Source organism: Polypterus senegalus, chromosome 16, assembly GCF_016835505.1.
Source record: "Polypterus senegalus isolate Bchr_013 chromosome 16, ASM1683550v1, whole genome shotgun sequence".
NCBI lineage: Eukaryota > Metazoa > Chordata > Cladistia > Polypteriformes > Polypteridae > Polypterus > Polypterus senegalus.
The window spans coordinates 57,399,897-57,471,985 of record NC_053169.1 but is presented as its reverse complement, the minus strand read 5'-3'; the positions used below and the strand labels follow the sequence as shown (position 1 = coordinate 57,471,985).

At 41.3% G+C, this 72,089-nt stretch overlaps 1 protein-coding gene and 1 long non-coding RNA gene across 2 annotated transcripts in view; one reads left to right on the top strand and one right to left on the bottom strand.

The window, feature by feature from the left end:
• usp34 (ubiquitin specific peptidase 34) overlaps window positions 1-3,985 on the bottom strand; it is a 480,412-nt gene extending 476,427 nt beyond the window's left edge. Inside the window, exon 1 of the mRNA XM_039738342.1 lies at window positions 3,431-3,985. Within this exon, the coding sequence (XP_039594276.1) occupies window positions 3,431-3,473 (43 nt within the window). The 5' untranslated portion in view covers window positions 3,474-3,985. The remainder of the gene's footprint in view (window positions 1-3,430) is intronic.
• Window positions 3,986-55,397: 51,412 nt separating this feature from the next.
• On the top strand, window positions 55,398-71,625 carry LOC120516610. Its single transcript, XR_005630872.1, has 3 exons — window positions 55,398-55,498; window positions 55,591-55,756; window positions 70,191-71,625. It is a non-coding gene; the product is annotated as an uncharacterized LOC120516610 (long non-coding RNA).
• The last annotated feature ends 464 nt before the right edge of the window (window positions 71,626-72,089 follow it).

Here is a 72,089-nt window from a genome sequence, read left to right as displayed (position 1 = left end):
AACTGAGAATAGAATGCTTTATAATTGAAATACAGTACAGGTAAAATTCTGTTACAACAAATATCTTTACAACGAAATTTTCATTACAACAAAGTATTTTTATGGTGCCGACAGTTTCCCCATATGACACGAGTCTATAGAAATCTTGTTACTATGAAATACATTCAGCAGATACTTTCATTACAACGAAGTGCCCAAAAGACCTTGAAATGCCTTAATGAATCATCCACAGGGCAGTTAGTTCTGCTGTACACTGATGAGAAATTCAGTCATTGAGAAAATGACTTAAAATATTCAGCATGCTCCTGTCACAAATTTTCAAGTGTTCAGTCTTTGGAAGTGGACATTCTAAAATTCAGAGAGCTATAATCCATTATGAGCAGATCTTGCTATATGCATTCACAGAAAGGACACGAGAGGAATCAAATAAATAAATAAATAAAATGCTCACCATTAACAGATACATATTCTGGGCCCCCAAGGCATGTGAAAATTCTCCTTATTTTTAGCCCAAATATGTTTTTTTCAAGCCTAAACCTCATTTTTTAACATGATTAATTTAACTGTCAACTAAAAGTGTATAGCACTGTAAAGGACATAATACACTCTTAAGGTCAAAATGATGTTTTTGACAGAATAACAAATTGGTTGGGTCTAAATTGGGTCTAATAACTAATTTTCAGCAAACAATACTAATGCAGCCCTTCAGTTCATTACTGATAAAATATGTTTGTGTACACTGGAAAAAGACTGCACAAAAACATGGCATAGTCCTTTACAAATCATCTTTTTACTAAAATATTCTCTTCCAAGATACTGGTTGGGTTTAAATTGTGGTAGAAGAGTGTTATGCATTTGTATACAGTAAAACTTTACAAATAAGCATTGCTGTAAAAAGATGCGGGTAGCCCTCCATCCCGTATAAAAAGCTAGGCTGCTAGAAAGTGTACCTGGACTTCCAGGTTTGCAAAGCAAGTAGTCCAGCAGTCTTCCACATGCATACAATTTGTCCATCCCTGTGTCTTCACATTAATGTATTTCTTAAACATTTAAAAGGAGCAAACTATGTAGAAAATAACAATGGTTCCATGTCAATTGACTATGGGTGAGCAGTATATGATATACTATACACACACACCATTTTAAGACTATAACCTTAAAGGTTTTACTTGTTTCCAGTTCAGGCTTGATTTGCACTTTACAAGGAAGCTAACTGTAGCCAATCAAGACACATGAAGAACACACCTGAACTACTATTCATGCCTCTCATTAAATTAATTCTACACTGTAACCTTCTGAAAACCAAAATAAATATATACTGCAACCTAAATGTTAGCAGAGAATTTTTGCATTGCCATCCAGCAAACCCATAAGCATCAAGTTCTGTTCCCCACACTTTCATCAATGCACACTTTTAACATTCCACCTGTCCAATTGCCCCTCTAAGGACAATACCAAAACTAAACTGATAATTTCAGTAATCTTTTGACAAATGTTTTTACCTTGAAAAATAAACTACTACTCTGGCAGTAACTCTTGTGGCTGGAGACATGTGAACTATTTGATCTTCTAGCTAATCACACCATATACTTTGCATATACTGTACCTTCTGTTGACTCTTTGTTTACTATAATAGTGTTGTAATCATAATGGCATTGTTACATGTATAGCGAACAGGTAAAATGGCTCCACTCACAACCCCTGTTAAAAACTTAATAACAATTTCAAACCTGCTTCATCCACTTCAGGGATAGGGAGACCCAAAGACAGTCCATTTCTGGGCCACCTGATATACATTCACACACCGGTTCAAAGCCAGTTTAGAATTGCATGCCTGTCCTTTGACATTTGACGAGAAAACAAAGGAGTATATGAAGAAAAATCCATTGGGATGCTGAAAGAATATTCCAATTACACACGCTGTGACCAGCCATAAGACTCAAACTCTTGATACTACAGTAGGTCTGTGATGTATCAGTGATAGCCACTACATCCTTACCCATCGTTTATCTCCCCCCACAAATTAAACTAAAAGGGCTACATTTAAACCGGCTAATTATTTTGATCATGTGGTTTAACTGAACGACTTAGTACCAGCACTCTATTTCATAAGGCCTCATAACTTTTATTTTCAGTGCTTGTTGGATCTTTTCAGCTTCTCATAAAACGTGCTCATACCGTCTGCCGAAAGTCGATGACTGAAGTAACCGTAAGTAATGATAACAGTAAGATGGCTGCTGAAATCCCATTCCAGTTAAAATGCACCATGATTAACATATGAGCAAAATACTTATTAACACAACGATCGGTTACTTTTAATGTCGGGGCAAGCCTGATCCAGTCAGTACACGCGTAATAAAATCCAAGTGATGCGAGAACACGCTACTCGGTATAAAACGGCAAATATTAAGTGAAACGCACAAACAAACCGCCCATCTCATTTACCACGCCTGCGGTGTAAAGAGCGAGGTCACACAGTGCCAGACTCTGAGTTTGACATGTTGCTTCGCCTGACCAAACCAGGCCTGCTGTCACAGCAGCCAAGATCGGAATAGAAACAAATGGCTCAAGGTTTGCGGGTTTCTTTAAAGATTTTCTTTCGCTTTTTTGTTTTCTTTCAAACCTTTGGGAACGATTTCCTCGATCGGAAAAAAAGCGGTCTCGCGTTTCTTCACCAGATTTCAGATTGTGGTCGGTGATCAGTACTGCAAAGCATAAAAAATAAGCAATAAATAAGTGTAATCCCCAGGCCCGAGTCGGAAAATTCATATTTGAGAAAAGGTGACAGGCCGGCCTGCACGAGTCTATCACGGGTGAGCAACTTGTCATCAACATAAAACTTGCACTTTTAATTTATAAATAAACCAAAATATATAGCTTTCAGTCAGACTTGTGACCAAATCAAATTAAATATGTCCTCACGATACTCGACTGACAAAGTAAAAATACCCTTGTATTTCAAATCACTGTTCCTGTTGTCACTTTCCTTCTGAACAATCATACCATCTGCCTGATCGATCAATGCCAAAGCCTTCAATGACAAACTTGTCGCTTAACAGAACTGTTTCGATGCAGTGATCACATAAATGTCGAAAGTTTTAAGCGATGTCATGGTGCTGTTCTCCAATGCACATCTAACTTTATGTGCAGCACAAGTCATGTTGTGTAAATGCAGGTGTTTAGCGTTTTGCAAGATGATTATTCTCCATGAATATTGCTTTGAAAAATGCCCGAGAAATGCTGAGGCCTGGTTTGCGAGATAGGTTCAGGCCTAGCTGAACTAGTGGTAAAGGGCAGAAACTGCAAAAAAAGTACAATAATAATAATGATAATGGTGATGAATAATCAGTAATTACGAATGCATGTGTACATAATGAATTAATAATCTTGACTTTTCCCAAATCGCCATCACTGTAAACATTGCACGTACCTTCATTTAGCACCTCCACTAGCTCGGCGCAGTTTTCACACATTGTTCATTTAAAAAAGTCTGTCCGAACCATTGGAAATCGTTGAGGGATTGGAAGAGTGCTGAAAGCTGCTGGTTTTGAAAACAGGCCTGTCTGATGGATGATGATGGCAGAAACGAAAGGAGGAGGTAGTCAAGCAGAGGGGAAGTAAATATCCAAATTGGATTTGTTTGCAAAGTATCCAGGCGAAAGCAGCGTGGAAGTGAAAAGGACTCTGTCCGAATCAGTCGGAGTCACTCTCCGAGCGAAGTAGCACTAGCCGAAAAAGACACGGCAACCATTTTGAAGAGGGAGGGGGTGTGGAGGGAGTTAACAAACATCGGCGCTTTTCGTGTTGCACTCCTTCTCGCCTTCCTTTGCTCGGCCTTTTCCGGACACACTGAGTCACTCTCCGGCGGAAGGAAAGGCGCATGTAAAGAAAAGGCAAGATGGCTGCTTAGCAACCCACAAGCAAAGCCAGCAACATAGCCGCCGATCCGTGAACGAGTAGTGGATAGGTCTGTCGCCTGCCGATACCCCAGCTCGCCCCGGATGTTGTTCTTGATAGTCGGGCTATTTTCGGAGCAGGAAGTAATTATGTTCGCACTCTCAGGTTGAAAGGTGGATGCGACCCCGTAGGCTAGAAGAAAAGAAACGTGTGATCCGAAAAGAATAAACAAAACGTGGTCAAGACACCCTAACGGCAAAATAGCAAAACTTTTGTAACGTGAATTAAGATCATTCGCTTCGTAGCCGAAATAAATGTTTTGCATTTTCCTTTGATACAAATTGTTAACGTTGGAAAGCTGTTTATAACAACATAAACAACTATAACTATAAATTATAACTAGTAATAATCATATAATAACATATATTTTGGTTTTCAAAAAAGAGGACGGGGTAATTGGGAGGCGTTAATCGACATTCGCCTCATACCTCAAAAGTAACAAATCTTTTTTACTTTTTTTAAACAAGTTCAGCTTCTAATTAAGCTTTCAAAATACATGCATGCTTGCTATTTCTCTTTTATAATGGGAAAAATTAAATAGCAAAGCTAAAGCCCTATTATATATATTGTAATAGCATTGTCTCTGTAGAGATGAGGGGTCTGGACAGGTTATTGACAGCAGGAAACACAGGCTATTAATATATATATTGAGAGAGTGTGTTCACAAGTATTATTTATGAACTCTGGGGTTTTTTTTTTAAGTCCCGTGCCTATTTTCTCATTAACTGGTAACTATTTTAATAGTCAAAAACCAGAATTAGATTATTACTGTATAATATGGTTATGCAATAGGCTGGTGGGATAGGCACAGGTCCCCCACAACCAGCAGATAAGAGCAGATCAGATCATTTTGTCTTATGTTACTGTATCATTCTCATGCACACCTCTCGGACAAAATCCATACTAATAGTTTAAAAAGCAATAGAATTATATCTTGCAAGAAAAAGGCAATGTAAAATAAGACATAATTTGTACCATCAGAAATTTGGCAGTATAATGGTAAAGACACTCAACAGTCTGTCAATACTGTATTCATGGTTAATCTGTTCTGCTTCTCCTTTGGGAAGAAAATCATAATGCTCAAAAGGAGAACCCACACAGACTCCTGGAAAAAGTGCAATCTCCAGAGAAAATAGCCAGGTTGGGTTTAAAACCAAGTCTCCATGAGCTGTGAAGGAACAGTACTACCAGGTGCCTGTAATAGTCACCATCTGAATACATACTTTTCCTAAGAAAAGGGTAATGTGAACTGCCAAGTACTGTTCCTCCTGATATTAATAGTAATGATTTTTTACAGATTTGTGCAAAAGTAAATAGCACATTTCTGTAGAATATGTTTTCAAGTGGTGAGTAGTCACAATGTGCTGAAAACATGTCATCTTTTGCTATATTGACTTAATTCTACCAAGAGATAAATATTATTCCTTATGTTCAATACCAAGTACACTGTTGAAAAATTCAGTATACCTGAAGATACCAGTCTTGAATATAATTAATATATCTGTCTTGATCAGGGACTTGATTGGCCATTTGAGAAACTTTGCAAAGACAAACTAATGACAATGAAATTACCAGTCACGTTACTGTTGGCAGGAGTGCTACTGGGTATCACTCCTACCTGTTGTAGTGTGCAGTCGGGGCTCTTCCCCGGCCGGGACGCCTCCACGGTAGGAGGACCAGTGGAGCAAGCGTGGCCAGAGTGTTACCTCCCCGGCTCACTAGATGGCAACCCCCCCATGGGTTGTAGCAGTGCCGCGGACTCCTGCAGGGCTTCATGGAAGTTGGAGTGTGGTGCAACCCTGTTGGGACCCGATTGCGCTGCCAGGGGGTGCTGCAGCAGGAGCTGCTGAGCCCTTTTGGGCACTTCCGGTTGCATTATAACAGGAGCCAGTAGCCACAACTCCAGGACCCAGAGTTGGGAGGAGGAGTGACAAAGCTTGACCTGAGGAGTGAAGGAGGAGAAGGAAAAGTGTGAAGAGACTTGTTGTATTGAGCTGTGCTTGTGCTGGGACGGTGTTATACTTGTGGGGAACGGGGAAGGCGTTTCCCACAAGGGGAAAATAAAATAAAAATCAGAGTGCGCATTGAACTTGTGTCCCATGCTTGTCTGTGTTGGGTTAAGCTGGTTGTACCAGCCTGCTGGGCCACACTGTAAACAAAGGAATACTAACAAATTTAACAAATCAGTACAAAAGGAATCGATGCTGCCCTTGGTAGATTTTACTAGCCATGCTTTTTTGTCATACCTGGCATGTAAAATGATCCCTACCCCCTAGTTTTACAATCTTCAAATGCTACTAACAAAAGCACTTTGTCTCATTTACTTATTCTTTTTCATTTTCTCTAACATTTTTTTGGGCACCCTTAACCCTAATCACTTCCCTTCTTTTCCATTTGGTGGAAAATCCTATAAAAGTCGATAAACAATAATACCCTCTTCCCGTTGTAATATAAAGGCATTATATTGCGCCCAACCCAGCACAGACTGACCCAGAGGCACGTGTAAAAGCACAAAGACTTTTATTTTCCTTCACCTGTGGGGCACGTCTTCCCCGTGAACCCCACAGGCAATATGCACTCCCACGAGCACTTAACTCCACACAACACAACACAATCCAATCCAATCCAATCCCCTGGCGGCGGTGGTGGCGGCGGCGGCGGCGGCGGGCGGCGGCAGCACCACCACTCCTCCCAGGCAACCCCGTCCTCTTCCCTTCGATTCTAGCTCCTGAATAGTGGCTGAAGGCTCTTTTTGTAGCCTTCCCGGAAGTGCGGTGGTAATTGGCCTAATTAGGCTGCACTTCCGGGTGTGGCTGCATTCCAGCTCACAGAGGCTCGTTAAGCCATGCAGCTCCTCTGGGTGGTGGCCATGGAGCTCAACAGGTCTGAGTCCTGAAGTCCCACACCTGTGGCCCCAATGTAACCCAGGAGGGCTGCCACCAAGCGTTCTGGGGGATGTAGAGTGCATCCCATGACTGCTTCCCCGGATCCAGTGTTGAAGGGGCATCCGTCACACCGTGTGTCTATACACATTTGTTAGTGATACAAACCTCTTGCTTAACATGAAATTGAATAGATGTTGAACGTTTTGATGTACAAACGATTTTAATACAGTATACCTCAAGTTTTCCTAGGAATACTATAGATTAAACCCATCATGTTTCTAAGGTTTTAACCACAGAGTTCATAAAGCAGAACCAATGCTTAGGTGGTAACTGTAAGAACCATAGATTTGTATCTAGTAATATTGAAATACAAATATCAGTGTAGAACTGCAAAGTTTCTAAGTACATCTGGCCAGGGAAGTAGCTTATTACAGTTACTTTGAAAAGAAGAGGAGTTAGAATGAGGTTGTATTCACATTGTAACATGTACAGAGTACAATGAAATTCTTACATGCATGTTTGACCAAAATGCAATTAATAAAAATACAAATCTTCTGTTTAATTGGATAGATATCTAGATAGATAGAAGTAATAATCACTTATCAAATGTTTCAGCTCATTTCTGAAATCGATTAAAGACAATTAGTGAAAAATGATTAGGTTTGACTGATAAGCAATGCTTAATGTCTTTTGCACATGAATCAAACTAAATACTGTGTTTCCAAATGATATCTCCAAATAATAGCACACATGTAGAAATACTGTAAGGGTCTCTGCACTGCCCTTGAAGGAATGCAATATTTAATATCTGATGTGCTGCCCATTGGGCAAGGAATATCCAGGAAGAAAATGTCACAGTGAGAATGATACAGTATGGCAATAAAAGAGAAAGCTGAGGATGCTGGAGGGCAGTGGTCCCAGTAGATGCCAGAGATGCCTCATACAGAGAGTCCAAGCAGGTCTGGTGAGAGAGTAGAATACCTCTTGGTAGGGTAGCTTTCTGTCCGTAATAGTTAGGAATTTGATCGATATTGCTCTTATATAGTTGTATTCCTGTAAGGCTGGCAGGAGAGTTAATCATTACCTTCCAACCAATTATGTGGCAGCATATTATGAAGTGATTATTTATTTATATTTTTGTATATTATGAACATTACTGTTTTGCCTAAGTGTTGCTGGATTGGTGCAGTAATTGTTGGGGGCATGGCTTTGAGGTTCATGACCTCATGTAATAGGTGAAAACATTTCAATTAAAGTATTTATTTATTTGAGTTTGCAAAAAGAAACAATGTCTTTTGTGTTAATTTAGAGTCTTTCTAAATTCTTTTCTAGTATTTTTCTGGCATCACCTTTTGCTATGTGTTTTGACCCTGATCTCTGCCTCATATTTTGGTACCTTCAGTTGAGTTTCATTTTGTTCTTTGGTCTTCACCTTTTGCCTGTTTTGACTATGTTCATCTGTCAACCTGCTTCTCAAATTAACCATACTATCAACCGTAGAACAATAAAGCCCATGGTCTCATTTTAAGGCAGTCAATTTAGAGGTTAAATAAGAGTGAAACGCACGGTTTATTCAGTATTTTTAATAAGAAATAAGAAATAAGAATATCCGTGCCATACTGGGAGCATAATGACAGCAGAGCCATATGTAGACAAATAACAATTGGTATTTGAAAAAACAGTAATGTTTTGTTTCTATTCAAGCTTATTTCTCACATAAATATAATTAAAAAAAAGTAATGTGAAAAGCAAATGTGTTCTTAATAAGTAATAATAATAATAATAATAATAATAATAATTGCCATTTACAACAGGGAATAGATTCCTGAGGTATATCACTGCCAGTGTAAATGCTCAGAGCTGTTATGTTTCATGCAGGTTAGTTGCCATATCATAAGTTTATTTTTTATTTCTGTAACCTTTTTGTTGTTCTTCCAAAATAATTTTTATATTGTTTTATGAATTCTGTTTTTGGTTTCATTTGTGTATCTACACTATGTAATATAATGATTTTCTTTAATATTGTTTATATTAATTATTTTGGTATTTCATGTTTGTTAGGAATATATGTAGTGTTTTGCTAACTGCCACGCTTCCTGAATGTGGAACTCAAAGAAGTGGAGTCACCAGATTATGCAGCTTTGAGAATTCAGCCAGCCATATAAATGGCGAAGCTTCTGTTCTCACAGCAATTTCTGCATTTAATTTCTGATATTGATTTCAATTGCTTCTGTGACTTTGTGATGTACTTTTTATTACCTGGCTTTCACTCTACTTTACTTAAGGCACTCATCCCATTTTTTACAATTGTTTGACTTTATTTGCTTTAGGTTTTGCCTTTTTAGGTAATACCTATTTTTTTTCTTCTTTTTCCTGCCATTCCTTTTTGTTACTTTTTAGGGTATTCTTTAATAAATAAATAAAATAAAAACCTAACTGTGCCTGTGTTTGCCTAAAATAGAGTTTTTTTTTTACAGTTTTCCCTCTCCTCTTTTGTTATTAAAAGCTTGAGCCCCATTTTTGAGCTTGTGCAGACTGGACAACTGTCATTTGAGTTTGGGTTAGCTTGTCTGGGGTGAGGCCTATTCAGTAGGCTTAGACCTGTAAAAAAGGGCAGATCTGGCCTTTTGTGATATTTTCTTGAGGACTGCATTCCATTTTAAAAATTCCTTGTGGAAGGTATCATAGCAAATGTAAGCTTGGCTTTCAGTTAGAGAAATAAATTCTTCCTGATAATGAGCACACCATGAGGACATGATTATTTTTGAAAGAGTAGTATGAATGGTCATGTAGCTTAATCATTTGGTTATTGGTGCTGGGAAGTGGCAACATGTTGCATGTTTCTGCTCACAGACATTTTGTATATATTAAGTTAGATAAGAAATAAAATAATTAAAAATAGATTAATCAATGTATTTTATTTACCTTGACTTAAATAACATTTTTTTTAAAATAACATTTTTCAAATGAGCTGCACCATTAGCAATACCTACTTCTAAATGAGTTTTAAAATTGATTGGCATATTCTGATTTTCATTTAGCAATTCGATAAACTGAATACAAAGGTTGATTCTTGTGGCATAATTATTCAGTAAACATTTCTGGAATAATTTGTATTTTATACGGATGATAGAATAAATCTTGATAAAGAATTCAATGAATAATCCAGTTTGAAATGTTTAAAGGATAAGTTCAGTATTTCTCAAGACAAAGTTATTTCTTCACAATTATGATATATATTAATTTTCTACATAAAAATGTGTTCTAAAGTGAAGATTTTTTTTTATAAATTTTGAAAATGCTTTTTCTGTTATCCCTGCTTACAATGTGACTAAAAGGTGCCAGTGTCCATAGGTAAATGACAAAGCCTTGAAACTTATCAGATATGTCCACTTTGAATCATGTTTATGGGGCATTTTTGTGATAACAAAAGAAAACTAGAAGTAAGTATTTTATCACAGATTATTGGAAGTATTTCTTGAGGTTAGAATACATTTCTTCTTTGCTTGTTTGCAGATAGCCACTACTGTTGGTTGAGTTTACACATAAATAATGAAGTTGGAAACAAAACCAAACACATTTCTGAAGCTGTTTAAAGCAATTATGCCTTTCAAAAATGGTTCAAAACTACATATATACACAAGTGTTTACAGTTTCTGTTGACTTCACAGTGGTAATCACAATACCTTAAATTTATGATTTGTAGCACTTAGGTTTGATGCGAACACTCACAAATGGAAGACCTACTGAAAGAAGAGCTATGACTTTGTTGCTCTCATTTCTCCATAGACAACTACTTGAAGTCAGAGAAGAAAAGAAAATGAGATCACCCATTTCTGAAACCTAATACAGTTCCAAACATATTTAAGATGAGTCATTTCTCTACAGCTGCAACTGAAGCAGCCAGAAATGTAGATCCATAGAATATTAACAATAGAAATGTTGTTTACTATGCGGGGTAGTCAAGCTAATGTTAGAAAATGGGATTTATTAGAAATTGGAATGAACCTTACCAAAATTGATAATGTAATTTCTCAATGTAGTCTCCACCCTTCTTAATGCACTTGCATCACCTGCCTGGAAGGGCCTGGATTCCAGTAGAATAAAAGGTTTAATCTTGTCCTCACATCCACTTGAGCACCCGAGTTATCTACATGCTGAGGGGTACTACAGTCACTAATGCAAGTTACTGTGACTTTCTGGAGACTAATATGAAGCCTGCTATTCTATCCAAGCAGCAGGGACTGCTGTCTCAAGGAGTCCTTTTGCTGCAAGACAATGCCCGCCCAAACACCGCTAAGAACACCAAGGCTTGTCTGGAGAAACTGAAGTTTGAGGTATTGCCACATCCTTCTTATTCACCAGATTTGGCACCGTGTGATTTCCACCTTTTTGGATCACTAAAAAACATCTGAGTGGTCGTCGATTCAAGACAGATGACTACGTGAAGAAAGCGGTACATGAGTGGTTGTGAGGACAAGACAAAACCTTTTATTCTGCTGGAATCCAGGCACTTCCAGGAAGGTGGCGCAAGTGCATTGAGGAGGATAGAGACTACATTGAGAAATGACATTAGCAGTTTTGTTAAGGTTCATTCCATTTTTTAATAAATCCCATTTTCTCATTACTAATGTTGTTGTATGGATCTAGTGTCATGGGTTTTAATTGTGTGCCTGGTCTTTGTGGCTCCATGTTCCTTGACTCTGCAAAAGGTCAGAGGCTGCCGATCGCTGGATCCTGGTTCCAGTGACCTGAGCCGTCTCATTGGACTTTTGATAGTCCAATACTGCTGGTGTGGTAAATGATAATCACATCCTCGTGGGTAGACACTGGAGACTCCTACAGAACTGCAGGGTCTACAGGAGTGCCCCATTTGTAAATTCTGACCACAGACTTGTTGTTGCTACTCTGAAGATCCAGGATAGGTCCAGTAGGCTACCACCTATTAGGGGAATGAGGCTGGCTCTGACCAAACTCCAAGATCAGGCTGTTTCTAATGGTTTGCACTCAGTTTGTGTGAGCAACTGGCAGACTTGGGTGAGACTACTGATCCTAATGTGATGTGAGAGACATTCTGTGACAAGACCATAAAATTGCTGAGGGTTGTTTTGGTGTTACTGGTGTTCCCAGAAGGAGGTATTTCATCTTGCAGGGCACCCTGGATATCATTGAGAGGAGTCGCAGCACACGGGTTGATGGCAACTTCAGTCCATACCGGGAACTGAAGTGGACAGCTGCGAGGACTCTGAGGGCAGATAAGGAGGCATTTGTTAGAGAAATCTGTGAGCAAGTGACACACTATTTATTGTCTAGTGACCCAAGTCTTTCTTACAGAGGGATCAAAGGATTATACATATCCAAATCTGTTCTTCGGAGATTCACAAAGTCAAGGCAAGTGATGGAATAATCCTGTAATTGTGGCCTGCTGGGCTGCATACTTTGAGCAGCGGTTTAATGCTGATCTTCTAGCCTGGACATTGGACATCTCTGGGTCCATGTTCCTTGAGGTTGCTCCTCCAATTAGCTGTGAACCTCCCAATCTCTCTGAGATTGCACAGGTGGTAAACCAGCTGAGGGTAGGGAAGGCTACAGGGATCTGTGGTATCTGGGGTGAGCTTCTCCAGGCTGGCGGTAAGGCTGTCCTCCTGACATTGCTAACAATCTTATTTGGGAGACCGGCTTCATCCCAACTGACTGGAAAATGGGACTTCTTGTCCCTATCAGAAAAGGGAAGGGTGATCACCTGGATCTCAACACTCAACACTGCTCTCTGTGTCAGGTAAGTTTATTGCGAGGGTCATCCTCAATAAGATCCATGATCACTTGCTCACCAAGTCTATCATTGATCGCATCCTGGCAGTGAGAGTTTTCATGGGACACAAACACGAATTTCAGCCGAGTTTCTTTGCAGCCTTTGTTGATTTTCATAAATTGTTTGACTTATTGATTGAGCTGCCCTGTGGGACATCATGAGACTTCACAAGTTCTCCCCAAAGTTGCTGGATATCGTGGCCGGCCTGTACGCTGATACTGTGCAGAGTGGAGGCAGAACCTCTGTGTTTTTCCCAGTTGATTCTGGGGTTCGTCAGGGGTGTGTTTTTGCTCCTACTCTGTTCAATGCTTGCATGGAATGGGTGTTGGGCAGGGTCGTGGGGTCAATTGGCTGAGTGGCGTCTGTTGATGAAGAAAGATTCACTGATCATGACTTTGCCGGTGATGCTGTGATCTTTGTGGAGTCTATGGAGGCTCTGATTGGGGTTTACAAGAGACTGAGCAAGGAGTCTGAGTGTCTGGGCTTGTGAATGTCCTGGATAAAAATCAAGATCCAGGCCATTAATGATCTCTTGGGCTCAGTCATCAGCTATATGTCTGTCTGCAGAGAGAGTGTCAACCTTGTCAAAAGTTTTACTTACCTTCATAGCGACATGCATGTCTCTGGTTACTATTCTTATGAAGTCAGTAGACAGATTGGGAGAGCATATCGGGGTCATGAGGTTGCTGGAAAGGGGTGTGTGGCGCTCCCAATATCTTTGCAAAAAGATAAAGGCTCAAGTCTTCAGAGTCCTGGTGCTTCCTATTTTACTATATGGTTGCGAGACATGGATGCTATCCAGTGGCCTGAGATGAAGACTGGACCCCTTCAGTACTGTGTCTCTTCGGAGAACCCTTGGGTATCACTGGTTTAACTCCATGTTGAATGAGTGGTTGCTGACAGTGTCCCAATTGAGGCACATTACCTGCATTGTGAAGGAGTGTCAGTTACTGCACTACAGTCATGTGCTGCGATTCCCTGAGGGTGATCCTGGTCACAAAATCCTCTTTTTTGAGGATCCAACTGACTGTTCAAGGCCAAGGGGATGTCTATGTCACACCTGGCTGTCATTTCCTGGGGATGGAACTAGATCACATGTGTCTGCCTGGGGGGTTGCCAATGGGGATCTCAAGCTGTTTCATCATTTGGTGCATGCTTCCCAACTTGACCTGACATGACCATGTCTTTGTCTACATTCTTTCAGACTTGACTTGCTGTTCTGCTAACATATATACAAATTCATAAACATAATTTGAAATGGTGATTCCATGTTAGCATAAATAGGATTGTTCATGGTTGCATATTTGTTAGTTTTTCCTGTAGTGAAGAGGTGTCCATTTCTTGGCATTCACAGTGCTATTGAGCAAGAGGAAAGTGATGAGATGAGGTGCACAGCCTATTTTAATTTGAAAAGGCAAAATCTCACAAATGGTTTTTATTTACTTTTTTATTTCTTACTAGAGTGACATGGATATTCTGTTTTTGTCAGTGCAGCATCAAGACGTAGATTAATATCTAATAATATTCCTGCTTCGAGAAATGGACGTACAGTATTTGGTAATAAGCCTTTATTTTATATTTGGACCTTCGTACCCTTCATACTCATCGTAAAGTGCAAGAGCTGACAAAGTATTTTTAAAATTGTTAACAAATGCTTCATTTTAGAATACATTATTGGATTTTATTGTTGCCCAGATTTTGCTGCATACCATTAGAGTTTTAACAGTGGCATCATGCATGTTTTGCTCTTAAATGATAAGCCAAGGACTTTTCGCTTCTTTATTGTGATCAATTTTTTTATTTACAAGATGAAAAAGTAATACAGTAAAGGGAAACCAGCAATAATAACTGATTTTTGGGCTATTGTAAGAACAAAATCAAACAACCTTGAACTGACAAACAGCTGAGTTTACTAATTAAACAGAGACACAATAAGAGAAGTTAAAAGAGTTGACAGGTAAAGTGGCACAACGTACACACATCCTATGCAGGAACACATGGCGAATTAAGGGAAAAAAAGAAAAGAGATCAGGAGAAAACGTGTCATGGAGCAACCCCCAACAGCTCTTTGCTAATTGAACAGTATGAAGCCAGCTGTGGATAGAATAATTGGAGGTGTTGTTGAGCTGTAATATAGAAAACTATGTACGTCTATGGTATTTCAGCTTGCCCATATTAAGTTTGACAGTATTGACGATTTTATCCTTTTAACCGTCTGGGAAAGTTTTAAATCACAAGCGACCATCATAAATGTGTTTTCTCTGCCATTGTTAATGAAATAGCTTAGATCAGGGATTCCCAAACTTTAAGTCAATGCTCCTCAGAAGGTTGTACCATCTGGTCAGGGCCCCCAATGTGATCAAGTGGAGCATGATTTTGGATCTCAGTTGCTGCTAATAGTAGTCACACTGCATGATCTTGTTAAATAGTGGACTTGTTAATCAAAGCAAATGCTTACTTACAATAGATATTGACACATTTTTGATTAAATGCCACATATGTGATTAACGGTTTTCAGACTTTTTTGGCAATATAATCGACAGGAAATTGAAGTATTTTGAAGTATCCCCGTTTTCTTTACTGAAGTTCTGCCTCTATATTCAACCTATTCCTGCATTTTTAAAGGAAGGATTAAGTTTACCATAAACTAGCAACTCTGGCAGCTCTTCCTGAAACAGTAGATTTCCACTGAGGATTAGCATTAATAATACTAAAACTAAATATTAGATAGGTGTGTTTTATTATTAATTATTAGAATTTGTCTTTGTTCTTCATTGTATTGTATTCTGCCTCAGTGTACCAGTATCACAGCAAAAGCAATGTGAGACTAAGCGGTGGATTTATGGCACAGATGAGTATGGAGATTCGGACTCAGCTTCTTCAATAGATAAAACTTCTTTGGAGAGCAAGGGGATGGTGTGGAGATATGTGATAGCTGGAAAGTGTTACTGCAAGGCTAATGAGTAATGTCCACAAACAACAACTGTCTCTCAGGTGTTATATTAAGTAATTTACATCATGTGACTCAAGGCATTATCGTTGACAATCATAACATGGTATCATATGGTATTATACGGCACTCGTTCTTTTAAATTTGTCAGAAGGCATCAGTTAACTCCCCTAGGGAAGCCTTTTCCACCCCTGCAACTCAATGATTTGTCTTCAAAGATGCATTATTGCATTACATGAAGTAAACACATATTTGACTTTGGCCAAATGTGACTTGTAGTGATTTTGTATTTCTTTTATTTTATTTGTTCGTTTTTTTTTTGTGCCTTTAGCATTTCTAGCTATTTGTTATGTATTTGCTTTCTGATGCTGTCTTTGACAGGCACTGTCTGTTGATTAGGCATTGCAGGAGCTAGCCGTTTAATAATACACTTTACCATTAACAACAAACAAACCAAGGTAACAAACTAGTTTAATGTACTACTTTAGTCACAAAAGAGTTTTGTTAAACCACTTTTCCTGCAACATGTATTTAAGTATGAGTTAACATCGTTCATAGTGCTACAAATTGTTCAGAAAATCCATCCCATATTAACTGTTTTACAGTGGACACCTTGCCCCCACAACATTAGGATTTCTTAGAATTACCATCCCATTTGGAAGTATGACTGCACTACTTTGTCCACAGGAAAATATCCCCTTTTGAGACCAGAATCACATGCAACGGTGAGCAGTGTTCAAGAAAATCTACAAAATGGATTCAAAAATCTTTCTTGTAGTTCTATAAGACCTGGTTTCTCTTTCATGCAAAAAAAGTTGACTGTCTTCAGCAGTATAGAGAAAACAACAAATTACCATTACAAGTAAAAATCCCATACTATTAAGTCACATGATCTACATTTGTATAAAGCTTTGTGTAAGAAGTGTTTATAATAAGAAAACCTGTGGGTGATGAAAGAAAACTGCATTTAATGCTTCAATGGGGCATTACTATATCTCATTATGAACTACAGACCGACAAACATGTTACCTGCATTTCAGTATGTTGTCAATAATATTTTGTAGGTATTCCGGCCACTTCTGTATTCGTCCATATATACAGTAGTTAACATTTTTCTCAAGATTTTCAGTCACATATTCATCAAGTAAGAAAGTTTTTATTCGGACATTTAAATCTTCAGCAATCTTTTTGGAATATCTTATTTCAAAGTCCGATTCAGCAATCCAGTTTCAGGATAGGAGGAATACTTTTATTTGACACGCCTGTCAAGTCACCACATGGCCATAAAGGAGATGACTGAATTACACCTACAGATTGTGTTCCTTAAATACACAGTTAATTACAAAAAGTTTGCAATTAGTTCCATTTCTAATGCCCTTGGCAATTTACTGATAAACAGAACCCTTCAGAGACAGAATTCTGCTCCATTGATTATACTGGTTCTCTTATCAGTACTTAACCTTGGCACAGAATTAGCAGCAGAACAGGTCACAGATTAAGAGGCTTACATTAAAATGCATTCTATGAGTACTAAAGACATAGTCTAATAGTTAACAAGAACTGAAGTCATTCAATATAATCAATATATAATCAAATAGTGACAATTATAGGTATTGGTAAAAATCAAATTTCACAATCCTCCCTCTTGTTCTTCAAAAACAACAACAATCAATTATCATTTATTTCAAGCAACTGATTCAGGTAAATCTACATTGGCATAAGGTGTCGTGACTTGGGAGTCCTAAAAGCACACAAGTCCCAGAAATCCAGGAAATCAAAAAGAAAAAAGCAGAGTAAACACAAGTAACACTCCACTAGCATGTTTGAAATGAACCAGCGGGAACTATGGAAGGTGCTCCATTAAAAAGGGTGGAGTTCCTGATGATGATTGGCATGTGGCCCCGCTCCTCTGTGTCCACCAGCAAAACACATGGGACATAATCTAGGCATTTTACAACTACAAATAGGCACAAAAAAAAAATGTACATAATAAACGAAAGAATCATTATTAGAAATAAATGGCACAAAATTATACAAAACAGTCAAGAAACACAACATTGAAAAACAGCCAGTAGAGAAGTACTGGCTGAAACATGACATAAGACAGTTCAAGTGACAGGGCAACATAACCAAAATCAGGAGGGGGAGAATAAGCGTTTACCATTATCTATACTAATAAAAGGCAAAGCCCTCACTCACTCACTCACTCACTCACTCACTCACTCACTCACTCACTCACTCACTCACTCACTCACTCACTCACTCACTCACTAATTCTCCAACTTCCCGTGTGGGTAGAAGGCTGAAATTTGGCAGGTTCATTACTTACAGCTTCCTTACAAAAGTTAAGCAGGTTTCATTTCGAAATTCTACGTGTAATGGTCATAACGATCAACAACGTCCACCATATTGTACTTTCTTACTCATGGCCCCATCTTCACGAAATTTGGTAGGCGGCTTCCCTGCGCTAACCGAAACCAATGTACATACTTATTTTGGTGGTATGACGCCACTGTCAGCCGCCATATTGAACTTTCCAACGTCACTAATTCTCCAACTTCCCATGTAGGTAGAAGGCTGAAATTTGGCAGGCCCATTCCTTACAGCTTACTTACAAAAGTTAAGCAGGTTTCATTTCGAAATTCTATGCGTAATGGTCATAATGGTCAACAACGTCCGCATGTTGAACTTTCTTATTTAAGGCCCCATCTTCTCGAAATTTGGTAGGCGGCTTCCCTGCGCTAACCAAAACCACTGTACGTACTTATTTCGGTGGTATGATGCCGCTGTTGGCCGCCATATTCAACTTTTCAACAGTCTTTGTTACTTATGGGCCCATCTTCAAGAAATTTGGTACACGGGTTCCCAACGCTAACTGAATCCTACTTACGTACATATATATGTCCATAGCCTGCAGCTCGGTCACTGTGTGAGGCGGCGTTGGGTCCCCCATCCCAACGCCTCCCACGTTGTTGGCTGCCTGCCTATATAAGGCCGTCCGTCGCTCCAGTCTCTACATTGCCTTCCTTGCTTTGCCACGGGATTCACGTCTCCCTACTGATAACAACAGCCTTATTGTTTAATCCATGGCTTCTCCGCTGTTTTATTGTTTGTTTATTACAATCATAGTTATTGTGTAGGTATTTTACACTTACTTTACATTGCTTATGTACCCATTTCCTTTATCATTCCAACCCCCATTACCATGTCTATCGAAATGATCACTATCGATCAAAGAACTATCACTTTCCGAGTGGTTTCTATGCCCAGAGATACCACTTACCTTTTCCATTCTCTGTGTTACATATTGCACGGCCATATCAGGCTCACTCTTGATATCCGGAGGAACATTGTGTCTTATGTATTAAATGACTGGGACAGGTTCAAGGTGTGGACTGATGACGGTACAGGAGATAATTATACTACACAGGAGCACTAGAAGAGTGAAATGCTTAAGCCCTTCACCTATGGTTCTGCATGTGAGTTGATGGCTGCCGCTGAATTGTTCGGTTGTCACTTTCAAGTGTACCAAAATGGCCAAATATTTTACACCTTTCGACAACTGCCAATGTCTCTTAAACATCTTAGATTCACAGGTGATGATTTCAGTAGTGGACACTTTGATGTTTATGAATGTTTAAACTCTCAAAAGCTGGATGTGATTTTATCGCTAAAACCGGTTGTGTGCTTACAACGCTTGACAGATGCCGAATGTCACTTCAATACAACAAATCCTGCAAATACTGTCGTAATTGAAACAAACCATGAAACTCAAACCGATTATGACAGCAGCAATCCAAGCTGTGAGATTTGAAACAAGATTACTGTTCACATGGCCAACTGTAAGTTGCATGCTCAAGAGTAAGCTCAGCACAGCTTGGTCATATTACAACCGGAGGGCCGAACTCACAATGTGGTATACAAAGAGATCCTTAACAAATAATTATTGGCATATTTTCCCTCAGTTTTAAAAGGTTAAATTTTCTTCTTAATAAAAATTTTAATGCAGTACTTCGCCGCTGCAAAGCACGGGTATTTTGCTAGTTTTTAATAAAAGTCATTAGAGCCACAAATACAAATACAAATATAAATACTAGCTGGGCAAAAAGAAACAAAAATCATTAAACCAGTTGGAATTCAGTTATGACCTCCAATCAGGAGCAACGGCTGAATCATTTGCATGAAGAATCTTATAGGCCAGGTCAGATACATTTTAAAACTTGTCTAGAATGTAATAGCAACATTTCTTTCTTATCAATTTGCAGGTGCCTCCCTGGGTTGCCAAAAGCATATCCATGGCCATATAATTTTGCAAAGTCACAGTTCATGTAGCAAGAACCTCAGTCAAGAGTTCTTGAAGGGCCTCAGTTCAATTTATGTGTATTCCAGGTACAGTCCCAAAAATGTGAGGCAGTTAAATTGCTCCATACCACAGGATATCACTAACAAGAGTCTGATGAACTGAGATGAGGGCACGTTTAACCCGAGCAGAAGGTGGGACAGAGCCTGAATGATCAGTTACACCATTCAACACCTAGGCCAAGTAACACACACTACACCACTCCAAAGGCAGCCACATAAAAGCCAGTTATCCACAGACTAAGTGGGTGCTGTTAGGTAGCTCAGGTATGCTGGCTTTCCTAGCTAGGATTCAAACACCAGAAAATAAGAACAAGTATCCAAAACCCCCACAGAAAGGTCAGAATATATTTGGGAAGTTCTGGATTTTTCTTGTAGCAGTGGAGGTGGAAAAGCAGTTCCTCATAAAACAGTATTCAGTCTGCACACACTTATAAGTGAAAAAATCAAGCAGCTTAATCTGATTGGTAAAGGTGTAATTCTTCAGTCAAGGGAAAACATAAGTTTGTGAAAGGTCCATAGTGATTATGAGAAAATAACCCAATCCAGTGAAGTTTCTGCAAGTTAAATTTTCCTCTCTGGTACAGTTTGAAAGATGAGGATGCCAGGTAGAAATATTATCATCCTCTTTAACATAGTCTCATTGATAAATAAACCAGTGGAACCACTCTGGGTCATCTTGCTCATGTCTGAGTGGACTGACTTCACTGGTGACACAATAATTGATGGTACCATTAAAGTTGAACAGAGTCAGTAGACCCATGAGTGTCTCTGCCTCTAGTGGTATTGGCTGAACAGGAATACCATATTTTGAGGAGTGAGGAAATGCAGAGCAAATATAGCAACATTAAGCATTCAGCTTACAGACCCCCACACTGAAGAAGATGTTGGAGGTATTAATGTAATGTATCCCATTCTCATTCAGGTAGCACAAAATATCTTTGGTGGAGACTTGGTTCAGATGTGGCACTAAGAATAGTGAAAATTTGCCATATGTTGCACACCAGGAAAAGAAAGCAACCTCTATGATGCAGAAAATGATTTTGTTGTGTCTCTTGCCTTTGTAGGGTAACATATTAAATGTTCAATCCTGGTTCCATGCCTGGATAAATGTGGAAGGTTATGTCAGGAATGGCATCTGGTGTAAACTTTTGCCAGATCAATATGCGGACAACAATACAGATTTCTATACTAGATCAGTCGAGGCCAGGGTTAGCAATGACTGCCACCAGTACTGTTAGCCAGGGTTTTGGCTAAAGTTGGGCTACTCTTGGCCGAAGAAGAAGAAGAAGAAGATGGGGAATGCGTGTCCGAAGGCAGAGAGAGAAGAGGAAGGTAAAGAGAGTGGAAGTGAGGGTAGGAACTTTGAATGTTGGCAGCATGACTGATAAGGGGAGAGAGTTAGCTGATATGATGGAAGGAAAGAAGATTAATATACTGTGCGTGCAAGAGACTAAATGGAAGGTGAGTAATGCCAGGTATATTGGAGGTGGGTTCAAGTTGTTCTACCAGGTGTGAATGGGAGGAGAAATGGGGTAGGGATTATCCTGAAGGAACAGTATGTCAAGAGTGTTTTGGAGGTGAAAAGAGTGTCAGACAGAGTGATGATTATGAAGCTGGAAATTGGAGGTATGATGATGAATGTTTTAGTACATATGCCCTGCAAGTTGGTTGTGTGATGGATGAGAAAGAATATTTCTGTAGTGAGTTGCTTGAAGTGGTGGAGAGTGTGCCCAAGGGAGAAAGAGAGTGGTGATTAGCGCAGATTTCAATTGACATGTTACTGAAGGGAACAGAGGAGATGAGGAGGTGATGGGTATGTATGATGTCAAGGAGATGAATGCAGAAGGTCAGATAATAGTAGATTTTGCAAAAAGGATGAACATGTCGGATAACAATGTTTGTACTAATAATTACATGCACGCATGGAAAGTGAGTGCATATGTGTTTGTGCATGTGTGAGAATGGTGCACATTTTGGTTGTTGTGATTTCAAGGCTGAACTTTCGCTGTCACCACCACCTCCTTTCTTACCTTTACCTGGTGATCCTTCTGTGCCTTGGACTCGCTGGTTTGAGTCTTTTCAAACTTACCTGATTGCTCTTGGCTTGGACTCCGTACCTGATGCACGCAAGCGTGCCATCTTCCTCCACTGTGTGGGCACAGAAGGGCAGCATATTTTTCATAGGTTGGGCACAACCGACTCATACAACACAGCAGTTCAGCCCCTCAGGAAGCACTTTTCTGGAACACAGAGCGTCCTTTTATGGCGATTTCACTTTCATCAGCATAGCCAGTTTGTGGATGAGTCAATCCCAACAAAATACAACCGCGGTACGGGAATTAGCAAGACACTGCAATTTTTGTCCGCTTCATAACAAGATGATAAGAGATCAGCTGATAGAGAAAATGCATAATGCACCTGTGAGGGAGAGATTATTGATGAGTCTGACAAACTTACACTAGAGAATGCAATAGAGATTGTGTTGCAGGTTGAATCAGCAGTGCAAAGTGGGGTGCAACTGACAGCAGCTCCTGCTTTATCAGTGCAGATGTTACAGCCCTCTTTCACTGATAACTATGCAGAGACAGCTGCCCCAGTCCTACAAAGACAATATTGTGGGAATTGTGGATCTAATCATCACCAGCACGGGGATTCAGGCTGTCCAGCAAGAGGGCAGAGATGTAGAAAATGCAACAAATTAAACCATTTTGTAAGATGCTGTCATTCGTCCCTGGTGCCTACATTTGGGAAGACCTCACCTTCACATTCAGCACCAGCACCTATCTATGCAGTGCAGTCTTGTTCTCCTAACTTCAAGACTTGTGCAGCATATATACAGGATGTGTGCATTCTTTGCTTTTGGATATGGGCACTAAAGTATTTCTTATGCTACATACAAGCAGTTTTATTCTCATTTACCTTTGCAGAGCCCATCTATACATGTTCATTTTGGAACAAGATCTCTTTGTGAATTTTGCTTTCATGTTACAAAGCAAGGAGACAGTAGTTTTGGTATTGACCTTTTCCTCATACTTGGATTTACTGTTCTCAATTACGATGGGGCACAAATCCTTCAAGTCTCTTCTCCGTGGGTTCAAAAATGGCCTGCTTTGTTTAATGGCCTAGGATGCCTGTCAGAGTTTGTGCACAAGCCCAGACTTAATTTGTCCATACCTCCTGTTATTCAGCCACTGCGCCAAACCCCACTAGCACTGAGAGATGATGTTACCACACAGTTGAAACAGCTTCTGGATGAAGGGATTATAGAACCAGTCAGTGCATTGCCCTGGATCTCCAAACTAGTAATTGCATGTAAAAAGTCAGGCAGGTTGCGCCTTTGTATTGACCTTCGTGCAGTTAACAAGGCTGTGGTCCCGGACAGATACCTACTACCAACAGCTGAGGAGATTACATCTCAATTTCATGCTTCCACAGTTTTCAATAAACTGGACTTATGACAAGGCTACCTGCAGAAATACCATTACATCCTGATTGTAGGGCTCTCACTGCATTCATCACACACCTTCGGGTGTTCTGTTATACCTGTATGCTATTTGGGCTTTGCTGAGTGCCCAGTTGTTTTAAGAAAACAATGACATCACTCTTGGCTAGGATGACATTGTAGTGCATCACTTCAAATGGGGAGAAGTGTATCTTTGCAGCATCAGAAATTGATTTTGTTGGGTTCCATTTATCATCTAAAGGTCTTAAACCCTTGCAGTCCAATGTGGATGCTGTTTGCAGTCTTCCTGAACCCACTACAGCTGCACAAGTTACTTCATTTTTTAGAGATGACATCTTATTATTTATGCTTCCTGCCACAATATTCAGCTATCATGACCCCACTACTTGAGCACATAAAAAAGGAGGCACCCTGGGATTGGACCTCTGCATGTGCTGAAGCATTCCATCTCCTGAAGCAACATCTCACGACTGCACCAGTTCTCTTTCATTTTAACCCAGAGGATACTGCCATTGTTACTTGTGATGCCTCTACCTTGGCCTTGGGAGCTATTTTGTCACAGATGGAAGAGGGGCTGGAAATGCCAGTTGTATTTGCCTCCAGAGCACTGAGCCTGGCTGAACAAAAATACTCTGCAGGGGAACGTGAAGCTTTGGCATGTATCTGGGCTTGTGAGTGATGGCATATTTATTTGTATGGCAGACCATTCATTCTGAGGACAGACCATTAGGCTCTCACTTCTTTGCTGTCAACATCTGGAACAGGATACAAACCCCTCTGGTTATATAGGTGGTCTGATTGTTTAGAACAATATAATTTCCAACTGGTGTTTAAGCCAGGACGGGAAAATGTAGTAGCTTACCTACTGTCATGCTTTACACCAACGCTGGGACCACTTCAAAACCAAATTGCTGTAATCGAAAATGACCTTATTCAGCTGCTGTATGGGCCTCTCCAGGATATTGCATCACTTAAAGAGCTCCAGCAAGCTTTGAAAGATTATAATCTTTTCAAATTATTACCACTTATATTAGAGAGGGCTGGCCCAAATTTGTATCCAGAGAGCTGATCTCATTTGTAAGTGAAAGTGAAAGAGGAACTGTCATGTTGGAATTACACCTGTATTACTCGGGGTTATTGTGCTGTGGTGCTTGTGGTCTCGTATTTTGGCAATGGCTCATGAGGGTCACCTAGGAATTGTGAGGATGAAACAGGTTCCGAGATCGGGTATGGTGGCCACGTATTGACAACGCTATAGAAGTCCTTGTTAAGGATTACTCTGCTTGTCTAGTTAATGAAAAGAAAGGGTTACTTACTCTTTCACCACTTCAGACCATCCAGTGGCCAGCACACTCATGGGAACAATTGCAGCTGGATATTTGTGGTAAACTTCACAGTGCTCCTCCCCATCATCGTTTTCTTGTGAGCATATATGATCTACACTCTAAGTGGCCTGAAGTTGTTCCGGTGAACAAAGTCACTGATGACTGTGATCAAAGTACTGGAGACTCTGATAGCCTGTTTTGGATTTCCACATGTAACCACAACTGACAATGGCCCTCAGCAAGTGCCAAAGTCAGACAAGGGCAAAAGAAAATGAAACGGCAATTTGATCAGCACTACAGAGTGAAGTTGTCTAATATCAGTGCTGGTGACTAGGTGAGAATACAGAAGTTAAATCGTGCTGATAAGCTACACTTTTTTCTTTTTCTTTCACCTCTTCAGATTACCAGGCAATTGGGGATAGCCACATTTCTGTTACAGGATGGCTCTCACTGACACACCCGTCACCTGCATAAAGTGTCACCACCTGACCTTAGCATACCAGAGTTTCTGTTTCATAGTACCCATTTTAGGTCAGTACCTCCATCAGATGACAGCCATAGCAATGCATCTGAAGTGGCACCCCAGATCTCCCAACCATCAGTTACTCAGCAACAACGACCCCAACAGGTCTGTCAACATCTATGTTATTTACGGGATTTTGTCACATCCTTTAATACTTGACTTTTGGGAAGGGGGGATGTTGGATAACATAATGGTTGTAAAAATAATTACATGTGCAGATGAAAAGTGATCACATATGTGTTTGCGCATGTGTGAGAATGGTGCATGCTTTTGGTGGTTGTGATTTCAAGACTAAAAAAGAAAGAGTGTTCCAGCAACTGGGAAACTGTGTACTTCATAGACACAACAGTGGCTGTGGTGAATACATATTTTAAGAAGAGGGAGGAACACAGGATGATGTACAAGAGTGGAGGACGATGCACAGAGGTAGATTATATTCTATGCAGGAGGGTCAGTCTGACTGCAAAGTAGTGACCGGGGAAAGCGTAGTTAGGCAGGATAGGTTGGGGGTCTGTAGGATGACACTGGATATCAAGAAGAGAGAGTGAGGAGAGTGAGGACAGAGCCAAGGATCAAATGGTGGAATATGAAAAAGGAAGACTGCAATGTTGAGTTCAGGGAGAAGATAAGAGAGGGAAGCACTGGGTGGCAGTGGAGAGTTACCAAATAGCAGAGCAACTACAGCAGATGTAGTAAGGGTGACAGCTAGAAGGGTGCATGGTGTGACACCTAAACAGTGGAAGGTGGATAAGGAAACCTGGTGGTGGAATGAGGATGTACAAGAGTATAGAGAGAAAGGGTTTCTTGAGGAAAAAGTGGAATAGTAACAGAGATGCAGAAAGTAGATAGGATTACAAGGAGATAAGGCGTAAGGTTAAAAGAGAGGTGGTGAAGGCTAAAGAAAAGGCATATGATGAGTTGTATGAGAGGTTGGACACTAAGGAGGGAGAAAAGGATCTCTATGTATTGTATGGCTAGAGAGTGGAACTAAGCTGGGAAAAATGTGCAGTAGATTAGGGTAATAAAGAATAAAGATGGAAATATACTCACAAGCAACAAGAGTGTTGAGCAGATGGAAAGAGTACTTTGAGAGGATGATGAATAACGAGAATGAGAGAGAAAGAAGATTAGCAAGGATGAAGTAAGGACAGCTATGAAGAGGATTAATAACGGAAAGGCTTTTGATCCAGATGATATACCTGTGGAAGAATGGAGGTGTTTAGGAGAGATAGCAGTAGAGTTTTTAACCAGATTGTTTAATGAAATCTTGGAAAGTGAGAGAAGGCCTGAGAAGTGGAGAAGAAGTGTACTGGTACAGATTTTTAAGAATAAGGGAGATTTGCAGACCTGTAGCAACTATAGAGGGATAAAATTAATGAGCCATAGCATAAAGTTATGGGAAAGAGTAGTGGAAGGTAGGCTAAGAAGGGAGGTGATGATTAGTGAGCAGCAGTATGGTTTCATGCCAGGAAAGAGCACCACAGATGCAATGTTTGCTCTGAGGGTGTTGATGGAAAAGTATAGAGAAGCCCAGAAGGAGTTTCATTGTGTCTTTGTGGACCTGGAGAAAGCATATGACAGGGTGCTGCGAGAGGAGTTGTGGTATTATATAAGGGAGTAGGGAGAGGCAGAGAAGTATGTAAGAGTTGTACAGGATATGTACGAGTTAAGTACGACAGTGGTTAAAACTGCAGTAGGTGTGATAGATGCATTCAGCGTGGAGGTGGGATTACATCAGGGATTAGCTCTTAGCCCTTTCTTATTTGCAATGGTGATGGGCAGGTTGACAGACGAGATTAGACAGGAGTCCCCGTGGACTATGATGTTTGTTGATGACATTGTGATCTGTAGCGAGAGTAGGGAGCAGGTCAAGGAGATCCTGGAGAGTTTGAGGTTTGCTCTAGACAGGAGAGGAATGATGGTCAGTGAGAACACAACAGAATACATGTGTGTGAATGAGAGGGAGATCAGTGGAATGGTGAGGATGTAGGGATTAGAGATGGTGAAGGTGGATGAGTTTAAATACTTGGGATCAACAATTCAGAATAACGGGGATTGTAGAAGAGAGATGAAAAAGAGTGCAGGCAGGGTGGAATGGGTGGAGAAGAGTGTCAGGAATGATTTGTGACAGACGAATATCAGCAAGAGTGAAAGGGAAGGTCTACAGGACAGTAGTGAGACCAGCTATGTTATATTGCATTATATTGTTCTGAGGGAGGTGATAATCAGTGAACAATTGTTTCATGGCAGGAAAGAGCACTACAGATGCAATGTTTGCTTTGAGGGTGTTGATGGAAAAGTATAGAGAAGTCCATAAGGAGTTGCATTGCGTCTTTGTGGACTTGTGAACCCTTGTGAACATATGACAGGGTGCCTAGAGAGGAGTTGTGGTATTGTATGAGGAATTCGGGAGTGGCAGAGACATATGTAAGAGTTGTACAGGATATGTACAAGGGAAGAGTGACAGTGGTGAGGTCTGTATTAGGAGTGATGGATACATTCAATGTAGGTTTGGGATTACATCACGTATCAGTTCTGAGCCTTTTCTTATTTGCAATTGTTATAGTCAGGTTGACAGACTAGATTAGACAGGAGTCCCCATGGACTATGATGTTTGTGGATGACATTATGATCTGTAGCGAGAGTAGGGAGCAGGTCAAGTAGACCCTGGAGAGGTATAGATATGCTCTGGAGAGGAGAAGAATGAAGTCAGTAAGAACAAGATGGAATACATGTGTGTAAATGAGAGGGAGGTCAGTGGAATGGTGAGGATGCAGGAAGTAGAGTTAGCAAAGGTGGAGGAGTTTAAATACTTGGGATCAACAGTACAGAGTAATGGGGAGTGTGGAAGAGTGGTGAAGAAGAGAGTGCGGGCAGGGTGAAGTGGGTGGAGAACAGTGCCAGGAGTGATTTGTGACAGACAGGTACCAGCAAGAGTGAAAGGGAAGGTCCAGAGGACAGCAGTGAGACCAGATATGTTATATGGGTTAGAGAAAGTTGAACTGACAAATAAACAGGAGACAGAGCTGGAGGTAGCAGAGTTAAAGATGTTAAGATTTGCATTCGATGTGACAAGGATGGTCAGGATCAGAAATGAGTACATTAAAGGGTCAATTCAGGTTGGGCGGTTGAGAGACAAAGTCAGAGAGGCAAATTGCATTGGTTTGTACATATGCAGAGGAGAGATGCTGGGTATATTGGGAGAAAGATGCTAAGGATGGAGTTGCCAGGCTAGATGAAAAGAGGAATGCTTAAGAAAAGGTTTATGGATGTGGTGAGAGAGGACATGAAGGTGGTGGGTGTAGCAGAGCAAGATGCAGAGGAGAGGAAAACCTGGAAAAAGATGATCCTCTGAGGTGACCCCTAATGGGAGCAGCCAAAAGGGGTGTACAAAAGTAGGGTTACAGTTGTGAATTCACTGGAATAATCATAGCCTGCATGCCTTTTTCCAAATAAACAACTGTAAATCTACTTTTACCCTTCCCGCAGAGGGTAATGTGAACTCAGAGGAAGAAGGTCATGATAGCCGGGACAGGTGAGCAAAAGTAGGTTTACATCTGCGTCGCATCCTACACGACCTTCTGCCCCTGAGACTGTATGACCCTCCGCTCCTAAGTGGACTTAGAAATTTTTCCAGCCCCTGTTGCAAACTACATGACACTCTGCTCACTTCAGCTACATGACCCTCTGCCTTCCAGCTGGCATGACCCTTTGCCCTCCCCGGATACATGACCTGTGTTATTTGTGACGGTGCGAGTTTGGCTCCATGGTCCCTCTTCCAGATTTGGGAGCTTCTTGAACCTGACACCATCAATAGTCATGATCACTATGAGAAGGACAACTGATGACACAACTTGAAGCAAGTGGAAGGAGCAGAAGTGTACAGTGCTTTTATTCACAAACAAAAACAGTGTCCACTGTGCAGTGCTCAAAGTTAATAAATAATCCATTAAAACACATGAACATGGAAGTTAAAATACAGTACTAGCAGGAACAGTCTGTTTTAAAAAGCCTGGTGCCTTTCCCTTTATCTGACAGCTCCTTTGTTTATCTCTCATGGGCCTTGCAGCAGTGGATTTGCCTTATCAGCAGGTGCAACTGACCTTTATCAGGTCCAGTTGCCTTCTGTCCCAGGCTGCATACAGGCTCTCTTGCTGGACCAAGACTCGGGGTCCCCCAACGACAAGGGCACTCATGCTTGACTCTCCCCCAAAGCCTTCCTGGCCTTATGCAGTCACTCCTGCTAATCAGAACTACTCAACAGGAGTGACCACTTCCATTTGCCCTGAGTGTCAGCCCCTGGGGCTCTCCTCCCAGTTGCCTGCTTTCTCTATCACGAGCCTGCTCGTTCGCTTACTCCTCCACCGGCTCTTTTCTTCTACCGCATTCTTCCTTTAACCTCTGTTCTCCCTTCTCTTTTTCTTTCTTTTTACCCTTAGCACTCGCGCTTCTCCCTTTAAATATGGGGACATGGCACAGGTGTGACAATTAGCAGCTCCTGGCATCAATGATGGCCATGGGCAATTCCGCACCTGTGCACTTATTTGTGGGACCACCCGCATCTCGCACGGGAACCGCTCTCACCATGCTACCATGCCCCCCTTCCTTAAATTTGTGAGTGCATCAATTATTTGTTAAAATGGCAGTCAGCCGTAGAGCTCACTTTACCACCAAGACCTTTTTAACTATTAAGCCCCAACACCACCTTTAAATCAAAGTTCAGGGTCTTCATAGCCCTGGGCCAGAGGCAAATGGACACCTGGTCATATACCCATCCTATGACCCTAACCAGTTTCTTATTTTTTGTGTGACCCCCTGCCTTTAATGACTATTAAGCCCTATCACCACCATTGAATCAGAGTTCAGGTTCTTTCCTGCCCCCTCCCCGGCCCCGTCTCGAACTGCCTTCTGCGTTGGTCCTCCTCCATCTATTCCTGGCCCACCAAGGCTCTTTGGTGCCAGCGTATTGTCACGTCTAGGTGGGATTCTGACTTATAGGTATTCAGTCATAATCCCTCTGATGGTAGCTTTGCACCATTGGCTTCTCAGCCAAGCACATACACCAAATATCTGAAACTGCATTTCCTCTTCTACTGACCAGGATTGCTATTGCGACAACACCATCATCAGTAGGGTAAAACTAACCTGTCTCATGACGGTCAAAACCCAGCTCACATTCCCTACTTATGGGTGAACAATCTAACGCATGGTAAATTCTGCTTCGAATGATTTAAAGAGCTGACATTGAAGGACTAAAAAGCGACGTCGTTATGAATGCTTGGTCGCCACAACCCAGTTATCCCTGTGGTAACTTTTCTGACATCTCCTGCTTGAAACCCAAAAAACCAGAAGGATCATGAGGCCCAATTTTCACGGTTGGTACTCAAGATCAGGCAAGCTTTTGCCCTTCTGCTCCACAGGGGGTTTCTGGCCTCCCTAAGCTCGTCTTAGGACACCTCCATTATATTATGACAGGTGTACCACCCCAATCAAACTACCCACCTGCCACTGTCCTCGGAGCAGGTTGTGTCCGAGGGTGGCTCGGGCACATGATCCCAAAAGGGAGAGCTCCCACTCTTGCCTCACCAGTAGCCTCATGTATAAGCGGTGCATATGCACAAAAATGTTGTGTACGAATGTTTCCACATTCAAATCGTGGTGTATAAAACCTAAACTTGGCGTAAAGCAACGCACATTTTCATGGTAGCTCCAACCCTGGCGTATATAAGTTCTCCGCTCGGTTTTGCAAACTGGCGACACCCAGCATCAAAGCAGTGCTACTGTTCCAGTGTGGTTTCCCTTTCTTTTATAGATCCACATCCCTGATGCGGCTTTATAAATACACTGAAATTAACTGCATACTGTAATTAACCTGTAACAATATAATGGTCCACAGAATTGTCAAACTATTTAAATTCCATAGCTGCTTTAGCGTTGTTACTCTCACTGCACCTTTTTCTTCTTCTTCTTTCTGCTGCTCCCGTTAGTGGTTGCCACAGTGGATCATCTTTTTCCATATTACTCTCACTGCACCACTCGGAGTATTTATATCACTGTATCTGAATGGGGAATCACAGCTCTACAGCAACTGACTGGAGAGAGAATTATCGGTATACAGCATCAAGCATACGCTGCCTCAGCCATGCTGCCTACAGTATAGAACTGCTGTCATATGGCAAATGCTTCAGAGCCTTTCCTCGCGCTTCAGAAACAGTTTCATCCCAACAACTATAAACGCACTCACTCAGTCCATCAATTGCTCCTTGTAGAATGCTTTGTGCTTAGTACAATTACCTCACTGTAAACTTGCAATACAGTTATAATAATGCACAACCTGAGCCACTTTGTAAAGCACGTATTTACATATGATGACAATATCATTTTTAAGATGAAATGCAGCAAAATATGTTTATTATATCTATACTAATAAAAGGCAAAGCCCTCACTGACTCATTCACTCACTCATTCACTCACTCACTCACTCACTCACTCACTCACTCACTCACTCACTCACTCACTCATCACTAATTCTCCAACTTCCTGTGTAGGTAGAAGGCTGAAATTTGGCAGGCTCATTCCTTACAGCTTACTTACAAAAGTGGGGCAGGTTTCATTTCGAAATTCTACGCGTAATGGTCACAACTGGAACCTATTTTTTCGTCCATATACTATAATAGACGTCTGCTCGATGGCCGTGGGAGGTGGAGTTACACTTCCCACGTAATTTTGTGCCTGCCCATATAAGGCCGTCCGTCAGCGGCAATCCAATAGAAACACTGCCGCTAAATATTCACGGGTGAAGGACTGTGCTTATGCAGACGAAGGTGAGATGGTCAGGGTGGTGTTTGGCACAAACTCAGCGAAACTGTGAGAGAAACTTTTAAGTGCCGGGTCTTAGCTAACATTAAATACAGCCGTGGACATCGCACGAGATGGCACCAGCACAGCTGGGAAACTTAGATGCATGTACATCGAGCGGCTCACGTGAACTGACGCAGTGCACAGACAAAAAGCAACAGTTCCAAAGAGTGCTGAACAAAAACGGAATTACACAATTGAGAAGGCAGCAAAAAAATATGAAGCGTGTGATACATACAAGCATATTCATAAGTGCAGCTACTGTGGAAACAAAGCACGTGGTGGAATCCCACGTAATTTAGTGCCTGCCCATATAAGGCCGTCCGTCAGCGGCAATCCAATAGAAACACTGTCACTAAATATTCACAGGTGAAGGACTGTGCTTATGCAGAGGAAGATGAGATGGTCAGGGTGGTGTTTGGCACAAACTCTGCGAAACTGCGAGAGAAACTTTTAAGTGCCGGGTCTTAGCTAACATTAAATACAGCCATGGACATCACACGAGGTGGCACCAGCACAGCTGGGAACCTTCGATGCATGTACACCGAGCGGCTCACATGAAATGACGCAGTGCACAGACAAAAAGCAACAGTTCCAAAGAATGCTGAACAAAAACCAAATTACACAATTGGGAAGGAAGCAAAAAAATATGAAGCGTGTGATACATACAAGAATATTCATAAGTGCAGCTACTGCGGAAATAAAGCACACAGTGGAAAAAGTCAATGTCCCGCTAAAGGAAGACAGTGTAAAAAAAAACCCGTGCATGCAGTGTGTGACGTCTCAGATAAAGAGGAAGACGAGCTGTTTATTGATGCAGTTCCCTTTTCTTTTTTATAACTTCTTTAACACACTACTTCTCCGCTGTGAAGCGCGGGTATATATATATATATATATATATATATATGTATATATATATACCCCGATCTACATACTCTGAAATAGACAAACCACACGCCGTGGCGCAATGGTAGAGGCTTTGCCTCTAGCTCTGACGTCTGAGGTTTGATTCCCGAGAGGGGGTGCACTGAGTATGTATGTGTGCTTCCTGATTCATTTTACCCTCGCATCCCCTTGGTTTGAGACATATGAAAAAATATGCGGTTAACGCAGAAAGACAGATCACCAATTGAAGCTTTATGAATAATGGATACTTTATTCGCCATCAATGATTGTTTTGGTAAAGCCATACTCAGTGTATTCATTAGATGAACAGTAAAAAAGTAAGAGCGAGGGGAGGATGACTTATTGAGGCACGCAGGCAAAACCACAATAGCACGCGGGCTCGATGTAGTGCGTGTCAACTCGATCTGAATTGCGAGATCACATTCGAAAAAATATATCTTTTCAAGTTCTATTTAGTCGACAGAAATATCTTTGGTTGGAATGTAAGGCGAATTTACTCTTTACATTTGTATGGTAAAGAAAAATTTATGCAATGATGCCTACATTTAACTTACATTCCTACCAAAGATATTTCTGTCGACTAAATAAAATTCCTTCTATTTAAAATTTAAATAGAACTTGAACAGATACGATAGTTCATAATATCCACGCAGACTTGCGTAAGAGCGGAGTCATCCGTTTTAACAAACAGCGTATTGCACTGATACAAAATAGCCTGCCCATTTAATTATTTACGAATGGATAAATAAATTAAGATTTTGTACAAATAATGTTTTTCATTTTTCTTCCTTGATGGATTCTGGCACCCCCAGCAACAGTTGCTCGCACCAAAGAGTATATATATATATATATATATATATATATATATATATATATATATATATATATATATATATATATATATATATATATATATATTTATATACACTGCTCACAAAAATTAAAGGAACACTTTAAAGAAACACATTAGATACATCAGATCTCAATATGAAGTTGGATATCTATACAAATAACGACAGGGCAATGTCTTAGGAACAAAAGGATGCCAAGTCTTTTAATGGAAATAAAGGTTTTCTGCCTACAGAGGGCTCAATTGTGTAGACACCCTAAAATCAGAGTGAAATGAAGATGTGGCAGGCTAGTCCATTTTTTAAAAACTTAATTTCTGCTACTCAAAATGCTTTTCAGTATCTTGTGTGGCCCCCACGAGCTTGTATGCATGCTTGACAACGTCGGGGCATGCTCCTAATGAGACAACGGATGGTGTCTTGTGGCATTTCCTCCCAGATCTGTATGAGGGCATCCCTGAGCTGTTGTACAGTCTGAGGAGCAACCTGGCGGCACCTAATGGACCGAAACATAATGTCCCACAGATGTTCTATTGGGTTTAAGTCAGGGGATCGTGAAGGCCATTCAATTGTTTCAATTCCTTCATCCTCCAGGTACTGCCTGCATACTCTTGCCACATGAGGCCGGGCATTGTCGTGCATTAGGAGGAAACCAGGACCTACTGCACCAGCGTAGGGTCTGACAATGGGTCCAAGGATTTCATCCTGATACCTAATGGCAGTCAAGATGCCGTTGTCTAGCCTGTAGAGGTCTGTGAGTCGCTCCATGGATATGCCTCCAAGATCATCACTGACCCACCACCAAACCAGTCATGCTAAACGATGTTACAGGCAGCATAATATTCTCCATGGCTTCTCCTGACTCTTTCACGTCTTTCACATATACTCAGGGTAAACCTGCTCTCATCTGTGAAAAGCACAGGACGCCAGTGGTGGACCTGCCAATTCTGGTGTTCTATGGCAAATGCCAATTGAGCTCCCCGGTGCTGTGCAGTGAGCACAGGGCGCAGTAGACATTTGGGCCCTCAGGCAACCCTCATGAAGTCTGTTTCTGATTGTTTGGTCAGAGACATTCACACCAGTGGCCTACTGGAGGTCATTTTGTAGGGCTCTGGCAGTGCTCATCCTGTTCCTCCTTGCCCAAAGGAGCAGATACTGGTCCTGCTGATGGGTTATGGACCTTCTATGGCCCTCTCCAGCTCTCCTAGAGTAACTGTTTGTCTCCTAGAATCTCCTCCATGCCTTGAGACTGTGCAGGGAGACACAGCAAACCTTCTGGCAATGACACGTATTGATGTGCCATCCTGGGGAAGTTGGACTACCTGTGCAACCTCTGTAGGGTCCAGGTATCGCCTCATGCTACCAGTAGTGACACTGACTGTAGCCAAATGCAAAAATAGTGAAGAAACAGTCAGAAAAGATGAGGAGGGAAAAATGTCAGTGGCCTCCACCTGTTAAACCATTCCTGTTTTGGGGGTCATCTCATTGTTGCCCCTCTAGTGCATCTGTTGTTAATTTCATTAACACCACAGCAGCTGAAACTGATTAAAAACCCCCTCTGCTACTTAACTGACCAGATTAATATCCCATAAGTTTCATTGACTTTATGCTATACTCTGATTAAAAAGTGTTCCTTTAATTCTTTTAAGCAGTATATATATATATATATATATACACTCACCTAAAGGATTATTAGGAACACCTGTTCAATTTTTCATTAATGCAATTATCTAATCAACCAATCACATGGCAGTTGCTTCAATGCATTTAGGGGTGTGGTCCTGGTCAAGACAATCTCCTGAACTCCAAACTGAATGTCAGAATGGGAAAGAAAGGTGATTTAAGCAATTCTGAGCGTGGCATGGTTGTTGGTGCCAGACGGGCCGGTCTGAGTATTTCACAGTCTGCTCAGTTACTGGGATTTTCACGCACAACCATTTCTAGGGTTTACAAAAAATGGCGTGAAATGGGAAAAACATCCAGTATGCGGCAGTCCTGTGGGCGAAAATGTATAAATATATATATATTGTGGTCCCGACCAGGATGCCCAGGAGGATCAGAGGAGGGCTTGTGCCTCCTCCAGACCGCGAGGGGGCGTCCGTCCTGGTTATGTTGGGGGCCTCGGGTACAGGGGTTGGAAGCCCAGCCCTGTAGGGACCCGTGGCCACCGCCAGGCGGCGCCCCAGGGCCGGAATATCCTGTGTGGTCCCGATGCACAGGAGGACCAGAGAAGGGCTTGTGCCTTCTCCAGACCATGAGGGGGCGTCCGTCCTGGTTATGTTGGGGGCCTCGGGTACAAAGCTTGGAAGCCCAGCCCTGTAGGGGCCCATGGCCACCGCCAGGTGGCACACCGGTGCCAGAATATCCCGTGTGGTCCCCGGCCGGGGCTGGAGCCCGACCAGGACTCCCAGGAGGACCAGAGGAGGGCTTGTGCCTCCTCCAGACCGCAAGGGGGCGATCGCCCTGGTTGTATTGGGGGCCACGGGTAGAGGGCTTGGAAGCCCAACCCTGTAGGGGGCCGTGGCCACCAGGAAGTGCTGGAGGGAAGAGAACAGGAGACACCCGGACAGCTTCCGGGTGCACAGCCCGCACTTCCGCCACACAGGGGTGTGTCCAAAGGAGAGTGCCGGGAAGCAGCTGGAGCCCATCCGGGTTCCCATTTAAGGGGCCGCCTCCCTCCAGTCATTAGTGGAAGTTGGGTGGCAGACAGACGGAGCTGGAGAGGGGACTGGAGGCGGCCAAGAGAGAAAGGCACAGTGACTGAGAGGCCTGAACTTTGGGGAATCGGTGCAAGAGGCACTGGGGTTTCTGCACGTTCAAATTGTAAATATTTGTAAATAAACAGTGTGTGGTGGATCCAACGATGTTCGTCTGTCTGTGTCACCTTCTACAATATATATATATATATACTAATAAAAGGCAAAGCCCTCACTCACTCACTCATCACTAATTCTCCAACTTCCAGTGTAGGTAGAAGGCTGAAATTTGGCAGGCTCATTCCTTACAGCTTACTTACAAAAGTTGGGCAGGTTTCATTTTGAAATTCTACGCGTAATGGTCATAACTGGAACCTATTTTTTCGTCCATATACTATAATAGACGTCTGCTCGATGCCCGTGGGAGGCGTAACTCCGCTTGCTATTATATATATACTAGCAAAATACCCGCGCTTCGCAGCGGAGAAGTAGTGTGTTAAAGAAGCAATGAAAAGAAAAGGAAACATTTTGAAAATAACGTAACCTGATTGTCAATGTAATTGTTTTGTCACTGTTGTGAGTGATGAGTGTTGTTGTCATATATATATATATATATATATATATATATATATACACACACACACATAAACATATATATATATACATATCTATACATATACACATATATACATATATATATATATACTACATATATACACACACACATACATACATACACACACATATATACACACAAATACATATATATATATATACATACATACATACATACACACACACATATATAAACATATATATACATATACATACATATCTACATATATACACACACAGCTATTTCAGTATCAGTGCAATACGCTGTTTGTTAAAACGTTGACTCCGCTCTTACGTGCAATAACAAATCAAATCATGCAGTTGTCTTTGCTCATATGTCATTTTAGAGCTGGACGCCTGGCATCTTTTTTTGGCCACAAGTTCGTTTATGTTTGGTGTGAGGTTCTGTGTTGTGGAGATTCTCAGGATGGATTGCAGGTGGTCATCAGTGAGGCGACTCCTGTGTGCTGTTTTGTTAGTCTTTATCACTGAGAAGAGCTTCTCACACAGATATGTGCCACCAAACATGCACAAGGTTCGAGCCGCATGTAGACGGACTTTTTTTGTTCTTCAAAGTCACCAAAGCGCCGTGCAAACTCAGTGCGCAATAACTATAGCTTCGCAATAAGTTGTAAGTGTTCGGCAAGGCAGCTGAAGCGCTGCATTATGGGATCTGTAGTTTATTGTGTTACCAGCGCTTCATATACCCGGGCTTTAATAACAATAATACAGTATATAAAATGATCTTGCGGGCGGATATAATTACACGCGGGCGGATGTGGCCCGCCCTTGAGTTTGACACATATGGACTAAATAGAACTTGAAAAGATATATTTTTTCAAATGTGATCGCGCAATTCAGATAGAGTTGACGCGCACTACAGCCTGCATGCCTCAATGAGTCATCCTCCCCTCACTCTTACTTTTTTACCGTTCATCTAATGAATACACCGAGTATGGCTTTACCAAAACAATCATTGATGGCGAATAAAGTATCCATTATTCGAGTATGTAGAGCGGGATATATATATATACATATATATATACCCGCGTATCGCAGCGGAGAAGTAGTGTGTTAAAAAAGGAAGAAAAACAAAAGGGAACATTTTAAAAATAACGTAACATGACTGTCAATATACAGTATTTGTTTTGTGAGTGTTACTGAGTGTTGCTGTCATCAAGGATTTGATTATCATTATTTCTTTCAATCAGGTTCGTATTTGTAGGATGTGTTGTGTTCAAGTTACATTCCGTGTTTTTCAATCACTGTAAAGATGACAGGTTTCATTCATTGATTCGTTTCTTACTGCATCAATAAACAGCTCGTCTTCTTCTTTATCTGAGACCTGACACACTGCATGCACGGGTTTTTTTTACACTGTCTTCCTTTAGCGGGACATTGACTTTTTCCACCGTGTGCTTTGTTTCCACAGTAGCTGCATTTATGAATATGCTTATCAGACGCTTCAGATTTTTTGCTGCCTTTTCAATTGTGTAATTCGGTTTTTGTTCAGCGCTCTTTGGAACTGCTGCTTTTTATCTGTGCACTGCGCCAGTTCACGTGAGCCACTCGGTGTACTTGCATCGAAGGTTCCCAGCTGTGCTGGTGCCATCTCGTGCTATGTCCATGGCTGTTTTTAATGTTACCTTAGTCCTGGCACTTAAAACTTTCTCTCGCAGTTTTGCTGAGTTTGTGTCAAACACCACCCTGACCATCTCACCTTCCTCTCCATAAGCACAGACAGTCCTTCACCCGTGAATATTTACCCGTGGCAGTTTGCTATTGGATTGCTGCTGACGGACGGCCTTATATGGGCAGGCACTAAATTACAAACGCCAGCGGCAGCCTGTCTATGAACTTAATTTAAAGTGTAGGTTTACATCGTGCTTTGTTTCAAGTAGCAGAACTCATGAATATGGTTGTATATGTCACTCGCTCGCTTCTTATTGTTTCGCTGCCTTCTCAATTATATAATGCATGTTTTCTTGAGCGCTTTTTTGAGGTCTTCCTGGTTTTCTATGTACTGCGTGATTACGTGGGAGGCGTGATGATGTCACACGAAACTCCGCACCCACGGCGTTGAAGCTCATCTCCATTACAGTAAATGGAGAAAAACTGCTTCCAGTTATGACCATTACGCGTAGAATTTCGATATAAAACCTGCCCAACTTTTGTAAGGAAGCTGTAAGGAATGAACCTGCCAAATTTCAGCCTTCCACCCACACGGGAAGTTGGAGAATTAGTGAGTGAGTGAGTGAGTGAGTGAGGGCTTTGCCTTTTATTAGTATAGATATATGTGTGTTGTGTGTATATATATATATATGTATTTGTGTGTATTTATGTGGATATATGTGTATATATGTATATATATATATGTATGTATATATGTGTGTGTGTGTAAATATATATATATATTAGCAAAATACCCGCACTTCACAGTGGAGAAGTATAGTGTTAAAGAAGTAATGAAAAAGAAAAGGAAACATTTTAATAATAACGTGACATGTTTGACAATGTAATTGTCTTGTCATTGTCATGAGTGTTGCTGGCATATATATATATATATATATATATATATATATAGTGTTTATATTTTGATTAATTGTGGATTGTCTGCAATATACGGGGCCGGAAAACCCCAAACCTTTATGCTGCTTGTTGTTGCATCTTTTACAACATATACATATATATATATACACATATATATATACATATCTACATTAGGGGTGGGACTTGATTAAAAAAATTAATCTAATTAAGTAGAGTATATTGTTTGTTAATTTATAAGGGTTTTAGTGGGCGACAGAATCAAATAATAGACATGGACAGGAATATTGTAAACTCAAGCTGTTTTTATTTCTGAAAAAAAAATGCATTTAAACTGCATTTCATTTCAAAGTAGAAACAAAAATATGATCCCTGGCTAAAATTGGGCAGACTTAAAAAAAAAGTGGTATTTTAAATACTTTAAGTACATTTTCATAATAGTATTGTCTTTAAATAATAATAACAAAAATTTCAACATTAAAGTGCAGTTTTTCTTCTTAAAAATATAAGGCAGAAACATAAAAGGTAATTTGACCAGCCTCACCTTTAAACTGTGAGTAACCTTAGCCAAAATTATTTTGTAAATTAGGCTAAAACAATGTGATCATTGAACATTTTGTAATTAGATGTAATTAGAATTACTAACAGTCACGGAAGTCCAATGATCCCCAGTAAGAGCTACAAAGTCCGCTTTCTGTAATGCATCTAATTTTGCTTGCTTTTCAATGTCATAAAGCTGTTGAATTTTACTTGAAATACGCTAACTGTAGCACATTTTCTAACCCCCTACCTTCCACCACTGTTAGTGGTCTACAGTCCAAAGCAATGTATTTTGCGAGAGAATTTGTAAGTTTGACCTAGGTTGACTTACTAATTTTGGTTCTGAGGCCAGTCATTTCATGAGGTTTGGGCTGCCGACACCTTTTGTTGGTACTCGAACCCGTACTGCTAGTGCTAACAGCATACACAGTTTCTGTGCTCGCTGTAACATGTTTTGCATTTAGATGGAACCGTAAGGTTGAAGTGCCTCGGTGGTATGCAAACTCATTTTTGCACAGTTTGCACCAAACCACGCTTTTATCAAGGCTTTCGTCGGGTAGTCTTTTGAAATGAAATTTCCCCCCAATCAGTGCTAGAAACGCTCTTTCTTCCGACTCTTACATTTTTGTAGCTCTGATGTGTGCATCAATGTAATCGATGTACCAGGAAATCATGCATTGACAAAAGTTACCCTTTGCTTGGAATGCAAAGTGTGATTAAATGCGTTATTTTTTAACCCGTTATGGAGTACATGCATCGATGCTTCTCAGCTGTGCTTGTGCTAAGAAAAGGAAACATTTTAAAAATAACGTAACATGATTGTCAATGTAATAGTCTTGTGACCATTATGAGTGTTGCTGTCATCAAGGATTTGATTAGCATTATTTCTTTCAATCAGGTTCGTATTTGGAGGACGTGTTGTGTTCAAGTTTATTCTGTGTTTGTCAAACGTTGTAAAGATAACAGGTTTCATTCATCGAAGTGTTCACCACCCAAATCGGAACTCGTGAATGTAAGATGTTCAACAGGCATTCCCGGTAGTAAGTTGTGGAAATTGCCTGTGAATATGTAGCGGTAGCGTGTGTATGAAATTAATTTAATCTTTTCCAGTCCTGCAAAGTCAGTTGACGCGAGCCGCTCGGAGTACATGCATCGAAGCTTCTCAGCTGTGCTTGTGAGATCTCGCGATGTCCATGACTTTATTTAATGTTAGCTAAGACAATTCAAAGTTTCTTGCTACAGCAATTTTCACTCCGCAACAAAGTGATCCAAAGTCTCGTTTATACCTCATGTCTTCTCATTAAACTTGTATCTCGCGAATACCATACTCGTCGTAGGCATGACAAACGGCAGCGGGAGTGTGTCTATAAACTTAATTTAAACTTACGGTTCACACCGTGCTTTGTTTCCGCAGTTGTGTAATTCGGTTTTTGTTCAGCACTCTTTGGAACTGGTTCTTTTTGTCTGTGCACTGCGTCAGTTCACGTTAGCCGCTCGGTGCACATGCATCGAAGGTTCCCAGCTGTGCTGGTGCCATCTCGTGCGCTGTCCACGGCTGTATTTAATGTTAGCTAAGACCCGGCACTTAAAAGTTTCTCTCGCAGTTTCGCTGAGTTTGGGCCAAACACCACCCTGACCATCTCATCTTTGTCTGCATAAGCACAGTCCTTCACCAGTGAATATTTAGCAGCAGTGTTTCTATTGGATTGCCGCTGACGAACGGCCTTATATGGGCAGGCACTAAATTACGTGGGAGGCGTAACTCCACCTCCCATGGGCATCAAGCAGACGTCTATTATAGTATATGGACGAAAAAATAGGTTCCAGTTGTGACCATTAAGCGTAGAATTTCGAAATGAAACCTGCCCAACTTTTGTAAGTAAGCTGTAAGGAATGAGCCTGCCAAATTTCAGCCTTCTACCAAAACGGGAAGTTGGAGAATTAGTGATGAGTCAGTGAGTGAGTGAGTGAGTGAGTGAATGAGTGAGTGAATGAGTCAGTGCTTTGCCTTTTATTAGTATATATATATATATATATATATATATATATATATATGACAGCAACACTCATCACTCACAACAGTGACAAAACAATTACATTGACAATCATGTTACGTTATTTTCAAAATGTTTCCTTTTCTTTTCATTACTTCTTTAACACACTACTTCTCCGCTGCGAAGCGCGGGTATTTTGCTAGTTATCCAAATAAAACTAACTTCATTCATTTAAATATTCTATATTGTTAATAATTAAACATGTGAGGATTGTTCCTACCTCGCGCTGTATTCTTGCTGGGACTGGCGCGACACTGGATGGATAGAATAATTAAATGTAGATATTTCAGTGTTCCTTAAAAGTTTTGAAGAATCGCCATTCTAAGCTTACAGATGGCTTAACGTCTATTACAGAGCTGATTGTGTGGCGGTTGGTTACTTGGAGAAAGAAAAGTAAGGATAGGAATTGGGCTCTAGTACATTTGAAAGAGACAGTACTGCTGCAATAAATTATTTCATCGAAGGTCGCGCATGGCGCAGCAAGCATCTTGCGTGAGGCATGAACAATCACTGCACCACCGTGTTCCCATGTTTAATAGCATTCTTTAACTCTTATCGTCATGAAAATGACATCACGTATACATCTCAGTATTTTAATTATTCAGAGAGCTGTAATATCACGAATGTAATGGATTCTTTGTCCTGTCGGAGGAAGAGAAAGCCTGCTTAAGAAGCACGTAGTGATTCCCACACATAGAGCACATAGAACATCAAATACAAAACAAAGCATTTACTGTAACATGCTACTTTAGTTACGATGGGATTTGAGAAACTAGTAAATGAAACGATTTTAAGGTGAAATTTCTGATGTTCTAAAATAAACTATTTAGATATAGATTAAAGTTAACATTTCATGTTTTTTTTTCCCACTGTGTGTCTATTTTTTTTTTCTCTGTACGCTAATAAGCTTTCATATGACACTCAGACAGTGGGCTATGACTCGCCTTTTCATGGCAACTTTAATATGGGACAACTTCTTTTTTATTTCGGGCACTGTGTGACATTGTCAACTTGAGCATTTGAGTTTCTCCAGCACTCTATATCAGTCGATCAACTTCCTTTTTGTTGTTTATACCACTGTTTAAACCAGCAAATTGTACGTTGTTTCCTTGCCTCCACTTGGTATTTGCTGAAATCTTCTGTTTCCCCCTGTGCTTTTGCCATTGCCTTTTCACAGAACGCTGAGTTTAAGGGCTAATTATATTGATTTGCATATTCAAAGAAGCGTAATTCTGGGAGGAGATGGGGTGGGACAGCAGGCACGTACACGTGTGTTACTTTTTACCCTGACCAGGATTTATGTAGCGGAAGAACGCAGAAGTTGGTGTTCACACAGATTTATGCATGTGGATTTTTTTGTGCGTATGCACATTTCCGCTTTTGTCCATACGCCTATAGTGTGAATTCTTTGCACGCTGTTATGCATGAGGCCCCAGGTGAGTAAAAAAAATGGTAAGAGTAATGGTATTTCAACGGCCGAACCCTGGGCAGGACCAGGAGTCACCCTCTTATTCTTCGCCTCTCATGTCTCTTCACAGTGCCTGTTTAACTCTTGGTCCGTTTACACCCTCTTGAACTCTCTCTTCAATGTTCTTTTCAACTTTCCCTTACAGTACTTTTTGTCTATCGGTGCTCATGCTTGTATTTAGCCTTGGATTTAGTTTATCACCCACTTTAGGCTGCATTTCCAAACAACCCGACTCTGAGGAGACCTGATCCTGGCATGAAAAAGGCCACCACTGGCCTCACACTATCCATGGGTTTAGCCTTGATCAAGAGGGACTTTGGCCCACAATCAACTCCAGATAGGCGGTCTCCTGTACGCCACATTTCCTATGCCCGGGTAGGACCGGGTGGGGATTTGGAACTGGGCTCTTACCTCTTCACCCGCCGTTGCTGATGGAATCTTGGTTAGTTTCTTTTCCTCCTCTTAGCATTATGCTTAAATTTTGCGGGTCATCATGTTTGAGCTGAGGTCTGAGTCAGACTGTGAGAGGCTGGATCCCCCACTCCAGACATGGTCAGGAAACCGCTCCACGTCTCGTCTCTGTGGGCAGGTGCCAGTGTACCCCATTGACAGACTCCCCTGCTCCCTCTAGAAGAGGTCATGGGGATAATCAGTCAGATGCCCTTCTCACTGACCAGCCCCCTTCTCTGCCTGGGGAAGTGAGTGGGAGCATCACTGGTCTGCTCTTGAGAAGAGGGGCCTGGGTCCCTGCAAACTCCCCACTGCACCAACTGCACGGAGCTGTGCAGTGATTGATCACAAAGGTGACCCTCAAAGGAAGGACCCAGGACTGCAAGGTGCATTTGAAGTGTCAGTGATCAATGTGTACTGCAGTTCACATTAGTTCTCACAGCCAGAGGCTTCCTTCATTGACACACAAGGAGGACCAACGAGGAGGAACAAGAGGCACTTTGGTAGGGTGGCACATGGTCATCCCGTGGGCCATTCGGTAAGGGTGCTGGCCCCAAGAGGAAAACGACTGGCCTTGGTGGACCTACCCCCAGCCCCGGGGGCCACCCATGTCACTTCATGTCTCCGTGGAGCTGTTCTTTGGACAGAGGGTCAGTGTTTTCGGGACTGCTCAAAAAGTTTTCTAAGTCACGCCCCCGACCCCAGATCTCTCCAGGCTGCTTGGTTCTTCGCCAGGGATGACCAGCCCAGCCTTGGCCTCTTCAGACCTCCACCAGGAAAGAGACAGGAAATTTTTATAAGTTCCGACCCTGAAGATTCTCCCTGGTTCTCCCACAGGCAAGGGCGGCCTGGCCTTGGGCCCTCAGCTACCCGAGGGAAGCATAGAAAATTTTTCTAAGTCCTCCAACTGAAAGAGTCTTTAGGAGGTGGATTTTGCCCAGGTTCCCCGGTCCTCCACTGGGCATGGCCAGGCCATCTGCAGCCCCTTTGGACATCCGCTCTGCCATCCAGGACGCTTGATGGCAGCCAAACTAGTAACATGCAGAAACATATCAGTTGTGACCACACTTCTGAGAAGGGTACCAGGGTGCCCTTCTAACTTAGCAGACCAAGGTGATCCGAAGGCCTGCTGCCTGGGCCACTGGCGCTCCCTTAGAAGAACCATTTAGACACATAAGGTCATGCAGATATTTTACATGACCTCTTGCCCATTTTTTTACATGGCCCCTTGTCCACTTTGGTAATTACATGACTCCCTGCCTATTTCTTTCATGACCCCTTGCCTAGTTTGACATTACATGACCCCTTGTCTGCTTTGATTTTACATGACCCCCTGCCCGTTTCTTTCATGACCCCTTGCCTAGTTTGACATTACATGACCCCTTGTCTGCTTTGATTTTACATGACCCCCTGCCCGTTTTAAGTAAGACCCCTTGTCCTCTTTGATATTACATGACCCCTTGCACGTTTTTACATGACCCCTTGTCCGCTTTGAATTTACATGACTTCCTGCCCACATGGACTTAGAAAATTTTATTGCCTCCCCACTTTTTCACATGATGCCCTGCCCGCTTTTTTCTACATGACCTGGCAACAGAACTAGTAATCCGTAGGAACATATCAGCTGGGAACAGACTTCCATGTAGTATTCCAGGACGACCTTCTGATTTAGCAGAGCAGGATCCTAATTTTTGCAAGCAGAAATAAAAAGAGAGGACAAGCTTCCTCATGCCTGATTCTTTGAGGTGAGTATTTCTTCTTCTTGTTATTACAGTATTTTGTATAATTACTTATGATTTTTCTTTTAGGTGATGATGGGTGGTAATTTCACCAATGACAAGCGAAAGTGGATATTTAAACAATACTGGAAGACAGAGAATGATGAAAAGATTTGACAGAAATGGGCTGAACAATGATACACCTCCACCAAGTAGGCAAACAATTTACAGAACACACGGTAAATTCGACAAAACTGGGTCCATCTGTAATGCTCCAAAAGGTGGTTGACCAGTAAGTATTAACAACCAGGAAAATGACTTGTTAGTGATTTTGGCATTTACAGAATGCCCCAGAAAATAAAAAAAGAGCTTTGTTTGAGTTGGTCATTTCACGTAGATCTTTGAGCCATCTAATGCAACTTTTATGTTTGAAAATGTATTACCAAAGATTGATTCATGGGTACTTAGAGGATGATCCGGATCGCCGTTTACAATTCTGCAAAGTAGTTATGAATGAAGAAAGACAAGGCAATGGCATCATTGATAAAATGACATGGTTCAGTGAAGCTCAATTTAAACTTTCACGTGCTGTAAATTGCCACAACTGTATCTGCTATTGCACAGAAAATCCTTATGTAACGACAAAAGAGCAGTTGAATCAGCCGTATAAAGTGGTACTTGGATCTGTTTTTTTCGATACAACTCTTACACATGACTCTTATACGGTTTTACCACAATTACAGGGACAACATGATAATGAAGACTTCTTCTTTCAACAAGATGGAGCTCCTCCACACTATGCTATGAAAGTGTGTAAGTTTCTTGATGAACAATTACCCAACAACTGGATGGGTCGACAAAGGTCAATGGAATGGCTAGCACCATCACTAAACTTTTGGGGTGTTGTCAAATATAATGTCTTCATAAGAACCAAGAAGCATATCAAGAAATTGATGACAATAAAGAACTCTGTGCCAAAGAGTGCTTGAGTGTAGCAAGTAAATAAATAACGTAAATAATGAAGGCCAACAATTTGAGCACTTACAAGATTGTACCTAAGGGTGTGACATTCTTTTGAGTTAAAAAGGTTAGAAAATTTGTTAATAAAGCTATTGGAATAATGATAACCTGCAAGTTTTTTTCATACGAATAACTGTATATATATATATACTAGCAGAATACCCGCGCTTCGCAGCGGAGAAGTAGTGTGTTAAAGAAGTTATGAAAAAGAAAAGCAAACATTTTAAAAATAACGTAAGATGATTGTTAATGTAATTGTTTTGTCATTGATATGAGTGTTGTTGTCATATCTATCTATTTATATTATATATATATATATAGCAAAATACCTGCGATTGGCAGCGGAGAAGTAAAACGAAAAGGAAACATTTTAATAATAACGTAACATGATTGACAATGTAATTGTTTTGTCATTGTCATGAGTGTTTCTGGCATATATATATATATTGTGGAAGACTGCCGGCTTCCGAGGCCGGTCCGCACCCCCAGGCCGACAGGAGGAGCTCTCCAGACAGCGGGATCGTGCTCCGAGGTCCAGCAGGGCCTTATGGACTCTGTGGTGTTTATACACAGCCCTGCTGGATACCTTGGGCCACCAGGAGTCGCTGTGGGGGACTTATGGGCTCCGTTGTGCCTTATGACCGGGTACGCCACGGTCATGTGACAGGAAGGTATGGCGTGCTCCGGGTTGAAGTAATGGACTGATTGCCCTGACCGGAAGGAGTAGGGAACTGTGGACTCCTGGGACAGGAACACCTCGGGTCAGGGGCTATAAAAGGACGCTGCCTCAGTCCAGACACTGAGCTGTGCTGGGTGGGAGAGGAGCAAAGTGTCTGGGTGAGGAGGAGAGGTTATTGTGTGTTGATTAGAGTGTGTTTATTTGTGGTTTATGAAGAGTGTGGAAGGTGCTTGGTGCACTGAAGAAAATAATAAAAGGTCCTGTACTATTACCTGGTGTCAGGAGTCGTACCTGAGGGTTCAAGGGTGCACTACTGCCCCCTACTGCCACACTGGCGTAGCCGGCAGGATTCTCTGGCCGTCTGTTGGCAGGGGACCTGCGCTAAAAATAAATTTTGTGTGGGCAGACAACCCTCGGTGGGTTCCACATCTTTTACGGAGGTGCAAACACCACCCGCTACAGAGGAACCTACAACTGTGGCGTTGGTCCGATCCGGAGTAATGGGGAAAAGACCGGAAAAGAAGGTCAGTCCCAGCTGGCTGCAGGGCCTGACGGCAACGAGGAGTCCTGGACCTACCTGACCGGAGCGAGGAAGACAGAGCGCTGATACGGGCCAAACAAGCCCGGCGCGAAGACCGGGACACGGACAACTGCCGAAGCGCATCATACTCCCTAGACGGTCCGGGGTGCCGCATTCCATTGCGAGGCGGCTGCAGGTAAACCGCCCGGCGTCCGTCTTTTTATCATGTTTTGCAGACGCCACCGAGAAACTTGCAGCGGTGCCGCAACTGACTACCGTGCCGGCAAAATGGCGCGGCTCCCAGAAGGCAAGTCGCGGTGAAAGGCGGCTAGAGACAGCCGCGTTGGGGACAACAGACTGGTCACCCGCGGGGTGTCGGGACGGTGGAGGAAACCCGAGTCCGCCCGACGAGGCGGTCGCCCCTAACGGGTCCGAGCCTCCTCGAAGGGGAGGGAAGCGCGCGGCGCCGCCCGAAAGAAAAAGCCGCCGACAAAGAGGGACGGGTTGTGGCTGACGAGTCTGCCGCGGTAAAGGAGAAGGCAGATCGCAGCCGCTTGTAGTAGCCAGCCGTCCCTCTGAGGACTCCAACTCCCAGGAGCCTTTGCGCGACCCAGCGGAACACGTGCCTGGAGGCGGCGTGCTCATTGGTTCCCGGCGGAAGGTAAGCTCAACGCGAAGCGAAAATGCAGCCGGCCGTAGTAAATAACTGTTTGGACTTACGGGTCTCGAAATACCTCGAGCCCCTGCACCGCTTCTTACAGGACTTACAACAGCTGAAGGAACGTGTGGAGGACTTGGGAGCGGCGGCTGCAGCCCGTTAAAGCGCCTACAGGACTACGTGCAGCGGCTGGGCCGGGAACCTCCGGAGATGATCGATGCGGGAGTACAGGTGAGTCCCTCCCGTGTCGTAGAGTGTAAGGGGACACAGTGCGATCGGGCACCGCTGAGTATGAGTAGCGCGTGTCAAAGCACTGTGTGCCCGACAAGGGACTGGGGCATGATGACCGAATGGTCGGCGACAGGAGCAAACGGCCGGGGCATGCGCGTGGCGTGGCTTTCGGAGCAGTACGGCTCCCGAGGACCCGACCGGGCTTAAGCGCGGGTTAACGCCGGTGATAGGAGTGCCGGGGGAAGCGCCGCTCGTGCGGTGCAGCTGGTTGGTGCTGTACATCGGGCGAAGTCGGTACTAATGACGCCGGAACCTAATAAGCGTAGGACCACGGGAATGCAGACAGCAAAGAGGCTCTCTCCTTTCCATAGAGAGCCTCAGGCTGAGCGCAAGCCCAAATCAAGCGGAGATCCCCAAAGGAAAGGTGGGTCTCCCGACATAATGAAGAGAAGGCTTGAGGGCAGCCAAGCGGCCGTAATGCCCTCCCTGGCAGGTGAAGGGGCGAGTTGACGCTGACGGAGTTCCCGAGGTGTTTTGGTCCCGCAGAGGGAAGCAACCAGGAGGGCTTCGTCGGTGCTATAATTGCCGCAACCGGCCACGAGGCGCTATTGTCCCCGGGGGACAGGAAGTACACCGTCCCTCCAAGGTTCGCTCGAGGACAGGGACAACGCATTCAGGGCCCGGATGATGCGTCCTCCTGGAGGAGGATGTCCCTTCGGGGCGGACGCTCCGCCCAGAAGTCGTCACTAAGGGGGAACTGTGGAAGACTGCCGGCTTCGAGGCGGTCCGCACCCCAGGCCGACAGGAGGAGCTCTCCAGACAGCGGGATCGTGCTCGAGGTCCAGCAGGGCCTTATGGACTCTGTGGTGTTTATACACAGCCCTGCTGGATACCTTGGGCGCCACCAGGAGTCGCTGTGGGGGGACTTATGGGCTCCGTTGTGCCTTATGACCGAGTGCGCCACGGTCATGTGACAGGAAGGTATGGCGTGCTCCGGGTTGAAGTAATGGACTGATTGCCCTGACCCGGAAGGAGTAGGGAACTGTGGACTCCTGGGACAGGAACACCTCCGGGTCAGGGGCTATAAAAGGACGCTGCCTCAGTCCAGACACTGAGCTGTGCTGGGTGGGAGAGGAGCAAAGTGTCTGGGCGAGGAGGAGAGGTTATTGTGTGTTGATTAGAGTGTGTTTATTTGTGGTTTATGAAGAGTGTGGAAGGTGCTTGGTGCACTGAAGAAAATAATAAAAGGTCCTGTACTATTACCTGGTGTCAGGAGTCGTACCTGAGGGTTCAAGGGTGCACTACTGCCCCCTACTGCCACAATATATATATATATACACACAGACACATATATAAACATATATATACATATAAACATATATATAAATATATATATATATACACATCTATACACATATATACAGTTATATATATACATATACACACATACACATATATACATACTGTATATACAACATATACATATCTACATACATACTGTATATACACATATATATATACAAATCTACATATATATATATATTAGGGGTGGGACTCGATTAAAAAAATTAATCCAATTAATTAGAGGCTGTGTAAGAATTAATCTTGATTAATCGTATGTAATCGCACACGTAAATTTGCCCCAAATCGCAAATGTTTTTTTTTTAATTTAAAACGGTTTTAGTGGGCTTACAGAATCAAATAATAGACATGGACATGAATATTGTAAACTGAAGCTGTTTTAATTTCTGAAAAAAGCTTTTAAACTGCATTTGAATTCAAAACAGAAACAAAAATATCATCCCTGGTTAAAATTGGGCAGACTTAAAAATAAAGTGGTAGTTTAAGTACTTTAAGTACATTTTCAGAATAGTATTGTCTTTAAATAATAATAACCAAAATTTCAACATAAAGTGCAGTTTTCTTCTTAAAAAATAAGTCAGAAACATAAAAGGTAATTTGACCAGCTTACTCTTTAAACTCTGAGTAACATTAGCCAAAATTATTTTGTACATTAGGCTAAAACAGTGTGATCATTGAACATTTTGTAATTAGATGTATTTAGAATTACTAACGGTCACGGAAGTCCAATGATCCCCAGTAAGAGCCACAAAGTCCGCTTTCTGTAATGCATCTAATTTTGCTTGCTTTTCAGTGTGCACAAAACCATGCTTTTATCAAGGCTTCGGGTAGTCGAAATGATCAGTCGTAGGAACGCGCTTTATTCCGACTCTAACATTTTTGTAGCTGTGATGTGTGCATCAGTGTAATGGATGTACCAGGAAATCATGCATTGACAAAAGTTCCCGCTTGCTTGGAATTGAAAGTGTGATTAAATGCGTTATTTTTAACGTTATGGAGTACATGCATCGAAGCTTCTCAGCTGTGCTTGTGCTAAGAAAGGGAAAATTTTAAAAATAACGTAACATGATTCTGCGTTAACCTAATATTTTTCATACGTCCCAAACCAAGGAGATGCGAAGGTAAAATGAATCGGTAGCGCGTACATAGTCAGTACACCCTCTCGGGAATCGAACCTCGAATGTGGCGTTAGAGGCTTAAGACTCTACAATTGCCACAGCATGTGGCTTGTCTATGCTAAAGTATGTATTGTAGATCGGGTATATATATACATTTATATATATACCCGTATCGAGTGGAGAAGTAGAAGTTATGAAAAGAAAAGGGAACATTTTAAAAATAACGTAACATGATTGTCAATATACAGTAATTGTTTTGTGAGTGTTATTGAATGTTGCTGTCATCAAGGATTTGATTATCATTATTTCTTTCAATCAGGCTCGTATTTGTAGGATGTGTTCAAGTTACATTCCGTGTTTGTCAATCGCTGTAAAGATAAGAGGTTTCATTCATCGATTAGTTCCTTACTGCATCAATAAACAGCTCGTCTTCCTTTTATCTGTGATGTGACAAACTGCATGCACGGGTTTTTTTACACTGTCTTCCTTTAGCAGGACATTCACTTTTTCCACCGTGTGCTTTGTTTCCGCAGTAGCTGCACTTATGAATATGATTGTATGTATAAGACGCTTCATATTTTTTGCTACCTTCTCAATTGTGTAATTCGGTTTTGTTCAGCACTCTTTGGAACTGTTGCTTTTGTCTGTGCACTGCGCCAGTTCACGGAGCCGCTTGGTGTTCTTGCATCGAAGGTTCCCAGCTGTACTGGTGCCATCTCGTAATGTCAGCTAAGACCCGCACTTAAAAGTTTCTCTCGCAGTTTCAATGAGTTTGTGCCAAACACCACCCTGACCATCTCATCTTCCTCTGCATAAGCACAGTCCTTCACCCGTGAACATTTACCGGCAGTGTTTGTATTGGATTGCCGCTGATGGACGGCCTTATATGGGCAGGCACTAAATTACAAACGCTAGTGGCAGCCTGTCTATGAACTTAATTTAATATAAACTTACGGTTCACGCCGTGCTTTGTTTCCGCAGTAGCTGTACTTATGAATATGCTTGTATGCATCATTTGCTTCATAATGTTTTTCTGCCTTCTCAATTGTGAAATGGCGTTTTGTGCTCATCGCTGTTTGGAGTTCTTCCTTGTTCTCTACGTACTTACGTAGGAGGCGTGATGATGTCACACGAAACTCCACGCCCCACGGCCATCTCCAACTCAAGACTCCATTACATTATATGGGGAAAAATAGCTTCCAGTTATGACCCTTATGCGTAGAATTTCGAAATGAAACCTGCCCAACTTTTGTAAGTAAGCTGTAAGGAATAAGCCTGCCAAATTTCAGCCTTCTACCTACACGGGAAGTTGGAGAATTAGTGATGAGTCAGTGAGTGAGTGAGTCAGTGAGTGAGTGAGTGAGTGAGGGCTTTGCCTTTTATTAGTATAGATATATATATACAGTGATCCCTTGCTGTATCGTGCTTTGACTTTCGCGGTTTTGCTCTATCGCGGATTTTATATGTAAGCATATGTAAATGTATATTGCGGATTTTTCGCTGATTCGCGGATTTCTGCGGACAATGGGTCTTTTAATTTATGGTACATGCTTCCTCAGTTTGTTTGCCCAGTTGATTTCATACAAGGGACGCTATTGGCGGATGGCTTAGAAGCTACCGAATCAGAGCACGTATTAAATATTAACTAAAACTCCTCAATGCTATAAGATATGCCTCCTGCGCGGTGCTCGATTGTTTGCTTGTCTCTGCCTCTATCTCACCCTCTCTGACATTCTCTGCGCCTGACGGAGGGGGTGTGAGCAGAGGGGCTTTTTGCACAGAGGCTGTTTGCTTAGAAGATACGGACGCTCCTGTAAAAAATGCTGAAAGGCTACCTTCGCATTGATCCCTTCATTGCCGCTGCTTTATTGCGGTGCTTGCATACTTAAAAGCGCAACAGCCCTATTGATTTTTCATTGTTTACTTTACTCTCTCTCTGACATTCTCCGCTCCTTACGCGCACTTTGACGAGGAAGATATGTTTGCATTCTTTTAATTGTGAGAAAGAACTGTCATCTCTGTCTTGTCATGGAGCACAGTTTAAACTTTTGACTAAAGGGTGTTATGTCATGTCTAGAGGGCTCTAATAATGTTAAAAAACGTATTTAGAAGGTCGTAAACAGGTTTTCTATGCTCTAACTGCGAAAATATTAGATTTATAAATAAAGAATCCTACTGTGGAAATTCATTTATCTGTCTGGAGCGGATTAACATGATAAACAAGGGTTTACTGTATAACTGCGGAGAATATTTATAAACAGTGTGGGAGAGTTTCTAAGGGCTTAAAATATATAAAAATAATCATACAAACATATGGTTTCTACTTCGCGGATTTTCACCTATCGCGGGGGGTTCTGGAACGCAACCCCCGCGATCGAGGAGGGATTACTGTATATACACACACACACACTCACCTGTCCTGCTGTTAAGGCCAGAGGACATGCCCCTATGACTTTCTGTCAGAGCTTACTTGATTCACAAACAGGGTGGCTTCTCCCTCTACCTGGGTCATTTCAGGAAGGTCTGTCTTTTCTCCCTCTTCCCGGGAGGCAGCTACAGCTCGACAAGAAGCCATTGCAATAAATGGAAGTTTAGTTGTCACTCAGTTAACAGCTTAATTTGCCTCATTCACACAGTGAAGTCTAACTTCTATCTGTGGACATTGTATCCTGCAGACGGTGCTCCAGCCACCCAAACCAGACATAAGCAGACACAGGACACAGGCTTAGGAGACTTTTTTATTTTTTTCTCCTGCAAAACAAAACTTTTTCTCAGCAGTAGGATGTGTAGAGCTGAGCAGTTCTCTTTTGTAGTTTCTGCATTGTGCTGAAGGTAAGACTTAAGAATATTCTCATTAGTAAACAATATTGCAATGTTTCATCAAAAAGTGTTCCAATTTTTTTCCATCCATCATGCCATAACTAATTTATGAGGTATCAGGCCTTGTAACAGTCATTTATTAGGTAGTTAGGTTGTGTTAAATTGATAAAAGCATTTTCTTAGTTATGTTAAAATGTTTGCCTATATATTTTATTAGTGTATAGTCAGTGGAAGATTCTATTATAACCCCTACAAGTTAATCTGTAAATGCAATATTCTAATTATTTCTTGTCATTCCGACATACTTTTTCAGTTTATGATCTGCCTTGCAGATGGTAAGGCATGGAGGGCAAACAGCTTCAAACTGTGCTGAATGTATTGAAGTGAAGCCTATGTAAGTGTCCTATAGAGAAAAAACTCAACTTTTAAGTACAGAATGTAATTTAAACATTGGAACATTAGAAAATTAGAATAATCTAGACAAGAACAGGCCATTCAGCCCAACAATGCTTACCAGTCCTTGTGATAAGCCGTGTAATGGAAAAATATGGTGTATTTACAAAAACAGTGCACTCCTACAAAAACTACACACACTCCAATAATTAAGGTTGTCTTCTTTTATCTATGGTTTAAAAAGCTCCTCCAACAGGAAAGAAAAAAAATGCACAAGAACAAAAACAAGTGTGTGTATATACAAAAACAATTGCACCAAACCCAAAATCAAAATGATCCCAGCACCTAATAAGTATATATACCTCCACCAAAAGAATCTCTAGGAGATATATAACTCTGCATGCAAAAGAATATTTACAAAGCTGCCAAAATCACAACTGCTACTTCAACAGCTCCGCAGTGCTTACTCCTACCTCACCTTTAGATACACTGACCCCTGTTGGCCGGTAACTCCTTCAATATAACCGGCAAGACTGTCCAATCAATCTGCCACCCCGTCTACCTCACGCACCTATCCAGGCAGACGCTAGCGCGTTCACACCACGCCCCGCGCGACTATGTATTTAAAATTGAACCTCTGCGGGTCACGCGCATAAAGCCCCTTCCCCTGGATAGCCAGCAGTTATGCTGAGCTCAGGCACAACAGCTGCCGACTCACCAGTAAGAAAAATCGTTTACTGTATTTACAATATGGGATCCCATTCTCTGACTGAACCCTGTTTATTCAAACAAATACCGGCTCTTTCTTTTAGGCGTGCCGCACCTTAAACCGCCTGCGCTGGGTAGTCTTCGAGGACACCGGCGTGTAAAAATGATAACATGCGGAGGAACCCGTACTGGCCAGACACACCGCGCCTCTCGGCGCTCACCCGCTAGACGGCCAACATTTCCCGCGGCAGCGCCCTCAACACATAAACGGTAAGTTCATTTCCTTACAACCTTATAAAGACCGCTGCTTCAAGTTTAATGCTTTTTCAACTTAAATTTAAAACATCAAATCGAGTACTGAAAGTCCCTAAAGTCATACTGTCTATCGCACTACTTGGTAGCTTATTCCAAGTGTCCATCGTTTTGTGTAAAGAAAAGCTTCCTAAAGTTTGTGCGAAATTTGCCCTTATCAACTTTCCAACTGTGTCCACGTGTTCTTGAACTCATTTTAAAATAACAGGCTCAATCCACTGTACTAATTCCTTTAATAATTTTAAACACTTTCATTGTTTCACTTCTTAATCTTCTTTTGCTTAAACTATAAAGGCTCAGCTCTTTTAATCTTTCCTCATAATTCATCCTCAGTAGCCCTAGAATCAGCCTAGTCGCTCTTCTCTGTGCCATTTCTAACGCTGCTTTCTCCTTTTTGTAGCCTGGAGACCAAAACTGCACACGGTACTCCAGATGAGGCCTCACCAGTGTGTTATAAAGGTTGACCATAACCTCCTTGGACTTGTAATACGCACACCGTGCTATATAACCTAACAGTCTGTTAGTCTTCTTAATGGCTTCTGAACACTGTCGGGAAGTTGATAGTTTAGAGTCCACTATGACTCCTAAATCCTTCTCATAAGGTGTACTCTCGATTTTCTTGACCGCCCATTGTGTATTCAAACCTAACATTTTTACTTCCTATGTGTAATTCTTTACATTAACTGACATTTCATCTGCCATTAATCTGCCCAAACCTGTATGCTATCCAAGTCCTTCTGTAATGATATAACGGATTCCAAATTATCTGCTAATCCACCTGTCTTGGTATCATCTGCAAACTTCACCAGCTTGTTACTTGTATTCCTATCTAAATCATGTATGTATGTATGTATGTATAAAATAGCAGCGGCCCTAGCACTGACCCCTGCTGGTCACCACTCTTAACATCGGCCAGTTCTGAAGAGGTTCCTTGCACCATCACCCTCTGCTTCCTGTGTCTGAGCCAATTCTACACCCATCTAAAAACATCACCCTGAACTCCTACTTCTTTTAATGTGATGCCCAACCTCTCATGTGGCACCTTTTCAAATGCTTTCTGAAAGTCAAGATAAATAATATCATAAGCTCCACTTTGATCGTATCCTTTTGTTGCCTCCTCATAGAATTCCAACATGTTAGTTAAACACGACCTCCCTCTTCTGAACTCATGCTGACTGTTCGGAGTAACTCCTGTCCTGAAGTTTAACATGAGAAAGCTGATTGTTATGAAAGAGAGAAGAAACCATTTTTTCCTTTTTGCCTTTTATTCTGCATGCATAATAACTTTTCTTCTGACTTTTTGTGATTTTGTTCCTTTTTACGTTTTCACTAAACCTTTTTAAAACAAACTTTCTTGGACTAAGAAATTTCTTTTGTTATGTGTTTGACTCATCTTGGATCCTATGTTGCCAATTCAGTAGCTTCTTGATTTTTGGAATCTGGAGAAGACATAGCTACAGGCCTAAATGTTTGTTTTTTGGTGAGGGTACCCCTAACAAGACATTGAGAACAAAAGTTTTTAATTTTTATCAATGAACTAGGACTTCTTTCCCAATTAAAAGAGAAATAGTTTTGTGAATATTACTATGTGTAAAGAGAAACTTGATCTCTTTTCATCCATAAATTTCTGTCAGCGCTAATTAATACAGCTGTGTGGTTGAAGATATGTCTTCACTAATATTTTCATGGTAGGAATATTGAAAAGCTACAGTTCTGTTTTAGTCATCATTCATTTTTCTCTGTGTTCAGTTTATGAAGAATAAACAAAATGTAACTTTACTAGGTCTAACATGGCTTTTACAAAATGTTTCTAATGAATCTATGTACTGTATATATATTCGGAGCTGAAGCCTATACCAGCAAGCATCAATTGCAAGGCAGGAGTAATATCCGGTCAGAGAATATTTGTCTCCTTTGTACTTTATAGTTATCAACACAGCATCTTTTCACAGAGTTTGGCAAGAATTTTGTAGTAAGATCCTTTAAATTTATAAATACTAGGGGGATTCGCTCGTCAATCCCTGTGTTTGGTTTTCCGGATATACACTTTTTAAGATTTTTTTTTTTTTCTTTGAATTGTTGCTATTTCATTAGTTTTACTTTTATTTCAGAGCTTCTGCAAAAACAATATTTGTAATCTTGCGAGTCCCAACATACTAAATCTTTTAAATGTGGTCCGTGAGACGTGTTTAATGACTTTGTACCATATTTCAGGATAGGTTTCTCTGTTTGGAATTTCAGCACAGATAAAACGATCTACATCAGCAGTTAATAATTTTTTTTTACAAAGTAACCAATAAATGCATGTGCGGTAAACTCCGTTATAGCTGCGTTTTCCCAAAATTACCAAAGTTCTGCAGCTTCAACTCAAAAAAAATGGGATTCAACAAAAGCCTGACGCGCAGAAATGACTCCACAGACAAAATATCTTGGTTTTTGAAAGTTTAGTTAAGTTTTGAAGTAAAACAGTTCACACAAAAAGGAGAATTAAAATAACAAAAAAGGAAAAGTTAATGTCAAGAAAAGTTCAGTTCTAAGCTTTGGAATCTTGTTACATCTCAAATCGTTACTTCTTACTTAACATTTCTGAACCATTTCAAAACGGTCAGAAAGCTGTATGTTTATCCCATTGCTAAGCCTAAAAATGGGTCTTTCAAGTCCTTCTTTAATGGGACCTGTTCTAAACAAACTGAGTTTATTATCACACTGTTATTCAGTTATAGTAAGAAGGTTCTATCTCTTGTTAACTTATAGGGGGAAAAGACTATACCATAAGCTATGACAATGAAAGACATTAATATTCTATTCAAATTAAGCAAACATCAATGGCTTTAAACTTGAGAAACCAAGCTACCGCTTTCTTCAGGCGATGCCAATCTGAAAAGTAAGTGATTAGTTTGTTGATGGGTTCGGTCACCTCTTCTGCTCTCGTCATGTTAACTACACAAATTTTAGTTTCTGGATCATCTTCAAACAATGACTCATTTAGTTGGTCTGGTCTTTTTGGCCACTCACATTCTGACTTCAATAAGAAACTTGGACCATGTGGTGTTCTTGAGAAAGTTTTCTATGCTCAGCCCTCTAGAGGCTTGATCAGCCGGATTAAGGGCAGATGTGACATACCTCCACTGTGAAGGTTGTGAATGATCTCTGATCACGGAGATTCTGTTTGCAACAAAGGTCTTGAATCGAGTGCTTTCATTTGAGATGTATTTTAGCACCGTGGTGCTGTCAGTCCAAAATGTAGATTCTCGTAAGGGCATTTGAAGCTCACCTTTAAGCATTTTGTCCATTTCATTTGTTAAAACAAGGTAGGTGACAGTGCCATATCCATCTTCACTAGCATCTGCAAAATGGTGCATTTGAGCTGTCTTTATGGTTCCAAACCCAGTAGGTTTGAAGCATCTGTTCACTTTATAGTCTGTAAGTAACTTCAAATCTTCCATCCATTTTTTCCATTTCTAAATGTGTTTGACTTCTACTTCTTCATCCCACCCAAATTTCTTTTTGCATAAGTCTTTTAGAATAAGCTTTGCTTTGCTGGCAGTAAGGCAGGTGCTAGAAAACCAAGTGGATCATAAACTGAGCTAACAACAGACAGGATACCACGCCTTGTAGCGGGCTTGTTTTGCAACTTAATCTGAAATTTGAAACTGTCAGTTTCTGTGCACCACTGGATTCCCAGGGCACGCTCTGTGGGAAGGAGACTGTGGCTCAAATCTAAGTCCTTTTGTTCATGAGCTCTGTCTTCTTCAGGTATGGATAATAAAACTGCTCTGTTGTTACTCACCCACTTAGTCAAATGGAATCCCCCTTTGAGGCATAGAGCTTGGAGGTCCTTTGCCAGCTTTATTGCTTGTTCTTCTGTCGTCACTGACCTTAAACAGTCATCCACGTAGAAGTTGTTGAGAACAGTGTTAACAGCTTCCTCAGGAAATGTATCTCTGGCATCTTCGGCTGTTCTACGCAAAGCATAAGAAGCACAACTGGGTGAAGAAGTAGCACCAAAAAGATGTACTGTCATTTTGAATTCTTCTAGGTCTTTACTTAGGTTACCTTCAGGCCACCATAGAAAACGTAAAAGATCTGTGTCTGTGTCTGGTATTTTAACTTGGTAGAACATTGACTTAATGTCTGCCATTAAGGCTACTGGCTCCTTTCTGAATCTTGTAAGGACGCCAATGAGTGTGTTAGTTAGGTCAGGGCCTTTTAGTAATTGTTCAGTAAGTGAAATCCCCTGGTAGGTGACTGTGCAGTCAAAGACCACTCGAATCTTATTTTTCTTTGGATGATACACACCGTGATGTGGGATGTACCACACTCTGCCTTCATTGCAATTCAGGCTTTTTTTGGATACCTTAACAGCATAACCATTGTCTATAATGTCTTTCATGAAGGCTTTATAGTCTTCGTGGAAACCTGAATTTTTGCTCAATTTTCTTTTGAGTCCAATAGCACGCTGTTCAGCAATGCAGCGGTTATTCTGCATTTTAAGTGTTTCATCCTTCAAAGGCAAATTTAAACAATAGTGGCCACCTACCAGTCTTGCAGATTCTGAAGCTATGCGCATGAACTTGATGTCTTCCTGTGACATTTCCTCTTTTTCTTCACAGTTGCGCTCTGGAAAATCTGTGTTATACTGTTGCAGCAACATATCTTCAATCTCTGTTATTGAGACACGATTGATTGAATGTTTAGGCACCTTACCACTTTGTTTTGCGAGGTCGTCTATCTCTTTGTATGGTCCACCAACTACCCATCCAAGTGCAGTCTTCATAGCGTGAGGTCCACCTCCTTGGCTAGGTATGATTCGTGACTGCTTGAAGATTTCTGGATAGTTGATTCCTATTAAAAGATCAACTTCAGAGTCAATATGAGATAGACGTACCTCCTTAAGATATGCCCACTTATCGATATCTTCTTGTAGTGGAATACTTTCTCTGTTCACTGGAATGGAGACCTGTGTGAAGACCTTTGGCAAATCAATATATTCAACATCATTGAGACCACAGACTTGTAAATCTGATAAAATAGAACATTGGGTTAGCATTTTTGAATCATCATCGTAATTACTCATAGTTTTGAGGAATACTTGCGTCCTTCTCCCTTGAAGGTTCAGTTGTCTCTGGAGCCTTTCAGTACAAATTGTTACTGTACTGCCGAGGTCTATAAAGGCATATGTTTCTACATACCTTTCACCTTTCTTGGATTTTACCTTAACGGGAACTACTTGTAGTGCGCATTCTTCTCCGGCCCCTGTAAAGGTACAAGTTCCAGTCTCGGTTTCCGTTTCGGTGGATGTTGACACACTAGCCGTAGCTTTAAATACTGCTCTACTGTCCCCTTTAATGTGCAGGATATCTGGGTGCTGTAAGGAACATGTCTGACATTTCATTCTCTCTTTACAATTCTTACTTAGATGACCCTGTTTGAGACAGCGAAAACATAAACCTTTAGATTTTAAAAGGTCTATTCTTTCTTTATGTGGCAATTCTTTGATTTTTTTACATTCGGCGAGAATATGCTGGTCACTGCAAAATGCACAAGGTTTTTTAAACGCACATGTATCATTAACAGTATTTTTGACAGTGATTTCTTGAGTCTCTTTTTCGGCTACATCAGAAATATTGGTGGTGAAAATACTTGATCTCTGTCCGTACTTCTGAGGAGACCTACTTTTGTCAGTTTTTTCCTTTTTCTCCATGTTACCTTGTGTAACATCTCCATAAAAAGGATCCATCATCATCCTCACCTGGCGATGTAGAAAAGTAATTAATTCATCAATACCTGCCCTTTTACTTTCCTTTTTTTAAATTTAAAAGCCCAGCTTCTCCACTTGTCTCGTAAAGTGTATGGGAGCTTAGAGATTATTATACGAATATTTGGGTTGTTACTGAATGTATCTCGACTTCCTGCACTTGTCATTGCGTCTATACAGCTATCAAGAAAGGATGCATATTCTCTCAGAGCTGCACTATCATTTTGTTTTATTTGAGGCCACTTCAATGCCTTTTCCATGTATGCATCAGCTATGAATACTTCATCACCAAAATAAATTTCCAGTTGCTTTCTGGCCTTTTCATAACCTAGAGTTGATGGCAGTCGCACACAGCCTTTAACTAGATCCTGAGCAGGACCTCTTGTGAATTGGATTAAATAATCTAATTTATTTTGAGGATTTTGTAACACATCCCCAATAGCATTATCAAAGGCTCTGATAAAATCTGCATAAGCTAATGGGTCTCCTGAAAATAAAGGGACCTGCCTATGAGGTACTTCACCACGCGGAGCTGGGGGTGCTGGAGCAGGCGTTGTCTTTTGATCAGTTAACGATTTTAACGTTTCAGTGATTGCTTTACTACATTCGAGTTGGCCCCTTTGACATTCGGTTTGATTCTTCTGATATTCGACTTGATTCCGCGCTAGCACATTTAGTATATCATTTCCAGAGCTCTGAGTGTCGGTTTTTGTGATAAATGTGGTTTGTTCCAGATCTTCTACTTTAACTTTAAGTTGACGTAGCGTTTCTAGGATACTATCGAGTGTCGATTGTTCAATCAATACTGCTGTAGAAGATGACGATACGGCTGCGTTTTTTTGGGCTAAAGAATCAAGTTTGATATCAAGGGCACGCTTTAACTGAGGAGATGTCTTTCGTGTTTTTGACTTTGAACGAACCCGTTCTTGTAATTGCATCTCTTCGAATTGATTAACTAGTTGTTCATCAGCTTTATGTGCTAACAGTCTATTTGCGTCTTTCAGCCATGCCGTTGTAGCGACAGCAAATTCATTCCATTTCTTAGAGCTTTCCGCGAATGTCATTTTCTGTTTCTTAATCCCTCCTTTTTTACTTAACTGGGATAGAAGCCTTTTATGTAGATCCTCTATCTCACTGTGCGTCTCACAAAAGATTCCAAGCTTTTTCGCTACTTCTATAAGATTTTCTTTAGTATCTTTAAGGCTGTTGATTTCAGTCATAAGGACGGAAAGCTGATCTTTCCTTCTACTTATATGATCTTTAAGATCTCCAATTACATTCTCTGGCTTTGAGTCCGCACTCAAATCACTGCCGATCTCACTTGAGCTCTGTTTAGACATTGCCATGACAACAGTTCGAGCAAATGACAAGACGTTTCTTGACGGCAATTTCGTTCCAATTCCTTGAAACAAGGCTCCAATGACTCAAACCAAAGCACATCCAATCATCCAAAATGTCTTTTTCCAAGACGTCCTTTAATAATATCACAGTCTCTTAAATCTTCTTAAGGTACGGCGACCTTGCTTTCATTTATGATCATGCGAAGATAGTAGAGAAGTGCACAGTACCTTCTGAATGATTCTGTTCTTTTCCTTCGTTGACGAGTTCTGTAGCAGAAGTATCTTCTGTTCCCGAATGGTAGATTCCAGTTCAGGCCTTAGATAGCGAGCAAGTTTTCTGACGAAGTATAGCTGCGTTTTCCCAAAATTACCAAAGTTCTGCAGCTTCAACTCAAAAAAAATGGGATTCAACAAAAGCCTGACGCGCAGAAATGACTCCACAGACAAAATATCTTGGTTTTTGAAAGTTTAGTTAAGTTTTGAAGTAAAACAGTTCACACAAAAAGGAGAATTAAAATAACAAAAAAGGAAAAGTTAATGTCAATAAAAGTTCAGTTCTAAGCTTTGGAATCTTGTTACATCTCAAATCGTTACTTCTTACTTAACATTTCTGAACCATTTCAAAACGGTCAGAAAACTGTATGCTTATCCCATTGCTAAGCCTAAAAATGGGTCTTTCATATCCCTCTTTAATGGGACCTGTTCTAAACAAACTGAGTTTATTATCACACTGTTATTCAGTTATAGTAAGAAGGTTCTATCTCTTGTTAACTTATAGGGGGAAAAGACTATACCATAAGCTATGACAATGAAAGACATTAATATTCTATTCAAATTAAGCAAACATCAAAATGAGTTTAACTCAAAAACTTTACCTTTCTAAGATTGGCTCTTGCATCCGTTTTTGTAATTCTCAAGATTCTTTATTTGTCACATGCATAGTTATACAGGACAACACGCAGTGAAATGCATCCTGATCCAATTATCAAAAACTGTGCAAAGTTAGAAGAATATCAGTTAGATTAACAAAATGTAATAGATTGAAAGATAACAGTATAGTAGAACATAATAAATAACTAAAATTATGTGAATAAAGTAGAATTAAGTGTTAAGGTGCAATAGTGTAGTGATTACTGTGCAAAAACCAAAGTTAAACTGCATCATTTAACTATGCATCAGTCTATTTGTTTGCACTACCGCTATCTTTACTTTCTTTTTTTATATTTTGTAATTTTCCTACTTTCATATCCTTTAGCTTTCTCCACATGTGTTTAGCGCCAACGTTTGTGAACGTCTTTATGAAGTTCTACTTTGTCTTTTACTCTTGTCTTTTAATTCTGAGCCGGATTGAACGTGCTTTTTTTTTCAATTCCACTTGTTCCGGGCTGATAATTACTTTCCTTATTTTCTGAATTTGCACCTCGATTATTCTTTTTCTTTTTTCTCTCCAACACTTTTGAGTCTCTTTTCTCTGCGCTGCTTTTGTCTTCGCTTAGATGTCGACATTTTATTTATAACATTTTCACTTTCCAATACTAAGCTTTCCTGTCTCATTTCTTTCTGTAATATTAAGAATATTAACTTTCCTCTCTTTCCTCTAGTATTGATTCCCTTATAGACTTTGATAATTTATCCACTCCTGAAGAACTGGTCTCACACTATAACACTGGACTTAATGGTATTCTTAATTCTGTTGCTCCATTAAAACCTACATATGTTTCTTTCTCCTTTTCTGCACCCTGCTTCACGCCTGAACTTCGGCCTTTGAAAGCCGAAGGCCGGCAACTTGAACGGTTATATAACTAAACTGGACTCTGTTCACAAATAAATGTACAAAAACCATATACTTTATTACAAGGACTGTATTGCCCAAACTAAATCTATTATACTCTCATCATTTCTTCCAATGAAGGAAACACCAAGTCATTGTTTTCACTACTTAACAATATCACACAACCCCGGATTCTTTACCTTCTAACCTTTAATCAACTGATTTTTGCAATTCCCTTATGTTCTTTTTTTATTGAAAAAATCCAGAAGATTCATCAGTCTCTCTCTACGGATTCCTCCAGTACTTCATTTGAATTTCACCCACCAAATCAGTCATTTTCCTTTCAGCTTCCTACTTTCTCAGAAATCTCAGATCTTGTCCTTCTCAACGGAAACCCTCCACCTGTGTCCTTGACCCGATACCAACAAGGTTTTTCAAGGAAGTATCAGACGCGCTTATTGATAATATTCTTGACATAGTAAACTCGTCATTAGATACGGGGATCATCCCAGACTGTCTTAAGACTGCTGTAGTTAAACCCCTACTCAAGAAAAATAATCTTGACCCCTCTGCCTTTGAAAATTTTAGACCCATCTCTAACCTGCCCTTCTTAAGTAAAATTCTGGAGAAGGCAGTCATTATGCAGTTAAATGACCACCTCAATAAACATGCTATTCGTGATAAATTTCAGTCAGGTTTTAGAACAAATCACAGGACAGAAACTGCACTTGTTAAAGTAGTAAATGACTTGCGGGTAAATGCAGACAGAGGCCATTTTTCTGTTCTCATCATCTTAGATCTGAGTGCCCCATTTGACACCATTGGTCACAATATTCTTAGAAATCGCCTTAGTCAATGGGTGGGCCTCTATGGCAGTGTCTTAAATTGGTTTGAATCCCACATGGCAGAGAGAAAATTCTTTGTTAGTTGTGGTAATCACAACTCGGACGCACTGTGACGATGCGGGTTTGGCTCCACGCTCCCATTGCTATTCGGGAGCCCTTCAACCCAACACCGTCAATAATGTCGCCGAGTTGAGCTAAACAGTGAGACAACATATGAGCAAGTTGATGGTTCAAAAAGTGCATAGTGCTTTTATTAAAACAGTCAAACAAAAACAGTGTTCAAATAAATAAAATGCAGTGCTTTCCAAAATTCAGTCATTAAATAAATCTATTAAAAGAAAAGTGTGGAGGTTAAAATCAATAAATAGAAAAATCCTCTAAAAACAACAAGGTAAAATAGTACAGGAAGTAATATGTTAAAACCAAAAGCCTGGTGTCGTCTTCTTCCATGGCGGCTCCCCTGCTACACTCATCTGGTCTGCTGTACAGGAGAGTCGCCTACCTGCAGGATCAGCTGCCCTTCAATCAGGTCCGGTAGCCCTTAAACCCTTGGCTTCGTCAGGCTCCCAACCGGACCAAGACTTGGGTTATTTCCCAGCAGCCAAGGCGCTCACGCTGGGGCCTACACCAGCCCAAAGCCTTCTTGACTCCCGCTCCTTCTACGGTCAAGTCGATTCCTCCACTGGTCACTCCAGCTACTTAGTCGCTCAGCTGGAGCGACCACTTTCTTAGCCCCACTGAGTGTCGGCCAAACAATCCCCTCGTGGGCTTGCCTCCCAGCCGCCTGCTTTCTCCCTCGCTCGCTCTTGCGTACCGGCGCGCTCTCTCTTACTTCCTGCTTTCTTTAGCAACCTCCATCTCCTTCTCTTTTCTTTTCTCTCGCTCCTTCTGTTTTGTTCTTTTTTTCTGTCTTTTTCTTCTACTCACCCTCCAAACCGACTCGCAATTCATTTATACAGCAAGGGGCCATAGCAGCTGCAGCACTTTAGCCACGGGAACAATCACAGATGTGGGCAGTTCCTCACCTGTGCACTCGGTGAGAAACGGCCACACCGCAGATCGCCCCGCGGCTTGCTACAACCACTATGCCCCCACATGAAGCTGCCTCGAGGGCGGTGATTATTTATTTAAAAACTGGCCCTTACTGAGAGTGCTGTGGACCCGCTATACCACATACCACCCCCATAAAACTCACTTGTTGTGAGGCTCAGATGGGTGAAACAGGAGAGACGCTGGAGTAAAAGACACCGGGCTTGCTAATGATTTTAAAGACTGTTTTCTGTTGACCGTTTTTAACCTCGCTGTTTTAAGAAGATTTTCTATTTATTGATTTTTTTTAACCTCCACATTTCTTTTAAGGATTATTTATTTATTGAACTTTTGAAGCACTGCACTTTACATGGAACACTGTTTTGTTTTGATTGTTTCTTTTAATAAAATCACTTTTTCACTTTTTACCATCCCCTTGCTCAATTGTTGCCTTCACTGACTAGCTCATCGGTGACATTACCGACGGTGTTGGTTTCAAGGGCTCCCGAATAGCGATGGGAGCGTGGAGCCAAACCCGCATCATCACACGCATGCTATCCTATATGGTGTTCCACAAGGCTCTATCCTGGGTCCGCTGCTCTTCTCAATCTACATGCTTCCATTAGGTCAGATTATCTCGAGGCACAACGTGAGCTACCACAGCTATGCTGATGACACACAGCTGTACTTATCAATAGCACCTGATGACTCCGACTCTCTCGATTCACTAACACAATGTCTTACTGGTACTTCTGAATGGATGAATAGTAATTTTCTCAAACTAAATAAAGAGAAAACAGAAATTTTAGTGATTGGCAATAATGGATATAATGAGGTTATTAGAAATAAACTTGATGCATTAGGATTAAAAGTTAAGACGGAAGTAAAAAACTTAGGGGTAACTGTTGACTGTAATCTGAATTTTAAATCGCATAATCAGACCACTAGGACAGCATTTTTTCATTTAAGAAACATAGTAAAAGTTAGACCTCATATCATTGAACGATGCTGAGAAATTAATTCACGCTTTTGTTTTCAGTCGCTTAGATTACTGTAACACACTCCTCTCAGGACTACCCAAAAAAGACATAAATCACTTGCAACGAGTTCAGAATGCAGCTGCTAGAATTCTAACTAGGAAAAAAAAATCCGAACACATTTCTCCAGTTTTGATGTCACTACACTGGTTGCCTGTGTCATTCAGGATTGACTTTAAAATTCTGCTTATGGTTTATAAAGCCTTAAATAATCTCGCTCCATCTTATATATTGGAATGTCTGACACCCTATATTCCAAATCGTAACCTTAGATCTTTAAATGAGTGTCTCCTTATAATTCCAAAAGCTAAAATTAAAAGAAGTGGTGAGGCGGCCTTCTGCTGCTATGCACCTAAAATCTGGAATAGCCTGCCAATAGGAATTCGCCAGGCTAATACAGTAGAGCACTTTAAAACACTGCTGAAAACACATTACTTTAACATGGCGTTTTCATAAGTTCACTTTAACTTAATCCTGATACTCTGTATGTTCAATTCATCATAATAACTATTTATGGTGGCTCTAAAATCCATACTGACCCCAACTCTCTTCTGTTTCTTTTTCTGGCTTATTTGTGGTGGCGGCGGCCTGTGCCACCACCACCTACTCAAAGCATCATGATGCACCAACATTGATGGACTAAAAGCCAGAGGTCTACGTGACCATCATCATCAAGTCCTTCTGTGACAGCCCTAAATCCAAAGAGGACTGTTTCACTTATGTTGGGTAGAATGCCCAGAGGTGACTGGACGGTCTTGTGGTCTGGAATCCCTGCAGATTTTTTTTTTTCCTCCAGCCGTTTGGAGTTTTTTTTGTTTGTTTGTTTTTTCTGTCCACCCTGGCCATTGGACCTTACTCTTACTCTTATTCTATGTTAATTAATGTTAACTTATTTTATTTTCTGTGTCTCTTATTCTTCTATTCTTCATTATGTAAAGCACTTTGAGCTACATTTTTCTGTATGAAAATGTGCTCTATAAATAAATGTTGTTGTTGTTGCAAGTCTAAGCCACCCACCTGTCAACTGGACATACAGTTCTGGTCAAAGCCTGCCTCCCCTCTCTGGTCCCCCTCATCTCTGCTATAATCCACTCTTCTCTCATTACTGGTACTGTTCCTTCATCTTTTAAAACTGCTGCAATAACTTCAATACTGAAAAACCTGGTGCCGATCCGACTAATTTCAGTAATTTTCGTCCTATTTCTAATCTACCCTTCATTTCCAAAATTCTTGAAAAAATGGTGGCTATTCAACTTCATTCTCATTTATCTCAAAATAATCTGTATGAACAGTTCCAGTCTGGTTTTCGTCCCCTCGAAAATAGTACAGAAACGGCACTTATAAAAATTACTGATGACCTCCTTATGGCAGCTGATTCTGGTTTAGTTACTATTCTCATCCTCCTTGATCTGAGTGCTGCCTTTGACACTATTTGTTACACTGCTCTTCTCAATAGATTATGTTCGATTGGCATTACCCACACTCCACTAGATTGGTTCAGATCCTATCTCTCAGGCCGCACTCAGTTTGTTCAGCTTAAAACTTTCACATCCCAGCCCACCACTGTTACTTCAGGTGTGCCCCTGGGCTCTGTCCTGGGGCCCCTCTCATTATTTACCTCCTTCCCCTTGGCAATATCTTTCTTAAATATAACATTAGCTTCCACTGTTATGCTGATGTCACCCAGCTCTATCTCACTAGCAAACCTACTGCTTCCTTTCCACCCTCCTCAATTACTGATTGCATAGCAGAAATCAAATCCTGGTTTTCTTCAAATTTTCTTAAATTAAATAGTGACAAAACTGAGGTTCTCCTCATTGGTACACAATCAACATTATGCAAAACTGATCATTTTTAATTTATTGATAATTCCTCTGTCTCCCCTTCCCCACAGGTTAAGAGTCTGGGTGCCATCCTCGACAGTACTTTATCCTTTCAGTCCCACATCAATAACATCTCCCGGTCTGCATATTTCCACTCCCCACACCACTGCTATCCTTGTTCATAGCCTTGTCACTTGTCTGGATTATTGCAATTCCATTTTCTTTGGTCTTTCTTGCAAATCTCTTTATAAGCTTCAACTGGTCCAGAATTCAGCTGCCCGCATCATTACTAAAACCCCCTCTATTCGCCATATCACTCCCATTTTGCAGCAGCTTCACTGGCTTCCAGTTCAGTTCCGAATTCAATTCAAAATTCTCCTACTAACTTTTAAGGCTATCCACAACATTGCTCCTCCATATCTCTGACCTCCTCCATGTTGCCATTCCCTCCTGTACCCCTCGATCCTCTTCCTCCATCCACTTAACTGTCCCCTTTGTCTGTCTTACCACTATGAATGCTCTGCTTCCCAGCTCTGGAACTCACTACCTTCTGAGCTTAGAAATATTGAATCATTTTCACTTTTCAAAATCTAAACTTAAAACTTATTTAAGATTGCTTTTTTCCACTTTGATTACAATTGCTCGCTCTGATTTTAATTTTTGTATTTTAGTTTTGTTTAAAATCTGTGTTTTATCTATTGTTCGGTGTCTTTGAGTGTTTAGAAAGGTGCCTACAAATAAATAAAATGTATTATTATTATTATTTTTATTATTATTTTTCTACCTCAGCCCCCAGGAATTCCAGGTGATCTGGATCAAAGGCTCTAACATACATCCCAGCAGGGACTACAGCTGAAAGAAGCAAGCATTACCCATCCTTGAAGGACTCATACAAGTTGTTCAGATTTCAGACCCTGGCCTCTCCCAGTCACCACATAAAATTGTCAGAAAATATACTGGCTTACCTTCTCTCATGCTATGGGGAGTGGGAGAGGCAAGATCTGCTCACAGATGCAAACCTGGCAAACTACCTCCATGTTTCATTGAACTACAGTTTTTAACCCTCCTGATTTTGAGACTGTAGTTATTTTATATTTGTAAATACAAATAAGTACAAATTTTTTTAATCTTTATTTTTGTAAGACTTTCATGCTGCCATTTTGTTTCATGATTTGAATAGCAGGAACTATAATTGTGTGTTTGCATGGCCATAACCATGCAGTTTATGGTTGCTATTTCCATTGTTTGTCACCTGACTTTTTATGTAATCGCTCCCTGTCTATATAAATAAGATGGCGGCATGCCACTCTTATGTGGCATTCTGTTTACCTTGAAAGTTAACTCTTGGAATGATGTCACGCTTGAGATGACCACATCCCAGTAGAACATTCAGAAAACCAATATGAATGCCTCCAGGAAAAGCTTTGTTGTGCTTGCTTTTGGAGAATAAATACCAGTTGATAACAACACATTACACAGTATTTTGCACCTCTAAATACAAAAGCAACATGTTGTGGCAGAAGGGTGGAGTCCTTATCCAGCCAGGACACCAATGTGATGGAAGGACCGGGAGAGCGAGTGGGCTGAGGAAATTATCTCCCCGGGATGCTAGAGGGCAGCTGTGGCTCCAGGGCATGCTGGGAGTTGGAGTTTGCTGTTGCCCTGTAGGGTTCCGTGGATGCTGCCAGGGAGTGCTGTGGGATCAGCAGAGCTCTGCATGGCAGGAATGCCGCCACACCTGGAAGTGCTGCTGGATGAAGAGCACTAGACATCTGGAGCACTTCCGGATGCTCTATAAAAGGAGCCAACTGCCAGTACTCTGGGAGCCAGAGTTGGGAGGAAGTGAGACAAAGCTTGCCAGAAGAGGAGTGAAGGTGAAGGACATGAGAGAGAAAATAGACCAGACGAAAGAAAAAAAGTGTGCTTTAGTGGTTATCGGGCTTGGGACAGTGCAGGTGGGAAATGGAGAACACATTTCCCATGAGCAAAATACATTAAAAAGTTTGTGCTAAAAGTGTGTCCTGCATCTGTTTGTCGGGTTTGGGTTGCTGGAGTGCCCTTTGCAGGCCACAATGTCCACAGATAGAAGTTAGACTTCACTGTATGTATGGCAATAATGCTAATAAACAATATAATAGTACAACTGTAACTAAAGTTTATGGTGTATATCCCCATTCTGGATTGATGTCATAATCTGAATTTGGACAATTCTGGATTGGACAAACCGGACCTGAGTTTCTGAGTAGGAAATCGGACTCCAGCTGAAAATTCTGACTAGGAACTCGGACATTCAAACTTCACAGTTCAAGTGGAACATAGAATTAGCATCCTAGTTTCTGGATATCTAAATAAATCTTAGAGGTACTGCTTGTTGTTTGAAAATATTGTAGGAAGTTGAGATTTTTGGCACTTTATTTCGAACACAATTTCTAGCCAGTGCTTTGGCTTTAATACATTTATTTTTCATTTTGGTTCCTGGTTTTTGATGCCTTACACGTTTTAGACATACATTTTTCTTTTATTTCTTGGTCCTATTTTTCTTACTGATTACCTTCCAGGTAATTCTAAAAGGTTTAATAACTCCTGCAACTACAGACCTTCCTCTTAACCTGAAAGTGACTCACAAGGGAACCATCCTCTCCATATGCTGCCAATGACCAGAGAGGCATTAGGTTTTTATGCTTTTTC